This window comes from Perna viridis, chromosome 2 (genome assembly GCF_037379345.1).
Source record: "Perna viridis isolate PV_CMFRI_1.1 ecotype Kerala chromosome 2, ASM3737934v1, whole genome shotgun sequence".
NCBI lineage: Eukaryota > Metazoa > Mollusca > Bivalvia > Mytilida > Mytilidae > Perna > Perna viridis.
The window spans coordinates 19,459,830-19,531,918 of record NC_142446.1 but is presented as its reverse complement, the minus strand read 5'-3'; the positions used below and the strand labels follow the sequence as shown (position 1 = coordinate 19,531,918).

The following is a 72,089-nucleotide window of genomic DNA, read 5'->3' as shown; positions in this document are numbered from 1 at the left end:
GATATTTTTAACATAAAAAGCAAAAATAAGTGCTGAAAGTTGTAAATATCTTCAATTTTTGCTGGTTAAATATGTAAAAATGGTAAATTACCAATAAAATATTTGAAAAATATGTCAAACAAAGAGAAGTATAGGAATTCTCAGTATCGTTAATGATTGCAAGCACTTATTTTTATTTAAACCTCAAACTAAGAAAGGAATGCATTTAGACATTTTTTGCTACTTTTTGCTAATGCGATAACTCTAACATAGTTTAAAAACCTCAAATATGGAGAAAAAAGTAAATGTTCGCTTCTTTTTTTATCATTTTACATGTAAATCAGCTTTTAAACATACTTTTGACACAAAAATAAGAAATAAGTGCTAAAAATGTAAATTTCTTTTTTCGCTGATTAAATATGTAAACATGGAAAATTACCAATAAAATGTTCAAATAATATTTCTAACATAGAAATGTAGCATTTCTTAGTAAAAAAGCTTTAAAATGAAAATGGATTTATACCCATTTTGTTACTTTTTGCTGGTGCGATAACACTAACAATGTTTGAAAACCTATCATTGGAATATAGAAGTAAATCTACACGTTTTTCTTAATTTAAAAAAATACATGAAAATAAGAGCTAAAAGCTGGGAAATGTCTAAAACCTTGGCTAGAAAAAGATTAAAATCTGAAAAAAATACCCATAAAATGGTGTTAAGAAAATAGCAATTATGAGTATCATTGATGAGTGCGAGCACTTTACTTTCCTGCAGAAGCCTCAAAATCGGATGAAAGGCTGTAACATTAATGTGCATTTAGATCTATTTTGTTACTATTTGCTAGTGCTATAACTCTTACCTTTTTTTTTAAAAAAAAAAAAACTCAATTTTTTTGGTTTTTGTTTTTTGCTTGTTTGTTTATTTGTTTGTCTTTTATGTTTCAGTTTGTTAGAATACGTTTGACATATAAAGCTATAATAAGTGCTAAAACTGTGAAACAGCTTAAAATTTCCAAGTAAGAAGATCTATATTTGTAAATTTTAATCATAAAATGTTCAAAAACTATGTATCAGATAAAGAGAAATGTAGCAACTCTTTGTATTATTGATGATTTGGAGCAAACGACTTTTCTGTTATAATCTCAATACTTAATGAAATGCTATAAAATGAATGCATTTTTAAAGACCGATTGTTCGAAACCGTCAAATATGGGAATAAAAAGTAAATACTGTTTTAGTTCCCCTAGGTACTAGTTCGGTAGCATACTTTTGACCCGAAAATCAAAAATTTGTGCTAAAACTGTGACACATCTTTATACTTTTTTTTCTAAATAGAAGATATGAATATATTAACTTTAAGTTTTCTAAGCATAAAATGCACTCATGTAATTTGATTTTTTTTTTTAAAGAATTTGAGATTGATACAATGTTGGTTAAGAAACGCTAAATATTTACGAGGGTAATCCTCGGACGACATCTGAAGCGGTATTTTTTTTTTAAAGAAAAATCTTGTCCAGAAAACTTAAAAACTCATTTAGATCACTCGGGGTGAAATAATTGTATTTAATCGTTTTTAAATGTCACCGCTATCGACGTGATCAAATTGAAACTAAATTGTTACAACCTTTGAAAATAATATTTAATGTAATTAAATTCTATCCCTTTTGCAAATCTAGTAGAAATGCAGCTCTTTTAGAACCTGCTCTACGATGACAGAAAAGCTTGTTCTACGATAACTATCTACTACTTGAGTCAGCTCTATCAAAATAATTCTACTACTAAAGCCCGCTCTAGAAGAGCCGGCTCTGCTAGAACTGTCAGACTGTCAGAAGAGCTGGCTCTAGAATAGATCTGTTCTTCAGACAGTTCCACGACATTTTTTTGAGAGGTTAGGAATGATGTCATCTGGACTATACATTGAGAGAAAGATATATAGATAATACATAATCTTTGAATAATATTGAGTTCAATGATTACTTTTATCTTATCTACCCAAATGAACTTGAAATGATTAGACAACTAACAACATGTTTCTGCTTCATATTTAGATTTTAAATTATACTAAGATGGTACAAGACGTTTGAAATCGAAACTTCATGACAAACGTGATAATTATGACTATCGAATTGTAAACGTTCCCTTTCTTAGTGGCAATATACCAACATCTACAACCTATAGAGTATGCATTTCACAGTTGGTCCGTTAATGTCGTGTCTATGATGTGTTCATGAACTTTCTTTGAAGAGAGAGGGTAAACTATCAATATAGCTTCTAAGGGGGTAAGTTCAGCCTTTGTTAATATCACCGCTACTAAAATCTTTTCTTGTTACAATTTGATTGGCCGATATGAAGTTCCCATTTCACAGATGAGACAAGATATCTTCAGTTAGATTTCACGTCATATTGGATTAACAAATCACTGAATCTGACACTGACTGGACTTTTCTCACTTTCAATGTGGCAGGTGCTGTTGACGGGACAGGGCATGCTTACAATTCCAGACTGTAAATGTACCCAGTGGGTAACTTTATGGACTGTACTAAACGTATCCACTGAATTAATTCTGTCAATTGGTAAATCTTTTTAAAAAATCGTGCCTTTACAGTACTTGGTATTGCAGGAGTTAACAGTATGGGATTGTTTACTACCATGATACAGAATCCAGGGCATCGTAGAGGACAAAGGTATATAAAGCTTGACGTAACATCTCCACAAATTGTTAATTTTTCTGTCTTTAATGGACATATAACATGGGATGAATGTCATCATGCCACCTCAAAAATAATTGTGTGTGCTGAAAAAAAAAGATGGTTCCTAGATAAAACTGTTCAAAGGGAAGAAATTCGCTACGGAAAACTGAGAGGAACAATGTTTACCCCTGTAGGCAAGTAATGATATAATGAATAAATGTTTGTCATATAGCCAAAATTCATGAACAATAGTTTAGATATATTATTTTGCTATAGTTAGATAAAAAAGTAAAAAAGTTAAAACATGTTAATACATTTTGTATTTGTTTGTAAAAATTCAGGATGTAGGACACGTCTTACATCACCACCTGACCAGAATATATCAGGTTTTAATGTATGAAAAGACTGAATTACAAACAGTGATTATTTTTGTGTGAAGTTAATATATAAACGATGTATACATGTTAACATAGATGATTTAGTCAGGAGATATATAATAACATTAATGGGTAATCAAAGGAACCAAGATTTAAACGGTAATTAAAATAATACACTTCAAGGACAAAGACCAGACAGGGAGAACAGATACACGCAACAATGGACATGAAATAACCAAAATATCACACACAAAGAAACATAAGCAAATGAGTAACCCGAACTCCATCAAAAACTGGGAGCATGGACCAGGCGCACCGGTCGGTAAAAAATGAAACAACTACTCAGTAAATTCCAGTTCAAAGATGCATAAAAAAATCAAAGGCTGAAGTTTTCAAAGTCGTTAATCGTCAAATATTCAATGTCACTGATTTTGGCTTACTGTAAATAGTCGAAGTGGTATAAATGCGATATTCTTTGAAATCGGGTGACTTCCGCTAAAATTTTGGTTCCCTTGTTATTATGGTGTTCTCTTTCGTTACCGTTATGACCCGAATGTTTTCAATCATCCAAAACAAGTTTAAACAATTGGCAATGATTGTATATAGATATTGGTGTCCTTATAATATATATGACCTTGATATAATCAATTGTAACGAACGCCTGTGTTTGAATCGGAAACTGGGTATTATTACATCAATTAAATGCAAATCGATCATTTTATCTTTTAATGTAAACTTCCCGTCCTAATGCAAACAAAAACAAGCATGGACATGTTATGATATGTTTAAAAAAAGGTACGTTATAGTGATCTTTGGGTCGCTTATGATATTGACCAGGGAACCAGTTTAGGAACCAGAATAAGCAGCTGGCAATGACTATTCATAAATATCAGGGCAGGCTAATGTATATGACCTTATTTAGTCATGTAACGAGCCTCAGTGCCTGAATCGGTAACTGGGAAATGTTCAAAGATAACCGATCATTTCATGTGAACTTCCCGTTCTCGTTCAAGTAAGAAACAAACGTAGAACACACGTGTATGATACTTTTATCTCGTATGAAGCTATAACTATGACACTATGACGGTAAATATGGCGGGTATCTGCAGCATTACGTGGCGTATAACGACATATTTATGTAAATCATATGCGAATATTAAGTACTTAAATTACAAGTGCAAGAGGTTGCTAACAATATTAGCGACTTAAAAACACTTTCTCTTTGCTTACACGTGCAAATTTGCTAAAATACAAATATGAATACTAGTATGCAAATTAGCAAACGGGTTTATGTTTCTCCTTGAGAATACGTTATATTAGTTTGCACTTAGTCGGGGCCAAGTGTAAGTTTATTTTTGAACAGGTGCAGATGTATTTTGATTGAATTTCTAAATTGATTCAAATTAAGTGAACAGAATTGTCATATTCCCAATGTTCGACAATAGGAGAATTACTATTGTCTGAATTTTAGCTGAATGTTGACTGTCCAGTTCATTTTCTTAACACATTTTTTTCTTTCTCTGTAGGACCAGGGCCGTTCCCAGGAGTAATAGATTTGTTTGGTACTGCTGGAAGTCTGATAGAATTCCGTGCAGCAATGTTAGCTTCCAGAGGATTCGTGACTTATGCTCTCCCATATTTGAACATGGAAGATTTGCCAAAAGAATTGAAAGATATAGATTTTAATTATTTAATGGTTCATACAAATACTTACAAAATTGATATTAATTGCTTGAACTCCAGGCTCCCGTTTTTTTTTCTTAAACATAGTTTTTAGACGGTTGAAAAGTATCTTTATTCATACATGCATTTTGCTTCAAGGAAGAAGGAAAAAGAGGTTATCCACCGACCCTTTCGTCAGACTTTTCTGACTTGAATTTTATCATGGATTGTTTATCGAAAATTACAGTATAATTATTATCAAAACCTCTGAAACACCTAGGCTTTACTTCTTGTATTGAATATGGTTAACCTTCTTTGTGCTGGATTTACGTTCCAATTATAATTTGTTGGGTTATACGTACTTCTTGTAGACTATTTCTATTTGGATGTCGATCTCCCTTTGTAGTTTTTAAATGATGCTAATGAAAGTTTGTATACAAAGTTTTATATAGATTTGTATTTTCGTATTTCATTAACTGAGGAGCAAGAAGTTTTTATTTTTCATTTTCAATGCTGGCTTGACCAATATATATATTTACCTCCATTTCATAATCAAGTGGTTGTTTACTTGCTCAGACCCACTCGTTTGTGCCTGTATATTCATTCTTCTCCATGCTATATGATCCTTGGGAAATGCATGTACTAAATATTTCTTTGCAGCAAATTGAGCTTACTGTAATTTCCCTATACTCAATACAATCATTTATAATCGGCGCAATGAAGTCGGGTTCTGTAAAGGAGATATTGGCAACGATCATAATTATCTTCTTTGTCTGACGATAACATCAAATTACAAAACTAGCACATGCCAAATTTTCCTTGGAAATGGTAATATAGTATCGCTACTCTTTACTATTCATGTATGTTAAGATCTGATTTAGGAATCTGTCAAATGGTTTTGTGGACTTAAAAAGGTGGATAAAACTGGCATAGGTATGGTTGGTGTGTCTAAAGGAGGTGAAATAGCATTTATGCTGGCTTGCGAATGTCCACAGGTATTAGTTCTTTGGATGTTTAATCAAATATCACTATAACAAAAAGGCTGGTCAGAGCATTTGTTTTCGATGGAAAACATAAATTCTAAGTCATATTGTTTACATTCTACTTGAAAAAAGCTCCTAGTACATAAAATTTAATTACTTCAAACGCTTAACACATTTGGATTGAAATCTAACCAAAACATTACCTAAATACATCATCTAACGAAAATATTTATCTGGAATAGTCATGCAGTCATCAACAAGCAATAATTACCATACACTCGGTTGTCTGATATTTATCACTATGACAAAATTTATTCATGAAATGTCGACAGTTATATGCATAAATGTTGTGCAGTATTGCATGGTAATAAGGATTAATCAACTTAACTATAATGTCATTTTCAGTCAGGGTTCTGCTTTTGGAACCATCTAACTAAATTATCATTAATTGAGTTTATTTAGTTCCCACAACAAACAAATATTCCTATGAAAAATTGTTTAGGAATATTTGAACTTACAAACTGAAAAACACAAAAGTAAGACTAATAAAGCACAAGTTGTGCAAGGTTATTCTATAGAGAATGACATTATGTCATAACAATTTTATTTCATATAAATATTTCCTAAGTGTTTAATTATATTGCTGCTTATGAAAGGTGACTCCTTGAAATCATATTGAACTATTTGGTCTAATGCTGCTGATGAAAGATCTCTCCTTGAAAACTGTTTATAGCATATCGAAATTTGTAATATTTGTATGATTGGTATTTTTTGTATTCTAAAAGATCAAGTCAGTGGTAACCATCAATGGAGCTCCTGTCTGTTCCTACTCCCCACTTGGACCGTTTACAAATTTTCTTAGGTAAGCCTGTTTTTTTTCGCAGTTATATAAATATTGTTATTAAAGGACGTGTGCATTTATGAACAATATGTTTACCACCAACAAATGAATTGTGATTTTCTATTGTGATCAAAATCAAGCAAAAATGATTTAAAAAATAAACAGTAATAAAATGAGCCATTTACAAAGAAGTAGAAAATGCGTTTATTGTCACAATATTGAATTTAAAATATAGTTATATACAATGTAAATCCAGATATTTCTAATAAATATGTGATTGTGATTATACTCGGCGTCACATAAATAACATACTGTTAAAAATTGAATAAAAATATTTTCTACGACTTTATTGACACCAACCGTCGTTTAAATTGTCTTAAATGACTTGCTCATTCGTTTAGCCAAACAGCTTCTCAAAAACAAGTCGCTTATTAGCTTAAATCATGCGTAACAAACCCTTACGGGAAAATCCCATACTAATATCCGCCATGTTGGTTTTTACGGGACGATTTGTTTACAAACGAAGTTCGTAAGTTCCCGTCGAAGTCCGGTGACAATCGTCTGCTTGATCAACTTCTCGGTATTGTACGTTGTTCGCGTAAAATAAATCCGAGATATCCGAAATAACGCCGAAGTGCATTCTGGGTTCTTCGGTTTTTGGACAAACCATTTAAACGTAAACAACATCTCCTAGCAACCCGATCACTGTAAACATGGCCGACTTTTTACAATGTAAATATTGGCACCTAGAATTAAAATCTGACCGGAATTTAACCATTCAATGTTTAGGGAGAAGCCGTTTGGCTAAACGAATGAGCAAGTCATTTAAGACAATTTAAACGACGGTAGGTGTCAATAAAGTCGTAGAAAATATTTTTATTCAAATTTTAACAGTATGTTATTTCTGTGACGCCGAGTATAGTTAAAATCTAAACCAATTAATTTGACTTTAAACGTGGCATTTACCAAACAAGATTCTACTCACTAGGCAGCACATTTACAGAGATACTTTCGACCAGACATGTTTATATTACCTTTGAGACAAATACTTTATTTAGGCATATGAATTTATCAACCTAAGACCAATTGAATTAGAATTCCATTTAAATCCATCATGCATCATACAAAAAAAGAGCTCTTAAAGTCCTTTGAGTTATGAATCTTCGAAAAAATTTCTTTAAAATTTCAAAATAATTTAACTTTTGTTTTTACTGCACATCATTTTCAATAGTACGTGCGAACCCTGGAAACTGTTTTCAGACAAACAAACAATTTTCACATTAAGCTTAATGTTAATTTATTGTTTTTTAATACATTTTTATAATTTTTGTATGCTCTAGTATTGGAAGAGCTATTTGAATATTCAGATTGACATCAACTCATATGAATATCTAAAGGTGACATTTGACCGTCATAAACATCCTTTTTAATCCTGCATTGATATCTATAGATATTCAAATTACAGGATCTAGCTTTGTTATGAAGCCTGGCGACATCGCTTTTTTTCTTTTTTTTTATTTACATCAAATATTCAAATAGTTGTTCCAACACTCAAGCAGAAAAAAAACTATATTTATATTTAAAATCAAAATTGCATTAAGCCTAATGGGAATTTCTTAGGTCTGTCGAAAAACATTTTTGAAAACATTTGTCAGAATTCGTACAGACTATAGAAAACCAAATGCAGTTGAAAAATTAAATTATTTCCAAAGATGACTTTATAAGAATCTTTTCGAAGATTTATAAAACTCAAAAATGGACTATACTCCACCTAAAAATACTCGCTAACACTGGCGTTTTTACTTTCAAATTGTCTTTTAGTTGTTTGAGATTTTAATAGCATGACCATGGCGGTGAACGTGAGCTTATGTCTCTTTCTTAAAATATGTTAATGCATCTCGTATTTTATTCAATAACCGTTTGAATTTGTTTGTCAACAGTGATTAGGAATTACCTTATAATCTGGGACACCCATGAAGCTGCTATAACGGCTAAATTCCAACCGATTTGGCCGATGTTGATTTCCGTTTTAACACAATATTTACTGGATTTCTACACAATAAACCTTTTTTAAAATGTAAAATTCGTGATCCCCATTGATAGCTTTAGTTGTTTTATTCTGCAACTTTTATACATTATATACACGATCAAAAGGTTTCTTCCGTATATCCCATCGCCTTTTTTAATTCTTTTTTGTAAGTTAAATTTCTATGATTGATTGATTGATTGTTGGAGTTTAACGTCCGAGCAGCAATATTTCAGCTATATTTAGACGATGAACATGAAATGGATGATAAAATGAACATAAAATAATGATGAAATGAAAAATGGGAAGGGACACAAGGGTAATAGGGTCGACAAATTTTGATTGCCACTAGAAAAAGAGAGGAATGGGTAAGGTCGGGCAATTTAGCCTCCTGTGGCGGAGCGCAAATGTCCCTACTCCTATCGAATACCACAGCAGGGTTCTTTAACGTGCGAGGAACGTGGCATCTTTCCCAACACGGTGCACTATGGTTTGCAGTCAGGTTTTCCGTATCATAGTCTGCCAACCCCAGACAGGGGTACCCCCTTCCACCACCTGGGCACACATCCCAGTTGCTCTGGGGGCAGAACTCCTAGCCCCCGGCTATGTTCTTTAGCACTATTTAGTTGCCTTTCACGACAAGCTTACCGCTGCTACAGGCCTATTCTTTTGACATCCGGACCTGCACGGGACAGTTGAATTTTCGATGGGATTTACTTACTTTAATTTTGTTTCTCATAATTTGACATAAATATTTGTTGTGCGCTGATAATAAAAGGACCAATTACCCGAGAATTTTTTTTTATTTTGTTCAACTTCCATTGTCAATCTAATTAAAATTAAACCTCTCAGTTTTTCCATTCAGTTTTAACATTCCATTCTAATTTCTGCTCAGATGACCTTCCTGATCAGCCAATCAAAATTCATCTGTCATGATTTTGACGGCGTTATTCAAAGGTAAAAAACAGGATTCCGAAAAGGTCATCTGAACAGAAAGTACAATGGAGTGTTGTTAGATCATACATGCAATGACTGAATGAAACAATTGATAGGTCTAATTTTAATTAGAATGATTTTATTGTAGAAGTAAGAGTTTCGAGATCAGTCAAATTCTTCTATTCCAACTTTTTAAACAAAAGTTAAATTTTCAAACTACTTTTTTAGGGTGGATACCACTGATTACAAATATGATGAGAGTGGGATGTACGTGTCTCCAGCATTTATAAAAAGATTCAAACCAGAGCATGTTTTGAAGGTAAAAATGCGTAACTTTATCATGCTGTTTTCGCAAAATATTCAATTTCAATACTACTGTTAAGCTGACATTGTGATATCAAAATGTGGTATGATTGAGAGTTGAATACAGGTTATACGAAGTAACTTGGTTTGCGACTTTACAGAAAAACTGACCGAAACTAGGTTATAACGTATAACAAGTTTATAATATTAGAAATATTACTTATGATTCAATATATAGAGGACTCAGAATTGACTCAGAATTGATTCTTAATTAAAGCAGTATTTTATTTGGGATTATTTAAATACGCTAGTAACGTCACAGCACCAAACTAGGCAATAAAAGATTCTCTTTAAGCGATTTTTTTTTATTTCGTCAAATAGAACCTCCGTATCGGAAAGCTTGTTTCAGATCAAATTTCTTTATAACAAATACTCTCAGTTTGAGGTCAGCCCATTCAGTGAGACAACATGCTTTGCATGTATTATTTAAATATGACAGAACTCTTTGTACTGCATTTTGTTATTTTTTTAATTCCAAGATCTTACGTTGCAGTCGATGCCTGCACAAAAATAAAAACAGGGGACCCTGCCTCAACTTTCTTTTTTATCATTGAAATTTGTTTTCTCGTAATTTTTATTCATACAACTAAGGTGAAATTTATCAAATTGTATATACTTTCAATTAAATTTGAAAAGATATGAAGTGTGTGTAACTATAATATGTGCTTGCTTCCAGATATGGGAAACTACGGCGAAAGTCCTATACATTGTCGGGGAGGACGATCAGTTCGTTGATCCAAAGTTTTCCAAGATTTTGTATAATTTGTACCCAGAGAACGAGCGACACAAACTGATTGTAAAAAGTTATCCAAATACAGGTCATCTTATCGAACCATGTTATACGTCATTCTGCAGTGCTTCATATCATAATCTCTTTGGTTTGTTTCATTCATTCACTGAATGTCTTTTGATCTTTGCTTAAGACTTCTTTTGTCATTTGATACACTGATCATTCCTTATCGATCTGGTCGGGTCACATATTTCAATCGAAACTTTGTCAGTCAAGCGTGTGTTGGTCAACATATTTGCCCCGAAGCAAGTCTTTTAAACTGCCCTACAATAAATTTGCTTTCACCTAACTCGTTTCTTCATCTTTTTTTAAAGTTTAGCTCTGTAAGTTTTTTAGCGTTTGAACATGGAACAAATTTCGCACATTCGTTAAATATTTACGTCCTTCGGGCGTATGATTATATGGTTATTCCACCCTGTCGACAGGAAAATGGACTAATAAAACAAAAACTTCTATCACATACATATAATGCTTACTATAAATACCGTTAACATTCCGAATAATTGGTTGATAGCTGCATGTGAATGGAACAAATAAAAAACGCAAAAAAAAATTTCCGAAGATAGTCTTTTACCCTCATAATATAAATAGATGTTATTTTCTATATTAATAATTTAAATCAACAAAACTTTTTTTCAGGGAAAATGATTGTTTGGGGAGGTAAAATGGAGGAGCATGTAGCAGCGCAGGAAGATTCTTGGCATATGATTCAAAATTTTCTTAAGTCAACATTGACATGAAATAGCAGATTAAATTGAAAACAGGTTAACAGAACTGATAAATACAAAAATATAAACAATTGATGTACCGTAACGATTTGACTAGGAGTTAATAAATGGTTATCAAAATGAATGTGTTCAATATTTATTTCGCCGTCATGGATAAATGCAAGTTATATAAAATTTAGTGCACTTGAAGAAAAATCGTGAATTCCATCTTGCATTACCAAACCACAGTCAGATGTATGATATGGCTTTAATCCTACAAGTATTCAAATAAGTCTAACAAACCCTCCCTCCTTAAAGTGATTTTGCAAACCTATGTAGGTAGATAGCCTTTCAATAGTCCCTGCTTGTATTATATAGATACAAAGTAAAATGTAGTACTTTACAGAGTGCAACTTGAAATACAATGTAGAATCTTAAACAGTTAGGACAAGTGTGAAAACATTCAAATTTGAACAATGTGGAAGCAACTCTTTGGAATGTGATTTAATATTTGATACAGTATAATAATTTTAAATGAAAGAAATCGATACAAAGTTCAAGTTAATGTATATTTATAATTCTCTTTCGGCCTCTTATTCTTTAAATGCAAGGGTCATAACTCTTTTGCTCCAACAAAATCTTCCTTTTTATGTTATGAAATCTTGCAGTTCTATTTCATAGAGACCGGTACACTTTCAATCAAGTCTTTTGGTTAAATCTATCAGTTAGGTGCCTTTTCCGGCTGAAAATTCCAGTCAATGTCAGCTGGCTATAATAGTTCATTAAAAACGCCTAGTTTGTTTGCATTATTAATTATTGTATAGATTTGAAAATTTGTTTATTGTATTCTTTTCCAAGGTTATCGTCACCAAATAAAAGAGTTTCTATTTTCAAGGAAAGACAAACTCTCTTTTTAATTAAGTCTTAAACGATTATAGAGTAGGCATTCCAAAACAAAGGTGAATAGAATCCTCAATTACTCATCCGCATAAGCATTTTGGATCATTGGTCAAATGAACCCGAAAAAAATCTGCATTAAGATTACTACACCTGTGTCTTAAACGGGTATATACAACATCAAGAATCTATTTCCCAAACCATAATATTCTGGTGATTTTGATATTCCTTTTGAAAATATGAACTGGAGTTCCATTTCATAAGTTAATGGTAGAAGAAAAAAAAGGAGTTTGAATAAAGTTGTAACCTTGAATTCGGTGTCCTATATTCATTTTGATTTCTCAAGTTGTAGTTATTTTCAACTTGATCGAAATAAAGACAATCTATTAAGTAGGCAGGAGACTCCCCTTTACGAATTTTATATAGAAGGCTATAAGTTTTCTATTTTTGCGTCTCTCTTGCAAAGATTCCCAGCCATTTCAAAATACATTGATTCAATACTACAAAATTTAGCCAATCCAGTGGCTATCCTAGTGGCATTAATTTTAACTTGTTCCAATTTTGACTTATTAATTTGCCCACAGCAATCCCAAAGTTTACACCCATATTCTAAAACTGGTCTTACATAAGAAAAATATATCTTTTCAAGATTGTTCTTTATTTAACGTAAATTTAAACAGACAGTTTTTTGATTACCATGTATATAATTGATTCAATATGAAAATTCCATTTACAATTACTAGACAGAAAAAACGCCACGATGTCGGTGATTATCAACATAGTTTATATTTACATTATGAAATTTCAGTTTGGGTTTGTTTACATTAGTTCTTGTAGTAAATAGTATACTTTCTATTTTTGTACGATTCAAATCAACTAACCAATTTTTAGACCACGGTTAAGATCCCTGTTTATTACGGTTCGTCAATTTAATCGTTTATGTATATTAAGAATAATAAAGGTCCCAACACAGACCCTTGCGGTACCCCGCCCTTTTGATAACACCTCCATCAGAAACGACATTTTTTATCATTACCCTTCGTCTTCGATTTGTGATATAATTTTTTAACAATTTATACAATTTTTCTGAAATGCCATAAGCTTGAAATTTTTTTAAGTAAACCTCAATGCCAAACTTTATCAAATGTCTTGGAAATGTCCCCCCCCCCCCCACCCAAAAAAAAATGCACACATCGTTTCTCGGTTTTCTAAAGCTAAACATATTTTAGGAAAAATCTCTAAAAGCTGAGGAACAGTAGAATGATCAGGAAAGAATCCAAATTGGTATTTGTAAATCAGTCGGTTGTCATATAGATGATTATGAATCTGTTTAAAAATAACACTTTCAAACACTTTCCCAACACAACTAAGAAGTGAGATGGGTCTATAATTAGAAGGATTTGGATTATCTCCCTTTTTATATAACGCGATGACAATGGCCGACTTCCAAGTGGTTGGATAAACAGATTTTTGTAGTGGACTATTAAAAATGGTACGTAAGGGTTTGCATACAGTATTTGCTGTATATTCAAGCATACGATGACTAATAAATCAAAACTCACTGCCTTGCCGATTTGTAATGTTTCCAGAATATTTTTAACTTCTTCATAAGTTAGCATAAGTTAGAAGATTTACATCAAGATTTTGATCTGTTCGTTTGTAAATATATCTTCTTATAGAACAGAAGAAATTGTTTAGTATATTCGCTTTTTTCTTTGTCGTAACATTCAATTTGGTTTGTTTCAAGGCTAATTAAAGGCGGGGTATTTGACGATAAATTTCCTTTGCCCATTAGCATCATGACTAATTTCTAATACGTTTTAGATTTTGATTTTCAGTATTTAGCAATTCATTTGCATTTATAAAGAAATGCTCTTTATCATGTTTAACCATGTTATTTATCTTATTTCTTTGTGTATTATATCTTTGATAAAATGTTATGTTATTTCTTGATCGTTTATGTAATTGATCACGTTTCCGCATTTCTTTACGTATCTGAGAGTTATACCAGTGTTTATCTTTTTGTCGTATCTGCTTTATTTGTCTGTTTTATTAGGAATGTATCGTTTTCCCAATCCAATGTACATTTTAGTGACACTTTCGGTCAACTCATTTACGTCTTTGTCTAAAAAGAACGTATCCCAGTCGTAATTCTCAATAGCATCGTTAAATCCGTGGAAGTCAGCTTGTTTATAAAGCCACATTTCTCTCGGAAATGAAAAAAAATAATTTAAATGGGATTGTAATAGTAATTCATGTAGCCTCATGATCACTTATCGAACTGTCAATATTAATTACTTCGGAAAATATGCAGGTCGCTTCATCTGAAACCGAAACTCGTCGAGTAAGGCGTTGTTTCTTGTTGACTCTGTGACAACGTTTGTCAAGTTACAATTGTTTGCGATTCTAATCAGTCTAGAATTTGGCGACGCAGTTAAAAGGGTTTCGTTCAGATTCCCATTAATGACGATTCGCGAGTTTTTTTTTTATCAAATGCCCGTTCAAACGACTCTTCGATACTGTCCCAATATTGCTGTAAGGAGCCAGATAATCTATATATTGTGCAAATTAATATTTTGAAATTGGAAAATATTACTTCAAACCAAATCATTTCAGTGTTTGGAAATTCTAGATCAGACCTACGCTTAGCATGCAAGGAATCACTGATAAAAACTGCAAAACCTCCCCCGAAACAGTTTCTACAAATTTCTTAATGGAACCCAGGGATTTTCAAATCAGTGTTTTTACATTTTCATCGAGATGGCTTTCTGTAATACAGATTATCTTGGCATCATTTGAAATTGTTTATATGCAACCTAGCTTGCGCTAAATCATTACGCATTATCTATCCAAACAAAACTTAGCATGGTTGAGTTGGCGATAAGATTTGGAATACTGAACAAATTCATGTACAATAAATAGTGTAATGATGACACATCTGAAATATGTAGGCGCATTAACTTTAGAAAATGACTGTTACAAATATTACAACTATATACACATACGAATGTCAGTTTATAAGTAATTTATCCACAAAAACAATCGCATAAAAGGGTCAGTGCAAGCACCAAAGGAATCTATTAGGTGTTAAACCAGGTGTTAATATTGAAACAAAATGACGTCATAATTATACACAACTAGTCACTAGGTCAGTACCGTTTTCTCTATCATGTTTGAAAATTATATGGGATATATGAATTTTTCTAAATCGGAATATTGGAGACAACTAAATTTTTCTGGAAAAGGAAGGACATTTTACAAATTGATGTATAAAATTTGAGGATTTTGGAACTTTTGTAGTAAAGAATAGACGCCTGGCTGAGAAGGGAACGTAAGTGGCTTGTATTAAACTTTAAGGCATTCAAAGGATGATGGTATATAAGGCTCTGTAGTGCCTACTAGAAGAAATAAAATTATCTCCCTTCAGTAAACTTAAACGTTTCCACTTTTAATATTAAAACAAATGTTTTCGTCTTTGTTTTTAACGAAATTTAAAAATAAAATTAATTTTCGTGCGTAAAAGAAATAAACAAAGCTGTATGCGTGTTCAATCTGTTTATGTTGAAAAAAAATTAAAAAAGAAAAACAACTACACCTTAGTGTAATGTTTTACGCTATTCGTTAGACATATATAATAAGTGGCGAGACCTGGTCAGTGGCGGATTTTAAGTATGATATTTTTTTTCTCTCGTTTCTTTAGTGTGGATCTATTGTGTTTTTTCATTGGTATGTTTGATGATTAGGTTATAGAAAACACAATATTATATAGGTGATATGATTTTCATGACCATTTCACAATGTTAAAATATTGCATGTATTTTATCATTTTGGATTGAGTAAGAGAAATGTATATGTAGCATAAATGACTGCGTATAATTAAGCATTAAAGCTTCGAATTGAGGAGGTATTGAGATATAAAGTTTACTTTTAACAGCCTGACGTAAATGTGAGGAAAAAATCGTTGGGAATTCACGCATTGGTAAAGTCACGTACTTATTCCTGTAAAGAATGTTTGCTTTTGTACCTTTACATGTACGCATTAAAAGCTTAAAGCGACAAATCATTTTGGTCTGCCGTTCCGTAAAATAGTGTATTTACAAAATTAAAAACATACTTATATAAAATTCGGTGTCGCCAAGATTGTGTTCCGCTGAAAACGGAATCCACAGAGATGAAACAATTATATTGTTTTACCGTTGTTTCCTCAAATACAATGGTAGCACTGCATTAGTGATTATATCTGGCGTTTCTTGTGTTTAATTATAGACAGACAGAAAGACAGACAGACAGACAGACAGACATACATACAGACTCCTGCTTGGTACCAATGTTAGACTACAACTGTCATGACAAATACTTTAATTACAAGAAGGCTATATCTTGCATATAAACTTTGCAAAATGGAATAAACGTAGGTACATGTTTGACATGTGTACATTGTACATGTACATACATTCTACATATTTTTCTGGATAGAGAAGGCAGTCTTAAATGAACGTTGTAAGATATATAGGACGGTTCTTATTCATTTCATTAAAAAATACCCAGAACATTGATTTTTATACCAGGCAAACAAAGAAAATAGTTTTTGATTTTCTGACATTTAAAATAAGGATCGGGAGAGTTACAAGCTTTACTTTGCGCTTGATATTAAAACAATGTTTCCAACCATGCCGGATCGTATTTCGTGCTTCGGACAGGTATCAAAAAGTGTTTTAGTTTTCGAGTTTAATGGGCCTACAGCTGGAGGGTATACGGCTATATCATATGTCAATGGATGATGACTTATATTGATGAAAGAGCATTGCCGGGCACAGTTTGAGTCAACTACTGTTGCAAATTATTGTCACACGAATATTCATTTTTCTGCAGGGACAGGCTTATATGCTAAACATAGTTCACTTTTGGATAGAGTCATATGCAGAACAAAGCAACAAAGTGAAAACAGAAAGCTGGAAGTCTTACATGGAATTATAAAAAAAGTATACTTTTTTAACTCTAATAGGTTAAGAAGTTATAAAACTGGGAAGGTTATTGGTTAGCCGTACTGTTTCATGTCGTCATGACAGAGATTATTTCATATTTCAGTTTTAATATTTTATCTAAATAAATATTGGTTTGCAGTAGAAGGTATCATTTCAAACGTTTTCCCATTGTATAAAAATGTATTCCTCAATGTACCCATTTGAAATATTTAGTCAATACTTCAAAAGAGCAGAATTACTGGGGCTGGCATATTTGTTCTAGAAGTTGAACCCTTTCTTGGAATTATTTCCCTTTAGCATCAATATCACTTGAAGCTTGCATATTAGAAGTCGTTCAAAATAGTGACTAAAATCCTTTCAATTTGGATTATCTCCTTTACCCCAGGTCTACTACCTAAATATAGAAAAAAATAATAATAACAAAAAAATATTAGGACAAAGAAAAATATTAAATATTCTTTTCGTAGCAGCTGTCCTGCCTTTTTATTTCTTGAAAATTACAATTCTGCCCTTTTATTTTAATTATGGTCATAGCTCCACCACCCCCTCCCCCCTCTCCATAAAATCAATTGAAAGATCCTTAATGCTTATACATGCTTATTTGAAGCCTCTCAATTTTGTACCATAGTCAACGCAAAAATAAATCACAAAGTAGAAAACTAAGGCGATTTCTACGGATACTAAAACCAACAATGGATCCATGAGAAGAGACATTGACGCGGTTCAAAGTTAGTGCATCCGTGTACAATGTACTTGACAGCATGTTCACAGCAGTGACTATACATTATATCGAAATCGACATTTTATCGTAGAATATATTATTTTAGACTTAATTTTATAAAAAAAAAATTACCACCTATTCTATATTTGTTAATTACAGATAAAATGTAGGTGAATAATTGTACGATAACTGAGAGTACATGTGTATATGCACTAGGCAATTAATTGCTATAACAACAAAAGATCAAAAGAGAAAATTTAATATTTTTGAAGAAAAATTGGATTTTATAAAATAAATACTTACCATTATAAATTCTGAGTAAGTCCATCTGCGCAAGTCAATCAGGCGGAATCTCCTATCTAAAAAAATCTTCCAATGGGAAGACCTTATAGTAGCCATCTACCCTTTATTCATCCATTTAATTTTCAAAAGTAAGCAAGAAGCTATACAAAAAATAACAGGGGATGAAGGGGTGGCTTGGAGGGACCTTTCATTTATGATGGTATCTCATTTTACTTTAAAAATGTTTAATTGTATTACAATAAATACGTTACCATCATAAATTCTGAGTAAATTTTAAAATTAATAAAAAAAAAACACAGAATCTAACGTAAAGCTGAATCCCCTGAATCAGAAGATGCAGGAGGTAAAACAATTTTTGTGCCGTTATCAAAGGTCCCAATGAAAATAAGCCCTCATCTTGGGAAGATAATGATTTTAGGTAATGAGAAATGAAGGAATTTTCAGTTCTCCAGAAACATGCTGATAAAACTTCCTATAAAGAAGTATTATTAAACAGTGCCCAAGATGTATACATAGCTCTAACATCGTGGGCTTTAATGTTCAGACTAGGCAGAGGTTCTTCTCTAAAAGAATTTAAGCTAACTGAATGGTCTTACAAATCCAGTTAGATAACGTTTTTGCTGATAAATCTTTAACATTTTTCTGAATAGGAATAAACAGCCTAGTATTAGTCTTAGCTCTAATATTACAGGTTCTTTGTAAATAAATGAGTAAAATTCTGATAGGACAAAGCAGTTTACATGTAGTATCAATACGCAACGAAGGTATAACTATTGGTTCTGAACCTATACTAGGAATCTGATTTCTGGTTAAAAAAGCTGGATCAGTTAAAAGAGTAACTGAAGATTTATCTCTATTGAACCGTAGACATGAATCAGAAGTAGACAGAGCGTGTATTTCATTTCTTCTACCTGAAGCTAATGCCAGTAGAAAACAACATTTATATGACAAACATTTGACATCTTCTTCTTCAGCTGGTTCAAAAGGAAAGGTTTTTAAAGATGATAAAACCTTCTGTCTAGGATGTTCAAGAGTAAAGTTCATAACTAAAAGAGAAATGTACTCATTACTACCAGTCAGGGCCACCAGACAAGTGGATAGTTCTGGAAATAGTGGAAGGAGACAATTTTTTATCTTCAAAAAGGTAGATAAGAAATTCCGCTAACTGCTGAACAGTATTTTTGAGAGGATCAATTTCCTTCTCACTACACCAACTACTGAATATTGTCCACTTAGCATCGTATACGATGTTGGTAGAGTCTCTGACTGCTCGGGAGAGATGTCTGGCTGCTCTCTTTGAAACTATCCCTGAGAGAAGCCACAAGAAAAGATGTAGATTCTCTGGATTTGAATCTTGCCCTTGATCTGGGAAGGAAGATTGTGTCTTACCGGTAGTAAGAGTGGGCAAGACAGTTGAAGAAGATTTGGATACCAAGCTTGCTTGGGCCAAGCTGGAGGAATAAGAATGATCAGACATTGTTCCGAAGGAATTTTCCGAAGAACTGCTGACAGAAATCTGAATGGAGGGAACGCATATCCGAACATTCCTTCCCAAGGAAAACTCATGGCGTCTACTGCATAAGCTTCTGGGTCCGGGACAGGAGACACGAACACCTGAAGTTTGAAGTTGAGACTTGTTGCAAACAGGTCTACATGAGGAGACCCCCAATGAAGAGTTATTGCTTGAAATACTGACTGGAGAAGTTCCCATTCTGTATTCACTGGATCTATAGATGATACAGGAACTTCCTCTATTGCTTTCAAAAGACATTCTATCTCTGCTGACAGAAGATATATGAATTTTAGAGTACCCCCCCCCCCCGAATTACTGACAATACCCAACATTCTGATGTAATGTCTTTCCAATTTGACATTAAATGAGTTAACCTCCCCCTACTAGGATTTGAGAAAGAGGAGTTTTGTAAAAAAAAAACCTCTGGATGATGGAGTTTTATCAGTAATGTTCGGGAGGGCAACTTTCAAGGTGGAACGATTAGACCTCTTACCGCCTTTAAAATTACCTGTTTGGCGTTTAGTAACCGTTTTCTTAGAACCACCTTTCGTACCGCCCTCAATGAAAACATTCCTTCTCTTTTCTGTGGAAGGAAAGGAAGAACAACCAGTAGAAGAACCACCTCTCTTAGAATTATTTCCCGAGAGAGAAACGTCCACCTTTACTGGTGCTGGAGTATGACTAAGCTTTTTCTGAATCTCGTCAAGAGGAAGAACAAAAGGTTTGTCGTCCAAAGGAGATTTCAATAAAGAATCCTTCAGGCTGTCTGAAACTCTTGCTGTATCCAGAATCTCGGATCTTTTGGATAAGGTAAAATTTGCCATAAGTACTTCCCATAAGTAAGAGCTGAGAACAGCCTGAGCTTTATCAACCTGAAGTAAAAATGGTTTTACTTCAGAAGGAAGAGCAATATCTTTCAGTAAGGGGGCTACAACAGACAAATAATGTTCTGTTGTACCTAGTACATGAGAAGCATTTCTAAGAAGATTCTCCGTTTAAGACCAGACAGACTGAGAAAGACACAGTCCGTCCACAGGCCTTGAATTAATTGAAGAAGAAAAAGCTTTATCATAAGAAGGAACCAACTTACCCAAAGTGGAATTGAAAATATCATAATCCCTAGATCGGAAATGATCATTAAAGAAAGATATCAAAACCACTTACCTTGGAAAAATGAGACTCATTGTCTATGATATATTCATTAATAATTTGAAGAGAAGTGGACATGTGATTGGATTCTGGGAAATTAGTATAAGAATTAGGTAGGTCATTAGACATACCACAAGAAACTTCAAAAGTTGAAGTGAGTCTCTTAGGTTTGGGAGGTCACTGAAATGGCACCTTATTGATGTCTCTCATAATAGAGTAAACTGAATCTCTAAAATCCTTCAAAGTAGAAGGAGTATCCTCACTTTTAGCAGCCTTGTTGGAATTGGTAGGACACCGACCAATAACAGAAGGAGCAGTATTACAAACAGAACCATTCTGAAGAACCTGATCCCTAATTTCACCTTCTTCACCAGAGGAAAAATTACCTTCCTGACTACCTGGGGCCACTGAAAAGCGTTCCTCATCATCCCTATCCTCATGTTCTCTTTTAGAGTTGTGAACTGTAGGAAGTGGAGTCATAGAGGAGCTTGGTGCGGGTTGGTTGATATTTTTCTCCAAAGCTTTGAGGCGATTGGAGAAAGCAACAAACCCAGAAGGTATGGATTGACGAAAGTCATCTAAGATACTCTTACAACCATCTAATGAGGGGAAGAGTTAGTAACCTGATTAGACTGACACCTAACAGAAGAGGTAGGTGCAGTTGCAGGTATAGTAACACCACTAGAAGGCAATGCTACAGAAGGAGCAGGGGTTGACAAACTAGGAGTGAAACTTTGAGGATCAATAAGCCCAAAGTTGTTACCAGAAGGCCAGAAACCGGGAAAAACCTGACCAGGAATACTTGGATAAGGGTATGTCTGAGGCCAGGGATGTCTTGACCAAGAAATGGGGTTATTAGCCGAGAAGGGCAAAGTAACACCACAGTAAGACACTGGAGGCCTCGAACCTGGTAAATGTAGACCCATAGATACACTAGGGGTACAGGAAACTGAATCCGTGGTGTCTACTGGCCTATATACTGTAAGAGTAGGCCTATAGTAGGGATTACTCTATTACTATGCACAGAACCTACAACCGGGGTCTGTGGAATAGTAGTGTTAGTCACCGAAGTTAAAACGTTGGTTGATTGACTGGACACATTTGGAGTAACCATCTGACTATCGTAAGGTAACGACCCACCCAAAAACATCACTGCCAGTAATGGCTTGAAATGGGTTTTTAACATTAAACTCCATAATAAAGTATCAATATACAATAATAATAAATATATAAAAGAAACTTCCTCAATAAAAGGGATTTCTAATATTACAAAATTTCAATATTATTCACAATATAATTTACCATATGTGTCTTTTTGAGCAGGCGGAAATTAAATGGATGAATAAAGGGTAGATGGCCACTATAAGGTCATCCTATTGGATGATATTTTTAGATAGGGTATTCCGCAGATGGACTTACTCAGAATTTATGATGGTAACGTATTTATTGTAATAAAATCTATAGTCACATAAAAATTGTCACGTGACATTACTGGAAAGTGTGCTCTCTAAAAAAACTATGGATTTTGGATAGTTATAAAGTGATTTATGGACTAATTTTTCTCATACGGGAATATAACTATATTTATTTACTTTCTATACTGGATTTTGTTTAAGAAATGGGAGTTCTAGATACCAATTATTCACATCGTTAAAACTGTATAATGACAATTATGGAGTCGAGTTTGAACAAGAATGATCAAAAGATTAAGTACGTAATACAGGAATTTTTAGCGCTATCAGCAAGAGTACGAACACTAGAAAGTACTATTTCGGACTTTCGAATGAAAATTTCTGATTGTGAGTCAAACTATCAGGGGTTAGCAATCTGTTTGATAAAACTGAGAAACAAATAAAAATGCTGACTTACAGATTAAAACGAACACTCGTACCTTGATCCATCAAGTTACTAGAATTAAAGAGAAGAAACATGTCTTCCAGCCAATCATACAACCTGCTGCTGAGTCTGAAGAAATTAAGAAACTGAAAGCTGATGTACTTGATCTGAAATGTCGATCAATGAAATACAACTTGATATTTACAGCTTTGTACCGCGAGAGAAACGAGGACACTGAGTCTTTAATACGTAGTTTCCTCTATAACGGGCAAGGTATTAAATACCATCTTGAATTTGGGAATGTACATCGATTCAGAGCTCCACATGGTGATAGAAGATGACCTCCCATTGCGACTATATTCCTCTATCGGAAAGATCTGGAATATGTTCTTATTTGCGCCTACAAACTTAGAGGTTAACCATATGTTATAAAAAGAACATTTTCCACAAGAAATTGAACGAAGACGAAAAGATCCGTATCCGGTCATGAAACAGGCAAAAGAGACAATAGGCAAGTTGTCATGGTTCGTGACAAGCTCTTTATAGACAATGTATTGTATGTACCGAATGAAACAGTTAACGAACCAACAGCTGACACACTGAACAATATCCATGTAAATCAACAGACCTTTCCAAATGCTACGTCCGTTAGTGATACACCACCAAGCAAACGACATAGACATGGACCATCTCCTCAACACTCAGGGGGCAGAGCTGGACGCACTTAGGGACAACCAGATGAATATGTTCCAAAAAATAAAATTGTAAATAATTATATTATTAATGACCTGAAATGCTTGTTTTTTAATGTTTATGATATTACGAATAGATTATTATCACCAGATTTTAATAATTTAACTTGTAAACATGATATTTGCATTTTTGTAGAAACAAAATTAACAGATTAGGGTGTTATAAACGTACCAGATGGTTATGAGTACGTCACAAAAAATCGAAAGAAATTCAATAGAGCATCGGAAGTAACAATTGTAATTTTCAAAAAATACTTGAATCTAAAATTTAAAAAAAAACAGAAAGTGAACTTGTTCTTTGATTTTATATATAGAAAAAAACATTCCTTCATTTAAATCAGACCTGATTTTCGGTTGTGTTTATATACCACCAGAAAATTCGAAATATTCAAATGTTGAGGCTTTCGTTGAACTCGAAAACGAATTGATTACTTTGTCAAGTTCTGAAAAAGTAATCGAGGAAACCAAGGTTATAGCGGTAATCAAAAGAATGTAATCCAGGGACAAAGACCAGACATGGAAAACAGACATACACAACAAAGAACATAAAGTAACTAAAATCATACATACAAAGTAACAAAAGTAAATGAGCAACTCGGACTCCACTAAAAACTGAGAGCATGGACCAGGTGCACCGGTAGGGTAAGCGTCCTTTGCTTTTATAGAAACACCCGCCGAGTTGCTCATAAAAAGTCAAGTCCGGGGTAGACAAACGAGGGAAGGAAAACTATGACCTTTTGAATAAATCAGTTTTCATGGTGCTGATGGATACACCATTAAAAAATTATTTAACGTTAATGGGTGATTTCAATGCAAAAACTGGGTCATTATCTGATTTTGTAATACTTGATGAAACTGTTGTTAATATTTTTAATCTGAATAATGATGAATATACACTAGAAGACTTGTATAACTTTGATAAATTAGCTGAATATAACGTTCCATTAGTAAGGGTGTCAAACTGTACATGTACTCCAAAAAATTACGGAAATACTCTTGGAAATTTGTAAAAAGAACAATTTATGTATTGCTAATTCTGGAGTCGGGTCGGTAATAAGACATGCAGAGATTCTAGTGTTGTTGATTATTTAATTATATCTTCTACTTTATTTCCACTTTTAATTGAATTTGATATTTAGGAGTTCATACCTTTGTATTCAGGATTTCACTGTATGATATTTTTATGTTTTGAAATCGAATTTCCTGGCAGCATTTCCTCAAATAATGTAGATAAAATTATTAATTCTGGATATCGAAAATGGAATACCGAAAAAATTAATGAATACAAAATTCGTGTTCGGGACGATCCGGAAGGATAATTATCAAATACTTTATTAAAACTTGAGGAGCTATCTATGAATAGCTATATAACTTAATGTGACAGGCAAGTAAAGAACATAAAGCAACATTAAACAAAGCTTTTGCTGATTTTCAACAAAAAGCGGTTGATGATCTTTGTAATACGTCAGAAAAAGATCCAAAAGAACTATGGAAATCTTAAATGATATAAATTAAACGAAAAAAGACGAAAAATCTAATATATCACTTAAAATATTATATGAGCACTTCACAAATTTGAATCAAGCTGATGACATAGAAAACGATGTTGACTTACAAAATAATATCGTAAAAGAAAACGTGAGTGAGGAAGCCGAAATCCATCTTAATAGCCCGATATCAGATTCGGAAGTTAGAAAAGTAGTTTCAAGTCTGAAAAATATGAAAGCTTTTGACAATGATAAAATATTGAATGAATATACAAAGTCTATTATTCTGATTTTTTTATTTCACATGCTGGGGTTACACAGAGTGAAAAAGTATCACCTTTTCTATTTGCAGTGTTTTTTTTTTTAATGACTTGGAGGTTTTCTTCGCTGAAAATAACGTGGATTGATGAATGATTTATCTGTTTTATGTAATGAAAAAGTGCAACTATTTTGGAAGTTGTTTATTATATTGTATGCAGACGATACTGCACCTTTGTCAGTGTAGCGATTCGTCACATTCTGAGACGTTTGTATAATATTGATTTGTTATGACATGCATCATTAATTTGATCCTCTATCCTACATTATAACACTAAATGAATTGTCCCGTAGTACCATACATCGTGTACTAAGTCACAACCCTAGATTAATTCTACGAGGATGAATAACCCGGCCAGCGAAAGCTATATTTTTATATAGCCTAGCTGGCCGAGTGGTCTAGGGCGCTGGACTTTGTGCAGGCGATAATGCCATAGATGTCACAGCGGTACGATTTCGAGTCCCGCGGAGGGAACGTCCAAAAATTTGCATCGCAAATTTGACAGTTCTAACATCGTTGGGAATTTTTCAGATCTTTCCATTTATGTCATTATTTAACCCCTCGTTACCGCTCGGGGTAAAACAATGTGACATAAATGGCCAACCCGTGGTCAAACAACGATAAAATGGAGACTCCGAGAGATTGATTATCTTAGATAAACTATGAAACTTAGACAAGCAAATGAATGGCATCAATATAGACATGATATGATAATTTAAAAAAGGTAAAGCTTCTTTAAATATATGATTTGGTAGTTTTAGACCAAAGACCTCTTGAGGTATTTATCTATCGAGTTGTCAGATTTGTATGACCCCGAATAATATCAAATTTTATTGATCATTTTTATCAAAATTTGCAGTATTACATTTTTTTGTAATTAATTGATTATTCCTTCTTTTTAACAATTGACATAATCCACCTTAATGTATTCAATTATTCAAATTAAAGGACTAATTATGTAAGTTTATTAGCTTACATTACCTTAAGGTATTCAAAATCTATACCATCCATTTTCTTAGGCAAATCGTCGAAAATAAAGTATGATAAAGCAAACGTAACAAAACCTCTAGAGGCCAGCATGGCTGCTCGAAATTCGATCAGATTCCCGGAACTCCATACATATGGGTAATGCCTGGAAAAGGACCTATGGTAAAATAGTATTTGAATAATAAAAATTTTCCTCATTTAGTAACGAATTTCAAATTTTTATACCCGATCGTCAAAATTCTGGAATGAACATCTGATGTATAATGATGTCAATGCCATTCATTTTGTAAATATAATAAAGATTAAGAACAAACAGAAAAAAATAATTCAAAAACCATTCTTTCGTGTTTTGTTTTGTGTTTACTCAAATAATTGTATTGAATAATTTCCATGTCCTTCATTTTGACTCGCCTTCTGGTATAAACAATGTTCCCGGGATTCTGTCATGTCTGATTTTGACCCTACTAAAATTTCCATGCAATAACCATCCTTTTATTTCTGTTGATATAACGGGTTCGATGTTAGATGAATGACAATTCTCCAATGCAACATAGTCCTTAAACACAGATATCTTAACGGTCTGTGGTGTAGTAACGCCAGTCTTTATATAACGCATTCTTCTGTTGTCCCTTGGAACCTGGACCATGCTGTGAAATAATCCCATTCTGTCAAATCCTGCATTCAATTTACCAATATAAGATATAATATGAACATTATGATATGATATAAAGGGTTACTCATAAATTTGGTAGACAATGGTTGTGCTCCATCTGGCATATTCTAAAATTACTTATATTTACAGACCCTTCCTGACAGAACCATGTTATTGTCCTTGTTTTAATTAGTTGCGATCGGAGTTCAGATGAGGCAATTCGTGATACAACAGTCCGTTATATGATCAAGTATAGTATATGATTTAAAAGAACCTGGAAAAGGGAATCATATTTTCTAAGAAAATAATATAATAACATTAGTATCAATGTTAAATGTATGTACACCAATTTTTATTATGAGATTTTTCAGATAGAAATATTTGTTTACTATGTTTTTGGATCTTCCTGTTACATTTGATTGCCATTTGCACGCTAAAGAGTTCTTTTTCTATCCAAAAGGCTTAACTAGGGTCGGTGCGAACAAAATCCAAGAGTTATTTCCAATTTATTTTAAAGTTTCGAGGCTTTCTTTGTTATTTTTTTATTACTACTATTTAAAATTTAAATCAATATCATTTTTCAAGAAAACATAAGTACAACCGGTTGCGTGTGTGGGTGGTGGGTTAAAATGTATAAATTAACGAATATACAGTGTTTAAAATGGATAGAGAATAAATATTTTTGTGACTAAATGAAACGTCTATTTACGTCTCTTTTCACAGGGCCACTGATCAAAATTCAAACATAGAAATGATTAAAAAAGAGTAATCAAGGGAACCAAGATTATAGCGGAAATCAAAAGAATGATGTATTCCAGGGACAGTGACCATATATGGGAAACAGACAAACACAACGAAAGACATAAAGTAACTAAAATGATAAATACAAAGTAAAAAAGTAAATTAGCAATTCGGACTCCAACAAATCATATTCACGGTGCAGATGGATTCACAATAAAGGTCCACGAGTTCATGATGACGACTAAAAAACTTCTGTAGTGATGACTTCAAATTTATAGCAACAAAACTTTGGTCCAGAAGCCTAATTGTAAGTAGTCTAGTGCAATACAAAAAGTCTGCGTAGTTACGGCAAGCTCTGGCATAACGTATGAGTTGTGATCTTTACCATCGATCTCTATGTGTTGGTAAAAATATGAGGCTACTTCACAGCGTCTGTTGTATCCTTTATCTCAAGTTCTTTGGGGTAGATATGATGTATCAAATCCCTGAAAGTAGGATTGTTTAACGATAATACGTCATTTATATAGCGGAAACTGAGATTAAAGGATAGCTAAATGACATTCTTTCTTTCAGATTAGATCAGCTATCAAGTCAGCCTCGTAAAAGTGAAGGAATAGGCCAGCGAGTAGAGGAGCATCATTTATTCCCATAGGAATGCCGAACGTTTGTTGAAAAACGCGTCCACAACACAGGACAAATATATTTTCTATCCAAAATTCCAGCATTTTTTTTTTGTTTTTTTGTTTTTTTTTTTAGAAACAATGATACAACTTCAGGAGTAACAAGTGTTATGGTAGGACTGGAGACCCTCTTTGACAGCTGTGAGTATAGAAGTTAAAAATTTTGAAAGAGGTTTTGTGGTACGCGTTGTAGATCCGGCTATGTAGTGTTGTTTGTATTGATCCTTGTGGAGTTTAGGAATCCAGTACATAGATGGTAGATAACAATCATCGTCTTTTGTAGATAGACCAAAACATGATAGCACAGGTTTATGATTTTCGACTATCTCTTCTTTGTACTGCTTAGTGTGGTAGCAGTACAAGTTTTAATAATGCTATTGTTTTCTACGTCTACTTCTGATAATAAACATTGGATGCAATACGTTTTGGAGGCAAAAATTATGTTTTTTTTTGGGCTTTGTTTGCTGATACGACAAACATACAAAACATTTATTGATTTCAAAAATGTCATTGAAGTCTTTATGCTACAGTATCTTCCTAACGCTTAAAAAAATAAGTAATGCCAACAAGGTATTTCTTTATTTAAAGAAGCTCTTACGAATTCTTTACTTTATTAAGCCTATTGAAGTGTGTAGGCCAAAAAAGTCGTGTTTCCTGCCACTGGACAGAAAAAAATAGGGTACATATAGGTAGGTAGGGAAATTATTTTATGTTTCAAAACGTTTTACATTGAGTCAATGGGGAAGCAATCTAAACTTACACTTGTACGATGAGAACATAACTATTTTTGTAGATTTAAACTGGTCTGGAGCTGGTATGTCAGTAAACTTGGGTTTTCTTTATTTCTGTTGACAGAAAAATTCAGATATTTTTGAACTAATTGTCAGGTGTTCTAAATGTATTATATTTTTCCACAGGGGCCACATTTTAAAACAGGGAGGGTTGTAATCACGCCAAAGTACTCTAACCCCGCTGCATTTTTACGCCTGTCCTAAGTCAGGAATTTTTGGCCTCTGTATGTATTATTTTGTTTTCACTTTCAGTATACTTTAATGTTGCTGTAGTATATAGGAGCAACTATTGCTCTGTACCTGTACGTTGTTCTGGGACCAGCTTCAACCTAACCTGTGGCGTAAGGGTTTCCTCTTTACGTTCATTGATGACCCATAGGTGGCTTTGAGCTGATATTTCTTTTCATTTCGGTGGGGTTGTTGTCTCTTTGTCATAGTCACCACATCTTTTCTCTTTATATATTAAAACATTGCTTTAGCTAAAATGGCCATTAAATATTCTGGGTAAGCACGAAAAGACTAGGTTAGGAGGGGTAGCAGGAAACCGGCATATCATTTTCATTGACCTTAGAGTGATTTAATTTTACCTGTCTGCCTTAGAATTAAGCGGTCCTCCTTTGTCAGCCCTGTCCATACATGGTTTTACCCACATAGGTTTAGTTAATCCTTATGGATTTAAATGTACTTTGAATTTAGGGAAGCTGGAATGACAAGGCAGATCGATTGTGCGGTCACACGTTGATAAGGTTTATATCTTTCAACAAGTCTAAACCAATTACATGTAATAAATTGTAGAAAACACATTAAAATTGATGCAAAGTTTTAATCTAGCAGACAAAGGTATTTCCATAATTGACACATACATCTGTTGCAAAAAAAAATCAAGTAATATGTAATTGATAGTATGTATAATTTTCCCTTTAGTTTTAATTATTTAATTATAACTACTGTAAGTATATATATCGTGAATATACCATTAATCATATGCATCTTTTTTTTCAGGAAACCGGAGAACAGAAATGGACACTGCTTGAGATGCATGAAGATGAATAAGTGAACTGACAAAACCTATCTTTGAAAATCCGTTTAGTTTGTTGCTACATCTACAAAATATAGAGAACCCTACAAATGTCTTATCTCATGTTAAATCTGTTTTATGTGTATGCAATTTTTACATTACAATATTCATAATTTGGATTGTTTTGATTTTTTGTTTTTTGTTTTTTTGGGGTTTTTTTTGGAAAAACTTTATAATAACGTTATAGTGATTGGTTGTTGAAAACGTTATTATAATATTTCTACAACCATACATTTTTATGTTTAAAAAAAACATTTCTAAAAAAAATGTTTTCAGTCTTTTTAAGGAAACGTTATAATAATATTATATTGAGTAGTTATCGAAAACGTTATTATAATTTTTCTGCAACCATACATTTTTACGTTTTAAAAACATTTCTAAAAAATGTTTTCGGTCTTTTTAAGGAAACGTTTCTAAAACATTTTTATTACGTGTTTGTGCTACTTTGGTGTTCTTTGTTGTGTTTGTCTGGTTTTGGTCCCTGGGTTTCATTGTTTTGATTTCCACTAGAATCTTGGCTCCCTTGATTACTCTTTCTAGATGTGACAGTGTTGACCAAAAGAAATCTGAAGTTAGCACCTGGTCACTTTATGATTTGAACTGGAAACTCATGTTTATTGGTACCGTGGTATTTCTACTTTTCCTTTGATAAACTGAAAAACGTTGGGTAAACATTTTTGTTTGTATTAGTTTCTGATATAGAAAAAAAACATTCTTACTGTTTTGATTAGACTCATTAGCGTCTTGCCGAGGCAAGCTGCATAAAACTTGAATCTGTCAGTGTTAGTCAATTTACAAAAGAATGTCATAGATGATTAATTTCTGAGGTAAGTAGCTTCAACCCAAAATTCATCTATAAGGAATGTTATACCGACCTTTTGAATACAATACAATCGACTGGTACCATCATACACAGCAAACTTAATTTGCATGAAATAGTCATTTCAAAACTGACATCGTTATTCATAACATCTTATTTTATTTTTTTTCTTTCTCAGACTGGTGTAAAAAATGAATTAACTAAGATCATCCCTTGATCTTGTATCAAATACAGATCAGCTTCACATTTGATGGTCAACTGTCCGATATGGATAAAGTTGATCTGAAGAAAGTCTGTAAGACTTGCCACGAATCCTCCTGGGCTTTAGAGTGATCAACCATATTTCCTCCCCAAACAACCGTAGCGCCTTGAACGAAATAATTGAATCTTAGCGGTGCAAGGTTGATTTCTTACTGATCTATATCCAGAGACTCTTAATTAACTGGTTAAAACCAAATATATTTCTGATATATTAACACGGTTTTTGCCTAAATAAAAAAGGAAGAACTAAAAACTGATTACAACAATAATTATTTTGTCTTTTTACTATTTGTTACCAATAAAAAAAAAAACATGCAAGCATCATTTCTTATTTTTCTACAAGCTTACAACTAATAGCGGTAGCTAAATATGTACTCACCCAAAAAATTGTCAAATGATGTTCTGCAAACAGGTGTGTAGCATGGCTCTATTAGATGACCTGCGCCGGGATATTTCTTGATATGTAATTTATGGCGTAGGTGCAGAGGGTAGTAATTAAGTAAAATTTGTGAAAAATTTGGATTGACAGCTTGGTCATCTTCACCGACAATGTATAAAATCTTAGCTTTGGATTCCCAGGTCTGAAATAAAACACGTCAGTACAATGATTACATTAGATTCTTTGTGGTGATCTAGCAAAATATCTTGAAAATAAAACACCCGGAATTCATATGTAACTCAGTTGGAAAACAATTATCATGCCGTTTTGAAAATTAAATTAGATGAGGGATTTTTATGTTTTATAAATCAATCATAATTCATTTAATTACCCACTAGTTTAGTTCTTAGGCCTACATCTGTACAGTTACCATAAGTATTAGGATACAGAATAGCTTCAATTAAATGCATTTTACATGTATTACCTTCAGAACTTGCTCTTGTCTCAGATTCAAACTGAAAGCATCGAGCAAGTAAACTGAGTCTCCTTCATATCTGTATTTGGTAGTATCCAAACTGATATAATTTATATGAAAATAAAGTCAATTCATATGTTTCATTGAAAAAAATATATATATATACCAATCATACAAATGTAGCAAATTGCCGTAAGTACACACACTTTTTGTATCACGATAGACTTTCTTACAATTATGCTTTTGTAACAGGGTTATTTTGCTACAAGATTGAAGTCATCACTGCAGAAGTTTTATGGTCGTCATCATAAACTCGTGGGTCGTTAGGGTGTATCCATGAAAACTGATTTGTTCAACGTGTCATAGTTCTCCTTTTCTCTTTCGTCACCCCGGACTTGACGTTTTATGAGCAAATCGGTGGGTGTTTCTAGTAAAGCAGAGGACGCTTCCCCAACTGGTGCATCTGGTCCATACTCCCAATTTTTAGTGGAGTCCGAGTGTATGACGTTTATACTGCTGCTGTTTATCTTTTCGAAATTCCTGCTTCCACGTATAAGTAGGATTCCTGTCATTTCTTGGTTTATTCCTCTTCCTCTGTGTTTTCCAGTCTGATATCGTTTTAAAATTTGCAAAATGAGTTAAGAAATGATCAAGCAAATATATAATAGTTAAGGAATTTAGACATTACAAATAGATTGCAATATTGCAAAATTACGCACATATTTTTTTTTCAAAAGAAAATGTTCCTACAGGTGAAAAGATATTTGACAGACTTGAATTTCAGTTTACAATCATATAGTTTTTTTTAAATACTGCAAGGAAATAACAGATTTGAATAATTGCAAAAAAAAAAAAAATAGCGACTGCTCATTATAAGTATAGGGTAATAACAAATATATCGAAGGAGGGAACAAACCTGGCATTATTGGTAATAGAAGTCAAAGTGATGATATGCTACTGAATATCATCAAGCTTGTGGTTCTAAAAATATTCGTATAAACATACTGTTCTATCAACCACTTGATGTCAGTATTGTATTCATATTCCCATAGACTTGTATAATGAAGGGCATATTTTCAGGATTTAAAAAAACAGAATGATAATTGATTCAATAAAACTTTCCCATATGTAACATTTCAAAAGACATGTGAAAAAATAATTTCCCGCAAAAAAGTACGGTGGGTTCACGAAGATCGGACAGAAAAGTAGTCTTGAACTATAAATAATCATTTTCTCTTCTTTCACTTTCGTTTTGCACTCATCAAATCAACTTTTTCAGAGGAACATATTATAATGCTTATCATCTTATAGTGTTATGCTTGCTCCATTTCATAGGTCATTGTTCATATCTTTTGACAAAATATTAGTTTGTAAAGAGACAAAAAGAAAATGCACAATATTTTTATGCCCTCCATGTTTTGACGTACACCCGTACAGGGATATGCAATACAAGACTGGTATCACTTACCTAAGATAATCAGTGAAAGGGCCGACTGGTGCAATAGAACTCGCCGGACCTCCATTTATATTAACAACTGACTTCACCTTTAACAGAAGATATGTTCTTAGCGTACCCAGTGCCTTTCACAAGGAAATATTTAATTGAACAAAATAAAATATTGATAGTACAGGACATTGGTTTTTTAAAAAAAAAAACTTCAGTAATCGAATGGCTATTTTAATACACTTTTCTCGGCGTCTTTGATACTAGTATTTATGGTTATTGTAACTCCAGGGGACAAAACAGACAAAATAGTCATATATTGTCACAGCACTTTTCAAAATATGATAATGATCTCACCTGCTTGCACTCGATGGCCAGCATTAAAGCCAATTCACCTCCTTTAGACGACCCAATTATTCCAACACCTTCCTTCTTCACTTTTTTCAAAGCAGAAAACCATTTCACAGAATTCTTTGAAAAAAATGGTTTTTTTTAAATACTACATTGGAATAAAGTCGAAACGCTGCTCTGATTTTTAAAATTGCAAAATACTTGCCTTGTTTATAAAAATTTGTAACTTTATTTGAATCTTAAATCTATATTATATATAATTATACCTTGATTGCTGACCTTTTGTTTCTGTTTGTCTAGTAGTTGAGTATAACTCTGTGCGTGCGTGTGTGTATGTGTGTGTGTGTGTGTGTGTGTGTGTGGCTCACAGCCATGGTAAAAAAAAAGTGATAAACACACGACCAACATGTCGTGCAACATATAGGCTATGTCTATTCAAAATTATGAAGAAACTAGACCTACAAGAATAAAAAAAATGCACGGAATCTCCATTTTATCTTCATTTTACCTCGGGCTGCCCTTTAATGTCGTTATTTAACCCCTCGGTATCGTTCGGGGTAAAACAATGCAACGTAAATCACCAGCTCGTAGTAAAACAATGATGGAATGTAGACTCTGAGATATATTTCTTAAATAAACTATGAGACTAGGACAAGCAATTTAATGGCATAAATATAGACAACAATTATAACCACAATAATTTAATGAAAAAGAAGGTGAAGCTTATAAATATAATTTGATAGTTTTAGACCAAAGATCTTCGAATGTATTCATCTACCGAGTTGTCAGATCTGTCTGACTCCTAAGAATGTCAGACTTTGTGTATCATTTTTATAAAAAACAAATGCAGCATTACAAATTTAAAAGTACCTTAAACACTGAGCCTTCATTCTTTTTATTGCAAATGATAAAACCTTCCTATCTTGATAGTTTACGATTTGAGTACATCTATTATACAAATCATTTTTACTGAAATCAGTACTGAAACTTAAAAATGCATTTTTTCTATAATTCATTGATTACTCCTTCTTTTAATCCAATTGCAACAATCCACCTTAATGTGTTCAATTATTCAAATTAAGGGACTTAGTAATATAAACTTATAATCTTACACTACCTTCAGGTATTCAAAATCTATACCGTCCATTTTCTTCGGCAAATCTTCGAAATTAAAGTATGGTAAAGCAAACGTGACAAAACCTCTAGAAGCCAGCATGGCTGCTCGAAATTCGATCAGATTCCCGGGAACACCATACATATCAATGACACCTGGAAACGGACCCGCACCTATGGCAAAAGCGTAATTGAATAATATTTATTTTTTTTCTCCTTTAGTAACGTATTGTAAATTGTTATACCCGATCGTTAAAAGTCTGGAATGATCATCTGGAGTATTATTATATTAATGTATTTTATTTTTATAAGTATAATAAAGATAAAAAGCAAACATAAAAATGACTCAAAAACCATTCTTTCAAGTTTTTTTAGTGTTGTAGTGACTTATATCCATGTCCTTTATTATGCTTACTCGCCTTCTGGTGTAAACAATGTTCCCCGAATTCCGTCATGTCTGATTTCGACCCTACTAACATTTCTATGCAAGAACCATCGTTTTATTTCTGTTGACATAAGGGGTTCCATGTTAGATGAATGACAATTCTCCAATGCAACAAAGTCCTTAAACACAAATATCTTAACGGTTTGTGGTGTAGTAACGTCAGTCTTTATATAACGCATTCTTTTGTTGTCCCCTGGAACCTGGACCATGCTATGAAATAATCCCATTCTGTCAAATCCTGTATTCAATTTACCAATATAAAATATAATATGAAAATTATTATATGATATAAAGAGTTACTGAAAAATTTGGTAGACAATGGTTGTGCTCCATCTGACATACTCATGTCAAAATTACTCATGTTTACAGACTCTTCCTGACAGAACCATGTTATTATCCTTGTTTTTAATTAGTTGCAGTCGGATTTCAGGTGAAGCAATTCATGATACACAGTCCATTATATGATCACGTATAGTATATTTAAAAGAACATGAAAAAGGGAATCATATTTTATAAGAAAATAATATGATAACATTAGATACAATGTTAAATGAACGTATTACCAGAAAAAGATCCCACTTTGTACCAATTTTACAATCGCCGCAGACATCAAACCCGGTATGAAAAGTAGCATTTATAATCCCTTAATGTTAATTTGGATTGAAATTGATCAAGATATTTCTAACCCCTACTTTCTTTTTATATTACTTTCAATATATTATTGATCTTTCATTAAGGGGTTGCAGGAATTTTTGTTTGTTTGTTTGTCTTTGTTTGTCTTTGTTTTGTTTTGTTTTTTTTTAATTCTCCATTTGTTTGGCTACAAAAACTAAGTGCATCATTTGTCTATTTGTCCTGTGTTTCGGAAACTAGTATAATCTATTAGAACATTTCTAATGATTTTAGTGTAGTATTTCTGCGCCCCTTGAAGTTACTAATTTCTCATACACAGAACTGCTGTACCTATGATTAGTTGTTTTCATGAAGGTTTGGACATGGACGAATATTGTCTTGTGAGTGCATTTGAACACATAATTATTTTGTGTACGGGAAACATGCGGACACAACTTATGAACTGGTATAAAAACACAATAACTGGGTCTCAAAATGTAGCAAATAGTATTTAAATAACACTTAAGTTGAGTAATCAAGGGAACCAAGGATGTAAAGGTAATCAAAAGAATGGAATCCAGGGACAAAGACCAGACATGGAAAACAGACATACACAACAAAGAACACAAAGTAACAAAAATAGTACACACAAAGCAACAAAAGCAAATGAGCAAACTCGGACTCCACTAAAAACTGGGAGCATGGACCAGGTGCACCGGTAGGGTAAGCGTCCTCTGCTTTTCTAGAAACACCCGCCGAGTTTTCATGAAAATCATGTCAGCACTTTTAAAAGTAAGTGAAATCTGATATAAAGATCACAGTAGCAAATTAAAATATGGATGAACTGTATGTACCGTCGCAGTACCCTCACTCTATGTTGTAAAGCAATATTCGGCAGAGAGCTTATGCAAGTAAAAGGGGTATAAAAAGGTGACTTCCATATTTTTATAATTGCGTTTCAATATCTTAGTTGATTCATGACTTCAATGCGAATAATATCTTTAAGAGTAGTTGACAAGTTTTCAATGTTTTACATCTATGTACTATTTACAACACATCAGTCAACATTTTCTCCTATTCAATGAAAAGTTGAAACCCCATGGTATCCTTGTCTATCTCAATTGGAAGCGGTTAAAACAATTCTGCGGAGGGGTTATTTAATTTCCATTCTGTGTTAATGTCTTTTAAGAAAGTTGTGTATTTATATCAATATATATATTTTTTTAATTTTATTATTATATCTTCTTATATTTCGTATGATGTACGATTTAAAGATACTAGATTTGATAAATTTAAATATATAAATCTAGCTATAGTCCCTCGGACACCTGCATATTAGAATTTTCCAATTTTACACGTTTAGCTGTGAGTGTAGTTTCTCCGCATCAATATAGATGAGTCAAAAACAATTTTAAAAGGGTGTTTATCATTTCTTACAATCAAATTGATGATTATGTATGTTTCATTTCTTTATTTTCATCATTATTTCACAAATGATTTAAAGATTAAATTAAAAATAAAATGTTCAACGAACAGTGCAAATGAGTTCAGATTGTCAATTATTGTAAGTTTCAAACTTTATTTTTTTAAATCGTTTGAATCGGTCACCTATATGTTAGACTAACCCAATATTGCGCAACAAGTTAGTGTCACTATTGCCTGAGATGAGAAAGATGTTACGGAAAAATCATCTGTTACTTTATTATTCAAAATGTATTTACGTCTCAAATGGTTTCACTAGACAAATGGTTAGTTAAGTCATTACAAGGATATAATTCTATGTTATATAAGTGTCGAGGAGAAAAGGACTTCAGTAATTTATGCGCGCTTCATGCGCGCACTCTTACGCGTTATCGCTCTCTCGTGTTACGTCATTATTGAATTTTATGTATATTGTCATTCTTCGGTCTTCCATTAAATGTATATCGATAGTCGTCTTTCTTACTTCTCATGCTAATATTCTTCTTTATCGCGAGGCGGATCAGCCGGAAACGGCAGCGATAAAAACTTTCCGAGCAGGAAATAAAGCCGCCGTCACTAAATCCTTCTAGAAACTGAAGAAACTCGCCAAACAGCGTAAGAAACACTGAGTTTCTAGACCATGTAAGAAACACTGCGTTTCAAGACTGTCCACCTTAATTCTGCATCTGTACCATTGTTACAAGGTACATATAACGCCATGACTACGCATAATGCCGCATCCTCGAATTGTCACAATCTTCCCGCTACACAACCAGGTTTTAACAGTTTCAATAAATTTATACCTATCGCATCAATCACAATATATAGCCAGAATTATCGTTTGCCTAAGCTTTCCTTGCCTACTTTCGCAGGTGATACCCTAGATGGGACTCTTTTGAGACAACAATCCACCATAACCACACGCTAACTGACGTACAGACGTTTAGGTACTTACTATCGCTACTAGAAGGAGATGCAGCGACACAAAGTAGTAAATGCGTACATGAAGCTTTACTTAATCTACCAGCTCCAAGTGACAATCTTGAGAGTATGTGTAGCTTTTATAACAAGTCCGAGGCATATATCTGAGGATTAGAATCTGCAAGCTTTCATGTTGGAGTAGCAAAGAAAGCAAGGAACTTCACAAACTCAAGATCACTGAATCATTCAAGAACTGTATATTTTGCAGACACTTTACGACAGAGTGTAAAAAGGTTACAGAATCGCAAGGAAGACTGCTTGGGTAGTCACAAGATATCGGAGTGCAAGTCAAAGAACACATGCCGCAAATGCCAGAGAAAACACCACACCAACCTTTGTAAAGAATCTCAAGCTACATCGTCAACCACAGAGTCACGTGAAAACAATGCACCTATTTTACATACGTCTGCAATTCAGGAGAATTCTACTATATTCTTGAAAACCACCGTAGCTCCAGTGTGGTCGCACACTGTATTTCATGATGCTAACATTATATTTGATGAAGGAGTCCAGCGATTCTTCATAACGCAAGACCTTGCTGACAAATTAAATATCAAATTGGAAGGAAGATTTCGATCTCAATACAGGATAACCGCCGTTGCAGTACCCAAAACTTGAAGTATCTCAAAGGTTTGAAGTAAGCTCATTCTTTACAGAAAATGACCTCTCTGATATGTCGGTGTTGATTGGAGCAAATCACTACTGGGATATCGTCATGGACGAAATAGTAAGGGGATCTGAACTCATGTATAGGCTACTTACTTTCAGAAACGCTCACAAGACATTCTAACTCACACATGATGCACATTATAGGCGATCATAGGTACTAAAATCACGACTTGGAGAGATTCTGGAAGTTGGAATCACTTGGTATCAGTAAAAAAAAATACATACAAGCAACATGATAACATGAAATCGTCTGCGTCAACATCTATAATGTATAAGGGTAAATACATTGCAAAGTTACCATGGATTGATCACTCAGCAGAATTGCCAACAAATGAAGCGATCACGTTAAGAAGAACAGAAAAAGTTGTCGCACACCAAAGAAAACTTACTGAAAGTTTATGGAGGTATTTTATAAGAGCAAGAGAAGAGAGGATTCATAGAAAAGGTAAACAGCCATGGAAACGGCTATGAATCTAAACGCATTCACTACATTCCTATTATCTACTACTCCACTAATACGCCGATTCGTATCGTCTATGGTTGTAGTTTTAAACATAACAAGTATAGCCCAAGCCTCAACGACTGTATACATTCATATTCACCGGAAACCACAGATAAGTGAAAAGTATGCAGCAACCACTGATATCGAGAAGGCTTTTCTTCATGTAGTCTTGCACCCAACAGACCGTGATGTTACACGCCTTTTCTGGCTAAGCGTTCCATCGAATCCGAAGAGTTCCTTCGCCACATACGGCTTTAAATCTGTCTTGTTTGGTGCAACGTTATCATCGTTTATACTAAAGGTACATGCGTACAAAACATGGATAGCGAACCGACCGATCGTGAAGTTGTATCCACAGGAGATAACTGCAACTGAGAAGATACCTAGGAGATGTTAGAATACAAAATCAAAGACTGTAATATTCAGAGACTGTTCATTTCTTTGATAAAAGTGTTTCTACTCTAAGAGATAATTGCGAAGACGATTTTCTTTTTTTTTTTTTTATTTCTGTTCAAAGTTTTATTCAATTCTTATTGAATGCATGTAATTTCAAGGTTAAGGTTCTCTTTTCGCGCCCCGGGGAAATGTCGAGGAGAAAGGTCTTCAGTAATTTATGCGGGCTTCATGCATGCGCTCTTACGCGTTACCGCTCTCTTATGTTACGTCATTTTTGAATTCTATGTATAACGTCATATTTCAGTCTTCCATGAAATGTATATAGATAGATGTCGTTTTCACTCTCACGCTTATATTCTTCTATATCGTCAACACAATAAGCATGCACTATCAAGTGGATATGTTTATACGGGGGGAGCACTTCCTAAATACCAGTATATACAGAAGTGCCGCAAGAATGGTTCTGTTTTTTTTTCTAAAGTTGAAATATATGATTTAGTCATAATTTGTTTTCTATTTTGAATGTCATTTCTGAGCTATACTGTATCAATGGGTGCTTTTTCTACATTTTTTTTTTCGATATTTAAGTATATGACTTATAGCTTATCTGCAACCTGTTACAGACCTAAATGGACTCATAATTCAAAAAGATGCAGACACACACATGGAGTGTAATATAAAGTCCCTGGTACACAGTAGTAGAATACATGAATTTGTATTTACTTCTTGTAGACAAATATATGATTGTGAGGGTTTTTACAGCTGCACCCTCCTACCAAATTTTAACAAAAGTGATCCCCCGTTATTTATTTTGTAAACCAGCATTCATAAAATACCAAAGATTCTCTACATATTGGTTCAATATCAAGGACAGGTCTTGGAGAAGTATAAAAGAAACCAAGATCATGACTTGCTTAATGAATAAATACCATATTCAATACAACGATTAGCAGATTACAATATTGTTTGTGTTTTTTTTTTTTTTTAATTTCTTTCCTCAGAAAAAGGGGGTGCTTTGATATTTGCTGTTTTTGTCAATTTTACACATGAACTTTCCCATAAATGTATGTGTGCAATATATTAGAAGTCACTGAGTGACCCAGATTTGCAGGTCTTAATACCAGCATTTGAAGAGTACATGTATTATTTTCCTTTATGTACATGTATCTACAAAAAAAAGCTCTGAATGGCCTCTATTACTTAACTGGTAATGCTAGAAATCTGGTTACTCTTTTATTTGGTCCACCAGAATATTTTCTTTAAGTGACAGGGGCCTGACTTTTTTTCATACTACAAACATTTACTTCAAATCTTTTCCACCAATTTAAATAAAATTTGATTAATTGTGTTTTTTTTCTTCAGCAATCACATAATAATTTGACAGTTCTGACTGATTTGAACATAATGACGGCCAAAAAGGGCCACATTGATTCTGGTGAAATTCTTTTTCTGCGAAGAAAAGTTCAGATTGATTTTAACCAAATAAGGTCCAAAAAAGGCCACATTGATTCTGGTAAAATTCATGTTTCAATGCAATCAAAATTCAAAGCTGTATCGACCTTGAATAGTATGTGCGTACTTGCACGCAGCAGCGCCCACTTTTTCAAGGTTCAACCCTGCAGTCATATGAAGCTGTCGTATAGGACGTATTTAACTGGGTTATTGGATTTCACATTTTGATTTTTTTTAAAGTACAAAGATCTAACTGTTACCAGGTCATTTAGATAGAAGTTAATACTGACATAGAGTCCTACAGAGATATGTTTGTTATACCAGGGAAGTTTCTTATTTTCAATCAAACAAATTATATTTTTAATTGTATATCATGTAATCAAAACATTGTAGTAATATTACTAGTCCAATTGGGACTGAGTGTATGGGTAATATATAACACAAAGCTGTCATAAAATCTCAACACAAAACTACATCTTGCTGACATACGGATTGTGGACCCTTTAATTGTCCCAAAATTTAACCATTCATTTTTTAAAGAACAAAATATCATCGTACACTAAATTTTGGTTTTTTTTCTTTTCATATGTAAACCGTAGGTAACATATGACTTTTCATATAAGCCTTGTCCTTAGGATAAATATTATATAGAATAGACTGTATAATTCCAAATTAAGGGAGATAACTCTGTAAATCACACTAAAATACAAAAGAAACTGTTGGAATTTCAATGTGAATTATCTCTTAAGAGCAGACAGATTGAAATAAATAATTATACATTTCATCATATAGACTTATAAAGCAACTTTATAACAAAAATAAAAGAAAATATATAGCCTATTTAAGGTATATCACATTTTACAGAATTTGCATGATTCTAACAAAGACTGTGCTACAAAGTAAATCAACATGTCTTCTAATATAGGTGGTAAATCATGTATTATGTTCGAATTACCATGCAGAAAAGACACTTTACAAGTGAAACTTATTTCATGCAAAGCTGTAGTTCTTTTACCAATAGCATGCGTCCACAAAAAACCTACTGTTTTGGCAAGTTCCACATGAGGTCGTTGATACTTAGTTTTTTATCATGAGGAGGTGTTGACAAGTCCAAGATTAATCGCCTTTTTCCGAATAATTACTCTCGGCAATATCCAGTGGGCTAACTCTATACTGATCATAATCTAATTTGTGAAAGATTTATACACAAAACCGTTACATTATTCTTTTTCTATGATCCGACAGTGTGCATTAAAATTACTTTTACATTTAAAGGTCTTAATAAGTGTTATATTAAACCGGTTCGCAAACCAGAGCAGAAAAAAAAGTAAAATGGTCTTGCAGTTCACTTCCTCATGATGAAATATTTACGGGAGTTGTGGCGTGTGAGGAGAAGTTATGTAGTCATCTTTTTCGGGGCAACTTAGTCAGTTCTTTTTCTGTCGGATTAATTATCTGATTACTGAAACGGTTGCGGAGGGGCGTTTACTACATTTGAAATGTGCATTCCCTGACGAACAACATTTTAAGGAAATATTTAGGAATGGACAGGTGCGTTTTATACAACATCTTTTGCTATTAATGTTATTTGACGTCTTGAAACATCTTAACTCTGCCTAGCTACGATTATTATTTCTAACGTTGACGTCCGCTTAAGAATAAGTTTTACTTCTCAGTTTTAAATGACGAAATGACACATTTATGGCTGAAAATAATTTGTGGTAGTCATAGAGTTTAGTGCTGTTATAGTTACTTATGTCCATGATGTCTTCCTCATAAGCAGCTAGCTCAGTCCGTCTTTGCGGATATGCACTCGACATTATTTGTTTATATTTACCAAAGGCCTTGATAAATAATTGGATGGTAAGAATCCGATCTAGCCTTGTGTCGGTTTCCCTGGGAAGTTAACTTCAATCATATCAGTGATAATTGTATGCGTCTGAGGGCACTCGAAGTTAGGAATAAGTAATGCAGCTGGATAAACATCCTAACCGTCAATAATCTGTCTATGAAGAGAAGGTTAAACGACGTCTATATTAATATTAGAATCCAACCGTTTGTCTGTAGTCACTTTACTGGAGTGGTTATTTGGTGCTTCAGTCATTTATGTAGTTACTGTTTGATTTAAATCGACATTTTTTTAGTAATATTTTTGTAGAGTGAATCCTTATTTATCGCCCAAATAATGTTGATGGCATCCTTGATTATTTAAAAGCGATTGAGTTAATGTATTTTGTAACCAGTTAAATATTGAGACATGGACGGGATGTAATAAATCTTTCTAAAGTGATAAAAACGGACGCAAAATCCACCTTATATTCTAGTCGAGATGTATTTTTGATTTTAAAAAAGTGGTATGAGACCAACTTCTTTGTTTGTGAGATATTTCTGACATACTGAATGTGCTATACATGTGGGAGGACTACTATTAAGCAATTTTGTCTCTTAGAAATCGACTATAAAGATTTTTAACTTATGGAAGCAATGGGTGGATAGATTTATATTTATTCTACCAGCGAATGGTCGAGGGGAAAAGGCCCTATAGCAATGGTTCTTTAAGGATTTTACTCTGTAACAGCAATATTCGTTTTAAAATCATGCGTTTCGAATTCATGTACATCATGACGTTTCGGTAGTTGTACTACTTTTAAAGCTTTAGGCAAAAAGAGAACGCTATAGAAACCCTAATCTAAAAATAAAAATACATAATGTAACCGCAAATTGCCAAGAAGACTTTAACAAAAACATCACAAAAGTAAACTGATATTCTTTGATATACAGATAAAACGATATTTTCAAAACAATGGAAGACTTTTCTAAAGAAGACAGGCGATATCCCTTACTTTTAACTGTATTTTCTCTTCAATACTAACCTTCAAACTAAGTTTATATTTGGTTAATATATAAATTAATACGGACCTTTATATGTTCCTCCCAGTGAAGGTTGCTTGTCAACATAAACATTTCCTTCTCGATCCGATATGAAGTATGCAGAAGAGGCGAAGAATGTCCTATTCTCTAACACAGATGTTGCGATCGTGACTTTCTGGTTTGGGTTTAGTCCATTTAAAGTTATTGTAAGTTTGTCATCTATAAGTGGGTTCTCCGGAATGACGTGTAACGTTGCTAAGTTCCGAGAACGACTTATTCTATGTAATGTTGAGAATAGCTTGAAAAGTCGTTGTTTTGATATCGTCATGTTCATCGCTTACTGATGATAACGAATAATGACATCAAAGTGTGATCATACAAAATATTCTGATCAGGGACTTGTACTTTTTCTGGTTACACCGACCCTATAAGAATTAACAAATACGAAAATTGAACATATATTTGTAACTGGATCCTTGATTATGATTATGACCTCCCTATAAGAGTACATCTTAAGTAAATCGAAAAAGATGTAATGTGTTTAGTTTAAACTAAATCGTTTTTATATTTGCAATACACATTGTACTTTTAAAGCTGTTCCTTTGTTTTTCAATTGTCTGGAAATAATTCTCGTTGTTGTAAAAGGTGAAAATGGTAACTCGTGTGAAACATATAAATTATTAGACGATGGAACGGACCAAACTCTTTGCGATTACTGAACGAGTTGAAAGTTGTAAGCAAGCCCGTTTCGATTCAATTATCTACTGTATTTCAAACAGTGGTGCAATAAAGAAGTTGATTTGGAAGTAAATAACGTCGATAGTTGTAACAGTACAATTGAGACAGATCTAGTCAATAAAACAACTTCCTATCTCAACTCGGTCTGCCGCTCAAAACCCTGATATAAGGGAATTTCCGTACTTAGCTAGTGATATTGACACAAAAGATGTAATGCTACTAATCAGTACAGATTCTACTGGTGCTCTATTACCACTTTGATGTAATGAAAATAGTAAACTATATGCACTTAATACAAACCTCGGAAGGTTCGTGGTGCAGTTCCTATCAAAAAAAACTAACTACAACAGAAAAGGCCAGCATTAAGAATATCTACCGAAGCTCATGATCAGCTACGGTATTAGAAAGACAACTTGATAATTTGTGGACAACCGAGTTAATAGATACCCTTCGTGACAATGTAAGAAGTGCGTCTGTCGAGTACAAGAAAACACTTGAAATAATGGAATAGACAAGAGTTCGTGAGAACGGACATTATAAACTACGGCTACTCTCCTGGCGCGACATGGAATCAATGTTACCAAATAACTCAGTTGTTGCCCTTGCTCGTTTAGGTCATCTCAAGCATAAAATGTCTCGTGACCATGTATACCAAGATTGTCAATAATTACTTTGATAACGGATACGCAAAGGAAGTGGCTGAATCCGACTGTGGGTCAAAAAAGTATAGCACTAACCTTACTACCAAGTCGTTAACGCAAACAAACCGAGTCGTGTTTTACTATGCGGCAAGGTGCAAAGGAATATCACTTAACAGCCAGTTACTACAGCGTCCAGATTTGAAGAATTGTTTAGTAGGTGGCATACTACGAATTAGATAGGAGAGGATTGCAATAGCAGCAGACATTGAAGCTCTGTTTTCCCAGGTTTGTGTTACAAATAAAGATAAAGACAATTTACTATTACTGTGGTGGCCTGACGGAGACTTAGATAAATCGTCAAAACACTACTGTACAACTATTGCTATACCATCACCTAGCTACACCACGTATGCCCTGAAAAAAAGCTGCAAGAGGCAATCGTTCGTCTTTCAGTGAAGAAGTGGAAAGATCTGTTGAACAAAATTTCTACGTAAACGATTGTCTAAAATCAGTATCATCCGAAGACCAATCTATTAACTTAGCTACTTATCTACAAACACAAATGAAAAGTTTCCGACTCAAGAAACAGATCATCGATAGAAGAAATGTATTACAGTTAATCGGTTGTGAACCTTAACCCCGATGAAACATTACCTGAAAACAAAGCTTTAAGAACTATCTGGATGAAAACAAAGACAAAAAGCGAATTCAAAGAAAATATTAAATAAGCCATTTACAAGACGGGAACTATTGTCTGTCGTAAGTTCTATATTCAACCCATTGTGTTACTTTCACCAGTTACACTCAAAGCAACAGCCATTGTACAAAGCCTGTGTAAAACAAACCTTGGATGGGGCGATCAAGATGTCTAAAATCAGTATCAACTGCTAACCGAGGAGGAACTCTTAACTTTTCTACAGAAGTTAACAAAATTCTGAATGATAGACCTCTAACAACAGTAAGCAATCACGTGAACGACCCAAAGGTGCTTACACCTAGTATCTTAATCTTGATGGTCTAATCTAATTCTTGTATTCTAGAAGGCATATTTGAGAAAGTAGTCGTCTATACAATGAAATGGTGGACGCAATTTCAGTATCTCGCAAACACTTCTGGAAAAGATGGTTGAGAGAATACCTTCCGACTCTACAGATTCGAAAGAAATGGCAAAGCCTGAGAAGAGATATGATAGAAGGCGAAGCAGTGTTGTTTGCACAGTAGAATACAACATGAAGACAGTGGCCATCAGAGGTGGACACATAATTTTATTTAACTTGTAATTGTGTTCTGTTTTTTATATGGTGATAAAATTAAGGAAATTTCATGGTTGGTGTCCTTACAAGTTTACAGTGTATAATTTTTACAAATTGTAGTTTAATCGAAAACATTGTCATAATTTGTCAATGTATGTTTGCAATACACAATGTATATGTACTTTTAAAGCTGTTCATTTTTTTCTAATATACATGTACTAAGTAATACTTGTAATTTATGTATTATTATTTGTGTTGTTTTAAAGGTATATGAATTGTGAGAAATAACGTTTTTCTTGTTTTTCTTGGTTCACGACCTTGTATTTCGATTTCGTCGGTTTTTCATCTTGTCAGTTGGTTTCACACAATTAAAGTAGATAGACGCATTTTTTTTAAATTGTGCAAACCTTTTCTATGTAATGTAATCTGGTTCAAACCTTTTGGCTTTCTTTAAAAAAATTGTTTGATGAGCTATGTATTTTAATACCTCTCAATGCAAAAGAATTTTTGTAAGTGCAGATGTAAAAATTTTAATCCGTGTGTTAATGGTGGAATAGAATACTTAAAACTTGTATTAAGATTGATAAATAATCTATTTGTTACCTATCCCCTACACAAAAAGAGAAAATTATTACAAAATGGATGACTTTGGATGCGGTAATAGACTAAATCGATATAAATTTTAATACATGACCATTAAATTCTGTAATATATAATTCATAATTATGGTTATTTTCATTTCATGAACTGAACTTCTTTCTTGTTGTACATATTTGTGTATTGTGTTTGTTTCACATGTTTGCCCTTTCAAAATAAAAAAAATAATAAAAAAAACCTTTTCTATTTTTTAAAAAAGATGATTACTCATTTCAGAGAATTTATTATACCTAACAGTACTATACTGCAGATAGCATTGAAAATAAGATATGGAAGCGCATATTCGATTAGACTAATTTATTCATGGATAAATCATCTACATAATGATATATTTTAGAAAGACCTAAAGCTGTTACCGTTATTCACATAAACATTCGATTCACATTTGAAGTATGAAAATAAATTCAACCATGTGTGTCTTTACTTTTTATTAAGTACATTAAGATCAATATCTGTTTTCTTATTTTAACAAATTTAAATCTGCACTACCGTTCCGACGTCAAATTGGAAAGCCGGTATTTATTTTTACGTTTAAACACCGAACTGAATGAGCAACCTCATAGAAGAAGGAGACATAGTCTAAGTTTTACGGCAATGTAGTATATATTACTAGTCTGAGCACAAGTCTCTGACCATAACCAGTTCTATGTGACATTAAAATATGACTAAAGGGCGTGTCCGTCGAGAAAAGGAAAAGACACACACACACACAACAACAACCAAACTAATACGTACAAGGAAACTAAAGTAAACGAGCAGCAAGGACTTCCCTTAAAAGTGAGAGCACGGACCGGGAATAAATCGGTTCTCATGGTGCAGCTCGAGCATAACTTATGCGTTGTGATATGAAAACTCCATGGTCTGATGACGGACTTGTACTTTTACAGGTAAAATCGATTCTAAATGAATCAACAATTATGAAAATAGTAACGGAAAATGTCTTGTTCGGAATATTTGGTGATACATTTAAGCTTTATTAAAAATCACTTTTGGGTATACTTTATGGAAAACAATAAATTCAGTTGAAAACAATTGATTTTCCCTTAATAGTATTTTCCTATGTTCCTATAAACTACTTCAGTCGATTTCTTTTTTGTGTACACGTTTTCCTTCTGTTTTCATACATTTCTTATTCCAAAGTGGCGAAAAATCAATTGTCATCTCCATTTTTGAAATTCAAAGGCGTCGACTAATAGATCGCACACGGAGAAGACGACGTACGAGAATAGGGGTAGTTCTTTCTTTCTATAACTATAAGTCAAATATGCATCAAAATAAAACAGTTCCAATTTTTTATTTATTTAAAAGAAACTGTAATATCACATGAATATATTTTATTAGATGCACATCCGCCATTTTTGACTATTTGTAAGGCATTAAAATACTAACTATAAGACTCACGTGATCGCTCTTCCTACGACGATTACGGTCTAAGAGGTCTTAGAGGTGACAGCATATGATTCACAAGAAAATGTTAGTCCATTTTGTACACTAGTACAAGAGAATTTATTGTTTTACCTGTGCTTTCTTTCAATATGCTGCTTCAATGCCCACACCCTGATTTATTGTGTTTGCTGCGGTGATTTTCTTTTGCCTAACTATGAATAACCAGGATAAACTGACACATTGAACCAGTGAGTATCGAAATAAAAATACCATACATTCAAAGTAGATGAAGATTGCTGGTTAATATGTTATCGAATTAATCAAAATATCTACTTTTTTTTTAAATGTCCGTCATATGATAAAAATAAAAGGACATATATCTGTAACTGGATCTTTGTTGATGACTAAGACCTTCCTTAAATCACATCTTATGTAAATCGTAAATGATGTAATAATTTACTTCATAATGAGCGGAAGTTATTACCGTTATTCACATACAAAATTAATTCACCATTGAAGTGTGAAAATTGGATAAACCATGCATGTCTTTCCTTTTTTGATTCTTTATATAAAGTACATTAAATTTAATATCTATTTTTATGTTTTAACCAATTTAGAACTGCACTGCCATTTCGAAGCAAAAATAGTAAGCCAGCATTTATTTTTACGTTTATAGACTTAACTGAATGAGCAACCTCATAGAAGAAGGCGACATAGTCTTAGTATTACAGGAATGTAGTATTCATAACCAGTCTGAACACAAGTCTCTGTCCCTAACTTCAGTCCTATGTAATATTAAAAATTGGCTAAATGGCGCTTCATCAAGAAGGAGAAAACAGACACACTCACAACAACCTCGTACAAGAAAACAAAAGTAAATGAGCAACACTTAAATCTGAGAGCATGGACCGCGAGTAAATCGGTTCTCATGGTTCAGCTCGAGCATTATGTATGGGTTGTGATATGAAATTTGTATACACAGGTGTTGAAGGAATGTTGTCATAAATGAAAGCCAAATCATAGATACGGACTGAGAATTCATCGCGTTTATCGTATGATATGGACATGAGATTTCCCTTACCATCGATGATGCATCGAACTATGATGCTGAAAAGGTCGACAATCAAAGCAAGTAGCTTCGAGGCATGGAACGTAAGAACTACGCACGAGACAGGAAAACGTTCCCAGATAGCTGCAGAAATGCGTGCCAATAATTTCGAAATTGTTTGGATATGCGATACAAAATAGACAAAATCAGGACAAGTGAAATTAAATAGCCGAGAGTTATTGCTATAGTCTGGACACGAAGACGACAACAATCAAAATACTCAAAGAGTAGCCTTGATGTTTTCTAAGACGTCACTGTCAGCCTTAATCGAATGGGAAGCTCCTGGACCATCAAAGTAGTATTCAGAACAAAGGGAAAAAGGGTCAATTGAATATCATCCAGTGCTATGCACCAACAAACAATTGTGACAATGAAATTAATAGTGCTTTCTACGAAAGAGTACAATCCATGATATACAAAAATTCAACAAGAGATGTAAATATCCTAATAGGCGACTTAAACGCAAAAGTTGGTAGTAACAACAAAGGTAATTAAAACATAATGGGAAAACAGGTCTTGGTGCCACGAATGAAAATGGGGAGAGATATACTGACCTATGTGCTACAAATAGTTTTGTGATTGGTTTTTCTTCACAAAAATATCCCCAAACAACACTGGTCTTACCATTTCACAAAAAAATTAGACCATTTTTGCATCTGCTAAATCATTGTTAAATGTAAGAGTAAAGAGACGACCAGATGTGGCTTCAGATCACCACCATGTAGGCAGCAAAGCGGCGCAGATGAAGATGTGAAAGCCAGAATTCAAAAGGCCGGAGCAGCATTCAAACAACTAAGCAACTTATGGAATTCCAAAAATCTGCAAAGACACACGAAGTTTACGATCTTTAACAAAAATATCAGGGCAGTGTTGTTATATGGTGCGGAAAAATTTAGGACGACTGTTGCGAAAGTGCAGACAATTATAAATACCTGTTGGAAACGCATCCTCCAGGCCAAATACAATCAGCAACGCAGATTGTATTGGATACAACAAAACAAAACATGTAGACCAAGAGTTTCTACAGAGAGGCTGGAGATGGTTATGGTGAAATGGAGACAGCTTGTAGACGGCCTATACCCAAGAGGGGTAAAAGGCAAAAGTGAAAGTGAAAGTGAAAGTGATTATCAAACAGTACAGTACTATTGTTTGGGTTTTCAAATGCCAAAGCTATATTTTTTATCAGTTGCAATGGGATTTCTTCGATATAAGAACCATGCATTTTTATTAGTCATCGATGAAAACAACAATAAACTAGAGGTCATGTTTGTCACAGGAGCCTCCGCGTCATTTGTTAGTACTAATTTTTTTTAGTAAATCAAATGTGTCTGTAAGACACTAATGATGCCCCCGCTTGCTAGATTTGCCAAATTAAGAAAATGTTTATTTTTGTGTGAAGTCATGGTTTGCAGATTCAGAAAGGTTATGTACTGGTTGATGGAGTAAATATTTGGTATGTTAGGCTAAGCATTGCAAAATACTTGCGATGAGAAAAGGAGAACTGATGGACGGACTGACCTACATATAAAAAATGTTAATACCCAATAACAAATTCCTAACTTTGTTGCTTGTGGTGTATTTCTGATAAAAAAGTACAAATTCCAACTATCACCCAGTTCCGTAATATTCCACAAAAATCAAGATCCTATGACTTTGCACACCATCATTATGTGTAGAAACATCCTGCAAAACATATTTTAGATGTAGCTCAAAAACTACAGGAGATAGCAGGACAAGTCATATAGCCCTATTTCTGAGGAAAATGACTAAGTCTAACTATCACCAATTTCCGTAATATTTCATGAAAATCCAATCCTTTGACCCTGCACACCTTCATTATGTGTAAAAATATCCTGTAAAATATTTTAGATGTAGTTCAAAACTGTACGAGGAGATAGCCGGACAAGCCATGATCATGTGTAATCCGGAGGGGTGGACGAACGGACGGAAAAGGATAAATTAATATGCCCCCGACTGTATGTCGCGGGGGGCATAATTATCACATTCTTCATGCAAGCATCGACATCGAAATTTATTATTCAAGCTTCTTTTTCAATGAAAGTTTGTCTGTGAAGTACAAACAAATTTTTGGGATCAAAGGATGGACCATTATTTAAACTTTGATCCCCATTAATGTTTTTGATACGTCCAGAGCTCTTGCCGTCAGTATCCATGTCATTTTTATCGTTCGTGTCGACTAAGTTGTTACTTTCCTCTTTTTGTAACGTATTATCGGATCTGGTTGTTTGGTTTTCTTTTTCAGTCTTTCTTATTTCATCGGTCTTTTTATCATTTTCTCTTTCTGGTTTAGATGTACGATCAATTATTAGATCAGTTTTCTCTGGAAGACCTGACAAATAATCGTCTCCTCCGCTTTGTTCACTGACATATTTCCTATTAGCGTTTTCAATTTGAATAAGCAAAGACTTCTCAACAGAAGCTTTTTCTGCTCTAGCTTCCTCTTCTGTAAACACAAGATCATCAACCTCAGTAGCAGATGAGGACATGTTTGGTGAAGTTTTAAGTCTTTCCACTCCATTTTCTAAGCTCAATGATTCATCAACTAACTCCATAGTGGGTTTAGCTGGAAATCTCTTTTTCTTCATCACTTTACCATAAATGATTTTGAGATTCTGTCTTGATGCCCTTAGTTCATTTACAATGAAATCAAACTCCTCGTCTACACAAGTTGTCTACGGATATAAAAATTATAATTCAAATTATTGCCAATTAGTTTTCAAAAAGGATCAAAATGGTTTTGCTTGATGATTATATGACGTTTTGTTGAAACTCTGTCAACATTTTTCCTTTTGAGATATGATATGTTTAAACACTCATTTTATCTGTCAGTATATGATGATTGATACAAAGCCTCTCTTTTTTTTAGTAAAATTTAATGTAACAAGAAGAATCTGTTTCAAATATTCCTTTGCATTAGAGACACTTACATGAGAATTCATTTTCCATATTTACACACCAATTAAGAAATGACCCAAATTCATAAAATCGATTTCACATTTCATTCGAACTTAAAATTAAGTTAAAACTGTTAAAAATAGTAAAGAGCACTTCATTTGAGGTAGTGAAAAGTTCTGTAGTACTTGTAAATATCGACCAAGATATGGACTAATGAGGTGTAGTAAAACACATTCCGAAACAGCACATAATATATCTAAAATACCCATGAATATTGTGACAAAACTGTGCAGTGTAGCATTATATTTAAAAAAATATTCGCATACAGATGTAGCAAATTTCGATACCTTACCCCAAGGTCTAGGAGTTCGAGAGAAACTACATTTTCAGGGTTAAGTAACGTTGTCAGTAATGCAATTGCTCCTGCCTGAGTAAAATGGTTATCGCCCAACTAAAAATTTAAAATAACATGAAGGAAATTCAGTTCAAACATTAATAAAGATCAAGGATAAAAAATGGAATAATTAAAACAAATAAAAACTTACCTCTTAATCCTAATTAACCACTAATAGAACTCATTAATTATTTGGAACGCACATCTATCATCCTCGTTTTGTTTAATGACATGTACACTAGCGCATTTATTCACATAATATGTGCTGTGTAATTTCTATCACAATAGTTAATATATATAAATATATAAATAATATAAATATAAATATAAATATAAATAATTACTTTCGCAATTTAAAAATTAGAATATGTTGACAATTCTAAATCAAAAGCTGCTCTGTAGTTAACATTGTGTATATTTGTCCACAATATATAAAGATCCAATTGCAGTTTTTTGTTTGTTTTTTGTTTGTTTTTTTTGTTTGTTTTTTTTTTTGTTTGTTTGTTTGTTTGTTTGTTGTCCTACGTTCTGCACCATAAAAAGAATACATAATTGGTTCACTTAACCTTTAAAACCCTGAGTGCGTCATTGCAGTCCATCTTTTCTGCTATATTAATAACATCACTGTCTAGAAGTCTGTTGTGTCGCATATCTACCTCCTGCAATGTTCTATTCTTCTTCAGAACATTAGCCATCACAGCTGCACCTTCCGAAGCAAAGCCGTTGAAACTTACATCGAGAGATCGTAGACCATAATTTTTCTGTCAAGTAATGTACTTGTAAATTAATGGTTACAGATTTGTTTCTGTATTCATTTTCTTTGGTATTCAATGCAGCACATATAATTGAACAATAAAATGATTAAGAAAACATAATATAAAGAACTATACATCGCGTTAATTAGTCGTAACGTTACATATATTATACACTGATGTTGCTTTTTTCAAATTTAAAACAACTATAAAGTACAAAAAAAAAGCTTTGATTGAAATATATTGCACGCTGCTCAACAAGATTTATTTCTGAGTATAGTGATGCTAAAATACCTTAACCCCTGCTAGGAGGTCCATGGCCCCTTTCCGTCGTAAATGATTCCAACTTATATTGAATGTCTCAAGATTCTCTGTATCAGCTTAAACCCGAAGAAATTAAGATACATATCTGTATTTATTTAAGGACAAAAAAGATCACAAAATACAAAAATAACACTATTACGTATATTGCAAACTTCTTGTCAGCAGCATTAAAATCAAATATTTAGGAAAATACCAATAAAAAAAAACTTTGGAGTACAACAAGTACTCAAACCAAATCTATCGAAACAGAAAGTTGATATCACTTGTGTCATTTACTTAAATATATATTAAGTTAATATGATAATTATTTTCACCCTATCAAAAGCGTATATGTCATTTCTGTTGCTTTAATGGTTTCAAATCTAAACTGTTAAGACGTGTTAAATTTAGAACTTAGAAATAATCATTTCAATTTCTTTCAGAAATTTCAATCCTCTAATACACTTACACATAACGTAACGAAACTGTAAACCTGCATTTTCTGCAAACTGGTTATGTGAAAAATCAACATGCTTTAATCTCTGATTTTCCTAAACGAAAATAATAAATCTCTATTTCAATTTATTCTTTTGTTTTAGTAAAACTTGCTTAAAATTTGATTTCCTCCGCAAAATTATAACTTCTTTTCTGTGTTACGTATCAGAATGCTAGCTTAATAATCATATTTCATCATCTATAATTGAACTTTATATAAATGACTTTTCATATTGGTTGTTGCCCAATATATATCGTACTGTAAACTGTATATATGCTCATCAGAATGTCATTTACTTGAGGTTGAATTCCTGAGGTTGTTTTTGTATAACATTCTGATTCGTTCAGTTTATAATGTTTTTCTTTGTCATTCCTATCCTTATCACAAACAAAGTAACAAAACATGAAGCAGGTATTGATTGACAAGCATGCACATACCTTCATTACTTGGCTAAAAATACAGGAATCGTCATCCTTAAATCCATTGCCTTGATAATATACAATTAAAAGGTTTATACTTGCTCAACATTTTTGCAATATTACAAGGTATTGGTGGTATAGAGCTTTACATGATAATGTTTGTTATAGCTTAGTGTAACCCTTGAGTTCATTATGACGACTATAAAACTTTTGTAGTGATGACTTAAATCTTGTAGCAACATAACCCTGTTCCAGAAGTCATTTATTAGAATTCTAGCGCGATACAAAAAGTCTGCGTAGTTTCGGCAAGCTCTGGCATAACGTATGAGTTGTGATATGAACACGTCATACGCAGGTGTTGAAGTGATATTGCCACAGATGAAAGGAAAGTTGACAGTTCTGAATTAAAAGTCATCACGTTTGTCGTAAAGTTTGGTCAATAGTTTTCCTTTACTAACGATTTCTAAGTGTAGGTCAAGATATGAGGCTGACTTCACAGTATCTGTAGTATCCTCTATCTCAAGTTCTTTGGGGTAGATGCAATGCATCAAATCCCCAAAATTAGGATTGTTTAAAGATATAACGTCATCTATATAACGGAAACTGAGATTAAAGGATCTAGCTAAACGATATTCTCTCTTTCGGATCAGATTAGCTATAGTCAGCCTCATAAGAGTGAAGGAATAGGTCATCAAGTAGAGGAGCACAATTTGTTCCCATTGGAATGCCGACCGTTTGTTGAAAAACGTGTCCACCATATTGGACAAATATGTTGTCGATTAAAAATTCCAGCATTTTGTAAACATCTTGTGTATATTTGGAAGATGATTTGGAATTATTTCTTATTTAATAAAAGGAATCTCTACCAAGAACTTTATAACTTTATATTTGTATCTAGGTGTACCATCTTTTTTTTGGAAAAAGAACGATTCATAATGTTTTTAAGTCGGGATTTTAACTGATTATGTGGGGTAGAAGAATCAAATAATCTGCAACGGTATACTTATAGTCATACAGCATACTTCAGGATATATATATATATATATATATATATATATATGATTGAACAACTATACCGATAAAGATGTTAATACACTATAATAAAACATATGACCTTCCTCACTTTGTTAAATGCACTGTGCAGGATCATTAGTTGACCGAAAATTGTGCTCATTATATGTTTTATATTTAGTGTATTCACAACATTATCGGTATCGTTGTGCAATTCTTTAGTTATGCTGCATCGTCATGACTCGAAGATTCGATACCCTTAAAATTTGCTGGTTGGCAGCTTCCTCAAGTCCTTATATAAATATGTGTTTATGGTTAAAGGAGACGACTAACAGATTTAAGATCTTTGAAATGACTCGGTCCGTAACTTTTAGACTGTGGACTGTGGTAAGCTCGCTACAACATGACCATGGAGCGGGAAAATCTTATTAAAAGCATTTAGAAACAAAAGAATGACTGGAACTTGATGTTTAAAGAAGTGCTTAAAAATGAAGTACGTTTAATGAAACTTGTGTTAGAAAACCAAGTGTTTTAAAACGTGTGAATGTACCTGATAAGTTTAATTTCTCCAAACATGGATGCTCACGTAGAAATTCTTTGAGTGCTATGGCTCCTTCTGTCTGTAGTTTATTTTCGGCAAGATTCTGTAAAAATTATAGTAATCTATCGAACCATCTATCTTTTAATTGTAAAGATTATGTTATGTACTTTTTAAAAGTATTTTTGATTCTATGTACAGCTCTTTTTTCCTCTTGCCTTAAATATTGACAATTTTGAGTAATTACCAATTCTGTCAGTGATGTATTTCCATGTAAGGCTTCTACTAAACCCTTGGCACCTTTCACTCCCATGTCATTGCCAGAAAGATCCAGTTTTGTTATTGATTCGTGCAACTAAAACAAAGTAAAAATGAAAAATAAATTCAATGTATTGATTATTTCTTATGTTGAGTATTCTTATTTTCACTAAATTCTCTTGTCTTTAAACAAAACACGGGTACATCTTCAAAACAGAGCTTTTCACAAAGATGGTTGATTAACTAGTACATCAAACTGAATGGATGAATCATACGGGAAGATATTGATTTATTTTTACGAAACTGCTACTCCACTTCTTCGTTTGAAGGTTATTACATCACCAAACGATTCGAATATTAAACTATTCTTGAATATTTTGACAATTGCAAGTTTAAAGTAATAAAGGACCTGAGCTAATTTCCCCTAGATTCTGACCACTAGTATGGCTAATATCAAAACTTTTTTAAAAGCCAAAATTAGGATTGGCGTCGGTAGAAAAAAAAACACAAACTGTTACTTAAAATGCAACGTTTTAAAACAAATCATATGGTTGAAAAGTATAGTTACGACATGTTTGCTCAAAACTAGACGCTTAAGTTGGGAATTTACAACCATTACAGAGTATGGGTGTTCGCTCTGTGATTAAAGAACACATATTTTGATAGTGTATTGGTACAAATGTGACTCTGTTTATAACACCAAATATACCAAGCATATGAACATTATACCTTGTAAAGCTTATTAAATCACACATCTATTGTAGCGTCCATATCCAAATTGATCTTGTAGTCATAACCAACGTTAGAGTATCCGGTAAAAGTTTTTGTTTTTGTTTTTGTTTTTTTTTTTTTTTGTTCGACCCCGATACTGGTTATTTATTTTCATTTTGTGTTTTAGTCAAAATTTAATTATGATAAAGGCATTTATCAAAATTGGTAACTGTTTAATACGTTTTGTCAATGAGCATTTTTCTTGAATTAGTGTTATAAGACCGGGATTCCCCAATCGGCAAAATATCATTTAAAGAGCCTTATTATAGTGTTTACCCTGTAAAAAAAACTCATACAACATCATTATTAATTTTGAACTTTAAAACACTAAAAGAATAACAACTTTATTAAAAAGTATAGCCTTTTTCAAACGGCTGAGTGTTTCTCAAACACGTTAAAGAGCACAATAGTTATGTCGTAAATGCACTTGATTTTTAAAATGAAAAGGCAATGCTAAAAAACTAGCAAGAAATATGAACCAAAGTTTTATCCCTATGATTCGGTTAGTTTTAGATGGAAAACAGGTGTCATTACTGTTTTTTTTTTCTAAAATGGTTTGGGTTCTGAACACACGTCCATAAAAGTTTGCAGAATATAAATTAGTACTGGAGAAAATAGGTTTTTTTTTAATTCTCGGACCGAAATACCACACGCCTGAATTTGGTACCATTTTGAAGTGATCGAAAATGCACTTCAATTAAGACTTTTTTGTGCAATTTTCGAAAATGAGAAATCAAATGTCAACATCAAGGACTCACCAGATACAAAATTTGTGTATTTTTGTCATTTTCGTTGAAACTGTTTTATTTTACTTCATGACATTTGCATAATGTTACCAAAGCATTTCTGTGTAGTCTTAAATAGTTATATATTTATATTTGGTTTTGAAATTGTCAAAATATTCCATTTTCTGGAAAGCAAAAGAAATTAAGAAATTTGAAAAACAAATGCAAGAACTGTCGATATAATAAATGATATATCAAGATATTTTGTAGAGAGTTTGAATGAAATCTATCAAATTACAAAGCCCTGAATTGCGTCAAAAGTTTACTGTCTGTGAAACCAACTTCAATTTTTTGAAAATGTCTTCATTTCGTGAACATTGTCTAAATGTCAACATATTCTTAGGTAAGCAATATGCATATTGTAATTTTAAATTTTGTATCGATAACTAATTTAAATCCCTGTATTGACCATTAATGAAATATTAATTACTAATGTAAATATTTCTCTAATTTAGAATGGGTCCAAAGGGAGATCAAAGCCATCAATAATAATTTAGGTGATAGTTGCAATGCCTAAAACTACCGACTAATAGCTATTGTCAGCTGCTTTGGAAAGATGTTTACAGCAATTTTGAACGTCTAAAAAATTCTAAGGGCAGACATGTCTTTCCAAGAAAATCAAAAAGGTTTCTTAGAAAGTTACTCAACAACCGATAGCGTATTTTTCTAAGCTCTCTAATTGCATTCTACATTATAAAAAGACCTATTCTGCGTATTTGTGGACTATGAAAACAATTTTGATACCGTTACATATAATCTATTGTTGTTTAAAATTATCAACAACAATACAAATGAGAAATGTTTTAAACTATTTTTAAAATGTACTAGAATATCAAATCTGAACTATTCTGTGGATTCGGTAATAAGCTTAAAAAATCTGGCGCATTTTTATTCTGTTTATACTTAAATGACCTAGAGGACTTTCTCGTATCGGAAAATTTAACTTGATTGAGCACAGCAAGTACATATATAGAAGAAAAAAATAGGAGCTTTCTTGGAACAAACTGTTTATGATACACTGTGCAGATGACACAATGTTCCTGGCAGAATCCCGTCACCAACTTAGAAATGCTTTTTACAAATTTTAGAAACAACCTGCAAGGTAAGAGTAAATGCCACCAAAAACTAAAAATATTTTTTCCAAATCTTACTACCCAATTTTTCACTACAACACTTCATCCAATTGAAACCGCTCAAACTTTAATTACTGGAAAAACAGGCTGTTTTCAGCGGTCCAAACCTCGTCAATATGAAGAACAGAGCGACTGTTTTAATGCATGAAGTTCTAACGAAAGGTTGACTTAATAACTTATCAATCGAGTGCCAAGAAGGCTTATTTAACAAATTAGTTTACCTATATTGCTCTGTGGATGCAAATTATGGATTGTGAAAACACTAAAATACTACATAGTTCAAATCAAATCAAACATGTGAAAGCTCCTTTTACATCATTAACATCAACTCAAAATGACTTCATTTATAGAAAATTGGTTGCTTTCCTTCAGACATCCAATCTAGAATGATATCTTATTGGGTAAAATCTTTCATAGACATATCAAAATACAAAGACAAAATAATTAATCAAACAGAGGTTGGAGAATCAATTTATACAAACATGGTTAAATGCCAAAAATTCTTATTTTGATATACTAAATGACAAGGACATAATAAAACGGTAACGTTTCAGGACAATGAACCATAAGCTTCACACCTAAAGTGGTAGATGGAAAAATACACCAGGAGATGTTATTGGTGATGAATATCACTATGTAATGGAGTGCAGCAGTTTACAGTCGGATAGAAAGCTATGCCCTACTTGCGGAGCTCGGGATGCAGCCATATTTTATCTTGTTTTGCAGAGTTACCTCCCGTAAGAGCAGGTGTAATTTCGAGGTCTCTCTAATCGATGTGCGGATTCGGGTGCAGAAAAAAGAGGTAACTCGAATAAAAATGGAATCCCCAGCAGACAAACATAACGGTGTTTCTAAAATTTACAGGGTGTTTCATTTTGTTGGTAGGTAACATAAGGATGATTTTCATTTGTATCCCGGGTGAAGAAACTTTATGACAGGGTCAGTAGAACGAGAAATTTTTCGAGATTTTCTAACGTATCGTCGATATCAGATGGAAAACCTTACGTGTTCCGAATAGACACCTGCTCCAAAGGGAGATAAGTGTTGACAAAATGTTGGTCCGCAAGTCGGGTACATATTGACAGAAAGTGCATAAATAATTGTAATGTTATAAAATTTAACCCTATAGTGAATCAAAAACTGCATTCAAAATTTAGAAAAACCATAAATTGATTAGACATTGATTCTCTCTAACGTGCTGCTGCTAATGATACTGCTATACTTCAACTGTTTTTGATATTTTATATTTCCTCATCAACTGTACAGCGTAATGATGCGTAAATTATTATAATTATTATTACTTTTTGTGCATGTTTGTTTTAAATGGCTTGGCTAAACCAGAATAATTCCAATCTAATTAGCATATGCCATTTCCGTGTAGTATGACTGGTTGTTCAACTTTTACGGCTTCAGCGATGACTATGTTTACAACAGTGCAATTTCCATGTACATATCGTAATCAACATGGCTACCGTCGCTTCGACGAAAGATAGAGCCTTATAGAGACTAAAAACGGTATTATCTGCTTTATTCCATTCATTTTCCGGCATTGTATATTCAGAACAATAATTCTGAAAGAATATAGTTATCAATAGTCGGTAAATACTTTGAATATTGATATTGACATTCATGCCACGTTTTCGGTTAAATGCCGCCGATTGCAATGTCGATTTCAGGTGTCAATTTCACTGAATGACAGTCTACAAGAAAAAAACTATTAATATATTTCAGATAGTTAGGGATTAATTGGAATTATAAGGATTAAACACTTATTTTTCAAGAATTTATGGATATGTAAAATCTGACCATTCACTCACAAATCTGACATAAACGTCCTTCGAGCTTTTATTTGTTTTGTGGGTGAATTGTCCGATTTTACACATCAATAAATTCTGGAAAAACAGTGTTTAATCCTATAATAAATGATAAATATATATATATTATTTTTGACACATGCTTTGACATTTTTTTTAAAGATAAATTTTGTCAAATAAAAAGGTAAGTTTTAATAAATATGATTAAAAATAGCCAGTTTCTTTCCAAAATGAGACCGCTTGGAATAAATATATTTCTTTTGTGCAGTTCTTTTTCTACTGAAATATAAACCTACATGTATATACATGAAAATTAAGAAGAAAAATAAAGGGGGCGTTTTCAATGTGCATTTTCAAAGTAAACTTCGAATTCTCTTTATAAATTCTTGTGGCAACAGAGACAAACATTATGTATCTATCGGTCATCTTATGATATGGTACTCAATTCAAAATCGATCGGTTGTATGCTCAACGCAGCTAAATGATAAAAGAGTCATCATTCAACTTTTACTAAAAAATATTTGTAAGGTATATTGACCTCTTTGAAAATTATTGCACTCGAATGAAACTATTTGTAAAGTAATAATTTCGATTTCACTGCCACATGAGATTTGATATATTCAGTTTCCAGTGTGTAATAAAACGAATAGTACGACATGGACGTACCATATGACCAATATGTTGTCCACCTATACTTTTTACGAAGTAAAACTGCAAGAAAAGCATAACCAGCTAAACATTGAATAAAACGTGCTCTATCAATCAATTCAAGAAAAAAAGAAACACAATAAAATAAATCTCAATTTTTCTTGTAAAGAAAATCATTACAATCAGATATATAAAGAATTTATAAGAACAATCTTGCAAAGGCAGTAGGAGGGAAAGCATTGAGAAGACTGCGTTTCGGATTCTAACCATTTCAGCTTGATGCGACAACAAAGTTCAACGTGTTATGGTGTTTGGTTCAGAGCTTTAGAGATTTTCATTGTGTCAAGTAAAAATTAAGAAGAGGATTTCAATAGGAGCTGTTTGAAAACAAAATAAAATTTTGGCGCAATGACATCAACATATACCAAGGAGCTTTTCATGAAAAGCACGGCAGATAAAGAAGCATAATAAATAAACAACACCTATGATTGCTCGACTAACAAACAAGATCTGTTTTCTGGCGAGTCGATTCCAAATAAACTGGCGATGATTCGGACGTCGGACCCGAGATGGCTGCGGAACGAGTTAAGGAGACTTATCCGTAAAAAGAGACGCTTGCACTCTCAAGCGCGACGTACAGATAACACAAGTGACTGGGCAAAATTCAGACGTGTACGGAATTTAGTAACCTTACAAGTGCGGAAGGCCCAACATAGCTATCAAAATTAACTTGTAGACAAGTTGAAACAAAACTATCCATCTATGAGGTCATGGTGGTATATATGCAACCAAATATCTGGTATGAAGAAACGACAAGTTGGCATTCCATCATTATTGAAAAATGGTAGTCTCATTACCGATGAGACGGCCAATGCGGACGAATTTAACGATTTTTTTGTTCTTCGACCCGAACTGAATGACTAACGCTCATTTCCCGGATCCTATCATATGTGATAACGAGCTTACCGAGATCGTTATTATTAAATCCGAGGTAGAAGGGGTACTCAAAAACCTTAATACTGGTCCTGACCTTGTCAGTCCGAGACTTTTAAAGACCGAATTGAAAGGTCCATTATGTAGACTTTTCAACTTATCGCTCTCGAAGTCGTTCTTTCCCACTATGTGGAAGAGAGATAACGTAACGCCAGTTTTCAAAAATGGGAACGTGCGAGAGGTTAGTAATTATCGGCCTATTTCTTTACTCAGTATCATATCAAAATGTGTGGAACCTTGCGTATACAAGCATGTAAATTTTTACCTGAGAGAAAATCGGATCATCACTCAGCACCAATATGGCTTCACGCATGGCGATTCGGCTGTGAATCAGTTAATTGACATTTCTAATTCGTTTGGGCAAGCCTTGGATCGCGGTAAGGAAGTTCGTGTCGTCTTTTGTGACATATCTAAGGCATTTGATCGTGTTTGGCATAACGCATAACTATTTAAGCTACAAAAGTATGGACTAAACGGACGCCTGTTATTATGGTTTCGTAGTTACTTATCGGATCGACCACAACGCGTTGTTTAAAACGGCGGTTTTTCTGGATGGAAACCAGTGAGAGCTGGGGTTCCGCAAGGATGTATACTTGGTCTATTATTATTTCTCATTTTCATAAACGATATCGTTGATGACATTGATGCTTATATTTAATTATTTGCCGATGACACCAGTCTTTACGTTATAGTGGAGACTCCTGACGACGCGGCACTAGCATTGAATAGAGATATTGAAAAAATCCACCAATGGGCTTCGCTGAAAAGACGGAGGCGATGTTAGTATCACGTTAACATGTCAGACAGGTACATCCTGATCTACAGATGAAAAATTTCGATCTTCAAGAGGTCTTCAATCACAAGCATTTAGGGGTTTACTTTTCGGACGATGGTTCATGGCATGATCATATTGATTATATTGTTAAAAAGGCGTATTCGATGATCGATGTACTGCGGATAAAAGGCGAAAGCACAAGCTTGTGATGTTTTATAAGATGATAAATGGTGGCACACCCGAATATTTGAGTACCCTTGTACCAGTCCTTGTATTCGAACTATTTCCTGCCGTCCACTATACGATTGTGGAATAACCTTCCGATCGAAACGCGCAATTCCAGATCACTACATGTCTTCAAAGCGCGTTTATATGTTTCGAACGAACGCCGACGGCCATTATATTATAATATTGGAAGCAGGCTAAGTCAGGTATTGCACACCAGGTTGCGAATGAACAGTAGTTCACTCAACGAACACCTGTTCAGGCGTAACCTCGTGGGTAGCCCAAACTGTGTTTGCGGACAAATTGAGTCAAACAGCCATTTTTTACTTGAATGTAATATTTATTCTGATTTACGACGTACCACTATTCACACTTTGAATTTTCAGGTTGACATTGATATTCTCCTAAATAGGTCTGATGCTCTATCAACAGATCAAAATACTGAACTTTTCCTCAAGATGCAATCCTATATTATAAAGAGTAAACGATTTGTGAACGCTTAAAAATATAATTTATATACATGCTATCTTTTGAGTGCGTTTCATCTACTTTTTACATTTTGTTTTGTTTTTTTTTATTATTATTATTATTATTATTTTTATTATTATTGTTTATTATTATTTTTTTTTAATTATTTTCATATATTTTTTTTCTTCTTTATAATCAATTTTCTTTCTCCTTATATTTTATTCTGTAATTAATATTTCCCCAATAAGTTAACCCTTTCCACCTTCATTACACATATAGTACATGTATTTGTAAAAATTCCAGAGCATGCTTCTGAATGTATTTTGTCCTTTATTTGGAGACGGATTAGCATAAGCCATATGGCTTGTTTCCGAATCCTTGTGTTTATTTACTACACTGTCATATTATCTATAATATTGGCATATTCTTTGAAATGAAATATGTTTAAACTAAGATCTGTTTTACTTACCACTAGTTAAAATAGCACCATGCGGGATGGCCAAATCATTTAAGGTTAAAAAAAGTATACAACTAGGCTTGTAAAGATAGGTTAACCACAAAGCCATGGCGGTCTTATGTCCTTCTGAACATAGGTAACCCCGGTAAATAAGTAAATCCAAGAGATAAGGCTTTGAAGGTAACTGAATTATATTACAATCATGAGATTTGCATGATCATCAGATATGCCTTAAGACCGATAAAAATGACAAAACATTTAATACTGGCTATCTCTTTGTTATGAACAATGGAGGAAAATAATTTTTAAACTTAATGAATTTTACTTACATTTCGTTTTTTGAATAAACATTTTTGGAATGAATACAGATCTTAAGATTGTTATGTTATATTCAAAAAACTAAATATAAATCATCTCCACAATATTTATTTTATTAATATATCTCAGCATAACGTATATTTTATGATGTTCCATTGAAGGGTTTCAAATAAGACTACTACTGTTTTGAAAATTAGAATAAATCTGGAAAACAAAACCATGTTTTTGTCATCACAACTTTTGCTTTGTTTGTTTGTTTTTAGTTATTTTTTAAGGAATCAAAGTATTTTGATATACTGCTTATTATATTTCAAATGCAAAGCTGAAAATGTTGATAGTTACACATGTTTTTTTTTTTTTTCAATTTCCGAATTTTTCAGATCTCCAAGGCGTTAGCATATTTTGGCAACCAAAATAAAATAACATTTGGCTATTCTAGACATCACATAAATACCTAGTAGAACTATGTAAATATTTCTTCAAGTTAAGTCAAACGGTTTCAAATAAATTAAGACAATGCCCAGACTTTGTTACCATAATAAGCCGTTGATGCTGATATATGATCTCGGTTTTTCGAAAATTGCACCACAGAAAACTTCTACGACAGGCTGTAGTCAAAGCGCTTTTTAAATACCAAATATATCGGTCCATTAAACTCTTAAAATAAGCATTTTTTGAAATTTTTCTTCCAGTATTAATGTATACGCTACTTTATGTATTAAATATCGGGAATATTGATTGACTCATGAAACAGTGTAAAATTTTCAATATATTGAAAGTTGACTTCTAGTATTATCTTTCACATAAATAACACTAATTATTCATTCTTTAAAGGGATACAGATGCATGAAAATAAAAAAAAGGCATGGTAGATTAAGCAATCAATAGAACTAAAAGTTTGTCCACCAAATAAACTTTAGTTTTGTAACTTGGTTATCTTTTCTCTGATGAAAACTGCACATATACAAAAGCATTACCATTTTTTGAGTAAATGAGGGATGAAAAATTGTTAGTGTTGCTTAAGGTCTTTTTCGGGAACGTAGTTAAATTGGCTAAGAAGATTATTCTGCACCTGTGTCATTCGATTTTAAGTTGCATTTATTCTAAATAAATCAGAGTCCTGAAATACATTACGTGTTCATCATCTATCAAAATGCACTTATTTCCAATACTTACCATTAAGGGTATAGACAATGCTTGAACTCCTTGTGGTCCAAGGTTATAGTTGGTCAGATTAATAATGTGAGTGTCAGGAATCTCCCAATATTGTCTGACTGGAACCACTTTATATTTCACACAGGCCTTCTCGTACATTTTTTGCATAACTTTTGGGTGGTCCAGTTTTTGCTTCCTTTTCTCTGTTAGTTGAAAAAATATATCACCTTCTTATTTAATTTATGAGGAGTTATGTATACAAAATGATTCATTATTGTGTTACATTGTTGATTTGGTGAAACTAGGTGTTATAATGATATAATTAACTTAGGTGTTGACTGGTGAACTGAAATGTCGACTGTGGACTTGATGTACCGAGATGATGACTACTGGTCAAGGAGTAAACCTTGCCGGCAAGTAGTTATCGCCGCCCGATATTTGGACATTTTTGTGAAAAATCATTATTAAAAATATTCAAAACAAAACTTGTTAAGAAAAGGAGATAAGATAATCTTTCCAATGTACTATTAATGGACGAGTTTAGTGGACAAATAAACAGTAGCTCAGCAAATTGGTGAAAATTGTTTCTGTGAAAAAAGTGGCGAGATCTACTCTCTGACCAATTGTGATAGTAGACTGAGGTTTTAGTGATCCAAGGCCTTGAGTGGTAAACCTAGATGCTGCGTGGTGACATGTAAGGATTCGAGGGCTTGCTACCTTCGCTGTAAATATTCTCTTCAAATTTTGGATGAATAATGATAAATATGTACATTGTTTTGGATTTTATCTAAGAAATAAATCACTGGAACTCCACTACATTATTGTTTTACCACGGATTGGTCATTTATGTCGTATTGTTTTACCCCGAGTCATAATGTCCAGCCCGTGGTAAAACATAAATACAATATAGCTTCAGTGATTTGTTTAGATTCTAATAGGAAAAGATTCTTCATATTTCTGGAAAGACGCTACCTATGTGTTGCATGAAATGTTGGTCATGTGTTTATCACTTTTTACCATGGCCGTGGTCTAAAGAGCTTTGAAGCACTTCATATTAGAATCTAATTTCGATAAATGGATGATCTTACCTTCTGAGCTGATTAATGTGTCCTCTAAATGTAGATATGGTGCTGTAAGGAAGCACCTTGAAGGTGATTGTCCCATCATTTTTTCACTCCCTGGTTATCCGTTTAATAATGTTAGTTTTTGCATTTATAATTGATTGCTGTTGTTGATGCCAGATTTTGTCAACAATAGAATCAGTCAATAGATTCGATTTCAGATTTAAGATTTGCTTTTACTCTAAACTAGGATCGAATATTACTATGCAAATATATATATTCAAATATTAGGTTCAGATGACCCAAAAATTGGCAACAAGCTACGTACTTGATTGTTTTTTGCTGTTTTTTTTTAATCGTAAAAAGAACGTTAGCTAAAGTATAATTTTGGGTTTCTAAATTATCTACAAAACATAAAAAGTTTTATTTTTGGTTTTAGTGGCTTTAATTTAAGCTTTGATTTAACTGATTTATAATCTGCAGCTAAAATGGCATGATATCCTACATCTTTTATCCATTTGATGGAATAAATACTGTGCGATTAAAATCTTGACGCATTCTGTGTTTAAAGTTGTTATCGGCTTAATGAGACCATTCAGGTGAACGTTGGCAGAGGGAATAAGAGTTATAGAAAATTTTAACAGAGAACTAAAAAGTCTGAAAAGATATATTTGGTTGTATTGAAGTAAAACTGCACGAATGTGAAAAAAAAAAACGTTTTCAAATTTATATGATTCGGTGAAACGTAAATGCATGACCAATTATTGATTGTGAAGAAGGAAAAGACCAATTATAAAAACTATTCTGCTTAAGGTGTTTTGTGACCAATCATTGTTATCTCGAAAAAAAAAATCTGTCTTCCTGTTGCAACTTTGCCAGCGTTCAAAATCCTGAATATCAGATCTATATTCCGTTAATATGTTTACTAAAATTACAATCAAGTCATACAGAATCTATTGAATACAAACACTAATCTGAATAGCTAGTGCAATAAATCACAATAAATTACAACTTTTAACACACAATTAGTTTCTTTTTTCTTAACTTACTTTTTTGCAAAGATAATGTTTGTGGCCCTTCAATTATTAAATATTCTTCTGTTTATACAAAGCTAAGGAACTGACAGAACAATTTTTGAGAAAACAAAAAGATTGTCAAATAAATTAGTATTTTGAACGTGAAAGCACACGAGAAGCTGCATGAAAATAAAACATTTGTACACGACAGTTGCATTTAATTTAAAAAAATTAAATTCCTGAATTTAAAATAAAATCGGGTGAGCCAGAACTACAGAAAATACAGGGAAAGATATTTCATCCTATCATCTTACACCCTTTTTAATCGGACAAGACTGTTAACAATTTAAAGCAAACAACAAAAGTTTGCCATGTGTTACTGAGTCTAGCAACAACAATTTCATTGCTTATTTTATGGGATTGTTATATTTGTTTATTTTTTCTCATTATTTAACTAGATTTATGAAAAATAAAATGTTTACCACGTAATTCTTCATCTGTAACATCTTGAAAGTCTGTAGTGTGTTGTCTACTTTCTTTTGTAAAGGGTAGTTCATGTTCTTTTCTTGATCTCCTAAGTCTGCTTGAAGCACTTGTTACAGTTCTTCGTCCATGTAGATTAGCTGTTATTGGAGTCTACAGCCACAATAGAGAAACATTGAAATAGTAAGGGATTATGGTTTGCTGATAGTAATTATGGTTATTTGAGGTACTATAAGTAAGCGAAAATCTGGAACAATCTTTTGGTCAGGATTGTCAATTTTAAAACAAAAAACAACTTGTTCACCTCCAACCTATCATTTGGATTATTTTTTAATACTTTTTCTCTGTCAATTCCAGAACCCTGCTGTCTAAGTCTGCAAAATTGTGACTTTCTCCATTTTAGATGAAAAGGAAATGAAAAGCGAGGATGTTTTTTGTCATTTACTTTTTCCTATTTACAAAAAGAATAAAATGCCGCCCAGGTTAAACAAAAGAAACTTGTTACAATGTACAAATAAACTAAATATTAATCAAATGTTAATTTGCTGAAGATTGGTTGACAAGCAAAGTTAGAAATTCTCGCTGAGGCACAATCAAGATTTCAAAGATCTCAGTAAGGGAGTTGCGCATGATTTTTTTAGGCTTGGCTGAAATTTTAAAAGGCAGGACAAGAGTTTTGGTGAAAATAGAATGCAATATGAGTAACAGTGCAAATTATAAGGCCGGGTGATTTTTTTAAGTCCAAGGTAAGATCTTAAAACATCCAGAACCTAAAACACCGAAAAAAAAATAAAAATCAGGTAAGCCATAACTACCGAAAAAATACAGGGCAAAATATTTCATCTATCTTCTGACCCCTCCTTAATCCCGCCGCCTAAATATCAAATAGAAGCTCCCTAACGTGTTGGCTTGGAGGAATACCATTTCACCCTACTGAAAACTAAAACTGTTGTTAACAAGCCAGTTTCATATTAATGCAAAATCGAACAATACTTACATCATTTTTTTCAGACATTTCAAGAAAAAAATAAACTATAAACAAGTCTTTCAGTTTCTTTCCTTCGTGTTTTGTTTGTTTATCATTATGTCGTTTTAACAAAGTTATTCATTGTCAAAACAATCAAATAGAAAACAATAGAGATTTATCGGTGCATTCGATCATAACGACTTTCAACTTTTATATTCAGATATATCTTACATGATCAGGTAAATGGTTGTTTAACACCCTATCACATAAGTTCGTTAAATTGGTAAATACTTAATGATGTAATCCTCTGTAGAATAAAGGAATATAGATACGAGTCAGAAAATTGTATTTTAAACATGTTTTCATGATTACATTGAGTGACAAATTTGTTGGCATTAGATGTGCAGTTTTTTTTTTTTTTTTTTTTGCGTTATTTGGACAAAAATCGTTTAATGATGTATTATATTCAAGAACGAAAAATGTTCTTTCTTTGGGCTTATGAAAAAACAAATAGAACAAGCAATGATCACACAAACGAATGATCCACTGTAAGAGTTCGAAGAAAAGATAATTAATATTCATGGGCTTGACCCCTCTATCAAATATGCAGTCGGGCTAGTTTATATACTAATCAGGCTGCATATTTCGCAAAGTGTACTTCGATCGCAATGTTAAAATGGATAGAATGATTTCTGATTCATAAACAGTTTTCTTTTTCTTTCGTTTTTGTTTTGTATTTTTTATTGTGTATAACACATTTATAGTATGCCTCAAATGATATATATATAATATTGTAATTAATGGGATTATCTACAATAGTTTCCTGGACGATATCCGATAATGAATTAGTATGAATGCTATTAACTTATTAGAAAAGAAGCAACGTGCCATGTTGTGGTAGGTACTTGTTCTACATGGCAATGCTGCTTGTTGGAAATGGACGTTATACCCTGCACGTACAGACTAAAAGTAGCTGCACCTACCTTTAGTATAATACGCCTTTGTCTAGCTGCTCCATGAGTACTAGGTCTAATCAGTGAACTAAACCGGGATACATGTTTCCTTTCACCTTGTTCCATGGTGAATCATTTAATATGAACAACTTAATACGGCTATATTTTATCAAGTATTGATTTTAAGATGGCCCTTGTTGGTTTCTTTTATCACTGATGACATTGTCAAAATTGTTCATAATTTATCAATGATCTTTGTTTTCTTAAAGATTAAAGAAAATTGTAGGCTATTATGATAGTTTGTAAAGATAGTCGTGTCGTATCCAACCACACACAATATTCCACGGATAGCCGGTCTATTTATGCTTTATCTAAAAAATTTTCCTAATATAATGACGGAATTATTGTTATACACTCAGTTAATTAATTTGCCAAATGAAGCTATCATATAATTTTCCTTTTTTATATAACTGACTGATCGTGTAGTACTACTCTCAGAGCAATGCATTTGTCGATCTTTTTGGGTGTAGTCTTGTAAAAACGGATAAAAAACAACTGGAAAAGTACCATTCTGTTAAACGGTGCTCCTCTTGTACCACTGAATGTTTTTTAATTTATTTTTCACGAAAACTTTATCACATATTCTCTATTTCAGAGTTTATCTGAATGTTTTAAGAAATTTCCATAGCAAAACACCTTTGAAAAGATCTTGACTCAGAGT

The 72,089-nt window shown here is 33.1% G+C and overlaps 3 protein-coding genes and 1 long non-coding RNA gene across 23 annotated transcripts in view; 2 read left to right on the top strand and 2 right to left on the bottom strand.

The window, feature by feature from the left end:
- Positions 1 to 11,494, top strand: part of LOC148623958 (acyl-coenzyme A amino acid N-acyltransferase 1-like) — a 14,305-nt gene extending 2,811 nt beyond the window's left edge. For 2 of the 13 annotated variants that reach the window (XM_088566314.1, XM_088566317.1), the window contains 7 exons: positions 2,599 to 2,662; positions 4,572 to 4,644; positions 5,589 to 5,702; positions 6,476 to 6,552; positions 9,722 to 9,812; positions 10,533 to 10,734; positions 11,286 to 11,494. In XM_088566314.1, the coding sequence (XP_088422440.1) occupies positions 2,599 to 2,662; positions 4,572 to 4,644; positions 5,589 to 5,702; positions 6,476 to 6,552; positions 9,722 to 9,812; positions 10,533 to 10,734; positions 11,286 to 11,386 (722 nt within the window). In that variant the 3' untranslated portion in view covers positions 11,387 to 11,494. Of the gene's footprint in view, positions 1 to 923; positions 995 to 1,971; positions 2,258 to 2,583; positions 2,863 to 4,571; positions 4,742 to 5,588; positions 5,703 to 6,475; positions 6,553 to 9,721; positions 9,813 to 10,532; positions 10,735 to 11,285 lie in introns of those variants that run through there. The other 11 variants (XM_088566307.1, XM_088566313.1, XM_088566304.1 and 8 more) reach the window with 9 other exon arrangements.
- Positions 11,495 to 13,680: 2,186 nt separating this feature from the next.
- LOC148623957 (uncharacterized) lies at positions 13,681 to 30,292 on the top strand. The gene is made up of 4 exons (XR_015919582.1): positions 13,681 to 13,742; positions 27,105 to 27,204; positions 28,269 to 28,516; positions 30,169 to 30,292. It is a non-coding gene; the product is annotated as an uncharacterized LOC148623957 (long non-coding RNA).
- Positions 30,293 to 31,200: 908 nt separating this feature from the next.
- Positions 31,201 to 49,840, bottom strand: LOC148623956 (acyl-coenzyme A amino acid N-acyltransferase 1-like). 6 transcript variants are annotated; one of them, XM_088566299.1, is made up of 9 exons: positions 49,155 to 49,840; positions 44,525 to 44,901; positions 35,507 to 35,770; positions 35,092 to 35,261; positions 33,981 to 34,094; positions 33,648 to 33,724; positions 32,189 to 32,279; positions 31,705 to 31,906; positions 31,201 to 31,431 (listed from the first exon to the last, which is right to left on the bottom strand). In XM_088566299.1, exons 2-9 carry the CDS (start codon positions 44,808 to 44,810, stop codon positions 31,319 to 31,321), a joined length of 1,317 nt encoding a protein of 438 aa, XP_088422425.1. In that variant the 5' UTR covers positions 44,811 to 44,901; positions 49,155 to 49,840; the 3' UTR covers positions 31,201 to 31,318. The 6 variants fall into 6 exon arrangements, with proteins under 6 accessions (XP_088422425.1, XP_088422424.1, XP_088422426.1 ...); XM_088566298.1 differs by having other exon boundaries at positions 49,167 to 49,840; XM_088566300.1 differs by having other exon boundaries at positions 49,284 to 49,840.
- A 2,438-nt stretch (positions 49,841 to 52,278) lies between these two features.
- LOC148623955 (uncharacterized) lies at positions 52,279 to 71,575 on the bottom strand. Of its 3 annotated transcripts, none has more exons than XM_088566294.1 (11): positions 71,399 to 71,575; positions 69,448 to 69,601; positions 66,910 to 67,091; positions 57,336 to 57,443; positions 57,101 to 57,194; positions 55,558 to 55,607; positions 55,094 to 55,175; positions 54,616 to 54,701; positions 54,136 to 54,330; positions 53,528 to 53,626; positions 52,279 to 52,952 (listed from the first exon to the last, which is right to left on the bottom strand). In XM_088566294.1, exons 1-11 carry the CDS (start codon positions 71,492 to 71,494, stop codon positions 52,299 to 52,301), a joined length of 1,800 nt encoding a protein of 599 aa, XP_088422420.1. In that variant the 5' UTR covers positions 71,495 to 71,575; the 3' UTR covers positions 52,279 to 52,298. The 3 variants fall into 3 exon arrangements, with proteins under 3 accessions (XP_088422420.1, XP_088422421.1, XP_088422422.1); XM_088566295.1 differs by lacking the exon at positions 71,399 to 71,575 and adding an exon at positions 70,446 to 70,580; XM_088566296.1 differs by lacking the exons at positions 69,448 to 69,601; positions 71,399 to 71,575 and adding an exon at positions 67,977 to 69,424.
- Between the last annotated feature and the right edge of the window lie 514 nt (positions 71,576 to 72,089).

Bases quoted from the DNA above. Each gene is read 5' to 3' on its own strand.
- LOC148623956 (XM_088566299.1), bottom strand. From the start codon at position 44,810: ATGAACATGACGATATCAAAACAACGACTTTTCAAGCTATTCTCAACA. The intron at 33,725-33,980 runs GTGAGATCATTA...CTTCTGTTAAAG, and splicing joins TGGCCATCGAGTGCAAGCAG to GTGAAGTCAGTTGTTAATAT. The intron at 32,280-33,647 runs GTAAGTGATACC...AAATTATATCAG, and splicing joins CCTTTCACTGATTATCTTAG to TTTGGATACTACCAAATACA.
- LOC148623955 (XM_088566294.1), bottom strand. From the start codon at position 71,494: ATGGAACAAGGTGAAAGGAAACATGTATCCCGGTTTAGTTCACTGATT. The intron at 54,702-55,093 runs GTAAGTGTATTA...TTCGGGTTTAAG, and splicing joins ACAGTTTCGTTACGTTATGT to CTGATACAGAGAATCTTGAG. The intron at 52,953-53,527 runs GTAAGGTATCGA...TTATATCCGTAG, and splicing joins TCGAACTCCTAGACCTTGGG to ACAACTTGTGTAGACGAGGA.